Source organism: Pelodiscus sinensis, chromosome 16 (genome assembly GCF_052426305.1).
Source record: "Pelodiscus sinensis isolate ZL-2025 chromosome 16, ASM5242630v1, whole genome shotgun sequence".
Lineage (NCBI taxonomy): Eukaryota > Metazoa > Chordata > Testudines > Trionychidae > Pelodiscus > Pelodiscus sinensis.
The window spans coordinates 14,844,366-14,916,454 of record NC_143067.1 but is presented as its reverse complement, the minus strand read 5'-3'; the positions used below and the strand labels follow the sequence as shown (position 1 = coordinate 14,916,454).

General features: G+C 42.6%; 2 protein-coding genes across 5 annotated transcripts; both read right to left on the bottom strand.

The window, feature by feature from the left end:
* Positions 1–6,894: 6,894 nt before the first annotated feature.
* Positions 6,895–25,696, bottom strand: C16H5orf15 (chromosome 16 C5orf15 homolog). Its single transcript, XM_006116068.5, has 3 exons — positions 25,481–25,696; positions 9,848–10,413; positions 6,895–8,474 (listed from the first exon to the last, which is right to left on the bottom strand). The coding sequence occupies exons 1-3, from the start codon at positions 25,602–25,604 to the stop codon at positions 8,343–8,345; spliced, it is 822 nt and encodes a 273-aa protein (XP_006116130.3). The 5' UTR covers positions 25,605–25,696; the 3' UTR covers positions 6,895–8,342.
* A 3,690-nt stretch (positions 25,697–29,386) lies between these two features.
* Positions 29,387–58,734, bottom strand: VDAC1 (voltage dependent anion channel 1). 4 transcript variants are annotated; one of them, XM_006116064.5, is made up of 10 exons: positions 58,603–58,717; positions 57,643–57,743; positions 48,604–48,673; positions 47,197–47,246; positions 42,271–42,423; positions 42,123–42,175; positions 35,896–36,123; positions 31,685–31,835; positions 31,154–31,211; positions 29,387–30,304 (listed from the first exon to the last, which is right to left on the bottom strand). In XM_006116064.5, exons 3-10 carry the CDS (start codon positions 48,668–48,670, stop codon positions 30,213–30,215), a joined length of 852 nt encoding a protein of 283 aa, XP_006116126.1. In that variant the 5' UTR covers positions 48,671–48,673; positions 57,643–57,743; positions 58,603–58,717; the 3' UTR covers positions 29,387–30,212. The 4 variants fall into 4 exon arrangements, with proteins under 4 accessions (XP_006116126.1, XP_006116127.1, XP_006116128.1 ...); XM_006116065.5 differs by having other exon boundaries at positions 58,531–58,650; XM_006116066.4 differs by lacking the exon at positions 57,643–57,743 and having other exon boundaries at positions 58,603–58,734.
* Between the last annotated feature and the right edge of the window lie 13,355 nt (positions 58,735–72,089).

Below are 72,089 nucleotides of genomic sequence, written 5' to 3'. Positions count from 1 at the left end.
CCAAGTACACCAGTCATGCATTTCACCCATACTACAAAGAAAAGCAACACTTCCAGAAATGGAAGACTAATCCACTGATAGAAATCGATGCCTGAACTTGTGGATTCTCAGTATGAGATGCTTTCATGGGTTTTAGTGGGTGCTTCTGAAAATCAAGCCCAATGTACCTCAGTTGGGCACCAAAAACAGGATGCAACAAATTGCTGGTCTACGTTTTGTCCCACTCGGCCCACAACTTGTCTAATGTCACCCAGGAACTCTACTGCATATCTGGAAATTGACCCAATCTGTAGGGCCACAAATTAATCTTTCTTCCTCACAGTCTGTGTCCCCCTAACAATTTTTGCTATGCTTTATCTTACTGAAAGCATTGTTAATTTTTTTCCATCTTACTGCAACTGAGTTTCCTAAAACTCAACCCATCCCATTAATAAGTGATTGTCATTTCATCCTGCATACAGCTGAACAGGAGCCAAAAACAGGTGACTCAGCTGATCACACTAATAATGAAAATTAAACTACATATACTTTCAAATATGTGATTTCCTATCAGCATAATGTATCATTTAATTAAAAAAAAATCAAACCATTCATGAGAACCTATTTAAATAGACCATCAACTCATCTTGAAAAGTTTAACCAGGAAACTTCTGGAATTTTATTCCTTTTATCTGAATCCTGATTCACTTAAAATAAAGTTTCCTTACTTCAGAGGAAGAATTCGTTAAGACTTCTCCTGTACGTAAGATTTTTTTAATATAAATTTGCTACCATTTGACCTCAGTGCTTTTATGAATTTGATAGTCTGTTACTCAATTTCCAACTGGCAAATTAAATTAACACAAAGTAACAGTTCCCACCTGCTTATTTCATGAACAATGGTTTGATGATTTCACACAGAGTGATACACACCCTACTCTTACAGTGGTGAGTTGAATTGAAAATATATTTTTTTATTATTGCTATGTTATGAGACCATCAATTTAACTGGTAAACATCAGACAGGTGTGACCTTATCCATTTAAAGCACTGTTTCCCAAATTATGGGCTGGGACCCAAATGTGGGTCACCATTACATTTCAAAAGGGTCACCAGGTGGCTCTTAAGGAGCCATTCACACATTTTTTGAATTGCCTTGGGTTACCAAGTCTTCCTAAATTGTCAAAATGGGTCCCCATCTGGCAACTGCTACATTTAAGTATCAGTCCAGGCAATATTGTGTCACAGAAAACCCCTTAATGTGCAGAGGGCTTTGTCTACATTTCCAATCTTTTTACCTCTTCAATTGTTTAAAAAAAATAAACAGAACCAGGATAAGAAAGCACCGCAACAAGTACTGCAGAATGGACAGTCAATGTCTAGTTTAAGTTAAAAGAAATTGTTCTCAAATTATTTATTCCATTTTCCTGCTTAAAACTGTTGCCTTGGACACAGTTACAATCCGATGGAATATTCTTGCTGCCTTGGAAATTCAACAGAATTCTCTTTTCCAAAGAAAAAGTTTTGGGAAACCAACTAACACAGTTGGTGCCAGTTATTAGCTATCAGTTAGGAAGTGAGAGTGAGGGCAATCCACTAACTGGTTTGTAATTTGTAGGATACCAGTATTACTTGATCTTAATTTGAATTAGTTTTTATTATGCCTGACAGCCACACAAAGCAGCAAAAGCTTTCTGCCACACTGCAGCAGCTGTCTAATCTTATATTTTCAAACCTCTCTCTTGGGACAGCAGACAGAAGCATTTGTCAATTTTATGAGTATTCACCCTGGTACATAATGCATTAAAATTCTGAAAATGAATGTCTCTAGTGATTGCCCAAAGTAAAACCTACCAGTATGTTATTTAAAGAACTTCAATCATTTCACATCCATGTTAATTTCTTGTGACTTTAAATCATACAAATAAGTACCCCTGAAGTACCATATACAGGAGCCTTATTTAATTTTTTCTTTAAATATTTGCACAGTTAAAACAAGATGAAAATGATCTATTACAGGCTCAGCTATATTAAAGGAAAGGAGCAGCACCTTTTGTCAATACATATTCCTATCTCTGGGTTAGAAGAGCCAGCCCGAGTTGTTCACAGAATGCTTTGTCAGTCTGAATGTCAGCCTTTGTCATAGATACTTTATAAGCCAATGTATTTTGTCAACTGCATAGAATAGGGAATGGGTTATATTTGTGAACTGAATTGAAGATGTCAAAGTCAGACACCTCAGGACTTCACTCCCCCTCTCATACAACTTTAGAGGATCAATAAATACAAGATATTCTGTTTCTGATTTGAGGCCTATTCCTTCAAGAGAATTTTCAGAGGTGGAGACTGCAGAAGTGGATAGTAAGATTGAGGGACAAGTCTTATTGTCGAGTTCAATAAAACCAATAGAATTCCATTAAATAAACTTTACATAAATAATTTAAATAATCTCCTATGATGGGAAAGCTAGGGAATGTGCCTTTTACATTAATCATGGAAGTGCCTTTCCCATATATAATGCATGCACGCAATACGTAGAGTATGAACAAACATTACATACATATGAAAACACCACAAAAGCAAGGAAAACAAAAGGATAAGGCATCTAACAGTCCAGACATTACTTTTCCACTCAGGCATACACATCCCTCACCACTGCAACGGTCACCGTCACACAATTTTACCCTTCCCCAACTCCACAGGGATAGCAGCTTTCTGGAAATCTATAAACAGATTCAATGAGATGTGAAAAGTATGAGGAATTAGCAGTAACAATTCAGAATGCTAGCAAATAAACAACTAGGCAATAGCTAGCACCACAGAGTCTTGGTGGTCATGATGCACATGAATGGAATATCAGTATAGAAGTTACAACTTGCTCAGGAAAGACAGGCAGGGGGAAAAAAGGGAGGCATTGCTTTATATATTAAAAATGGATACAGTTTGACTGAGGTTGACACAGAAATAGGACAGACTTGTTGAACATCTGAGTAAAGATAAAAAAAGAGGCTATAAAGGAGTGGTAAAGGCTTTTTTAAACTAACAATCATCCAAAGCACAGGACTTGATTGTGAAGTGGGGACTTTGACTACACAGATATCTGTTGGAAAACACAGATTATGCATCAAGTTATTGGAGACACATTTATTTCAGAAGATGGAGAAAGCGCTTGGAGAGGCTGTTCTAGATTTAATTTTGACAAATAGGGAGGAAGTGGTTGAGAATTTGAAAGAGAAAGGCAACTTGAGTGAAACTGATCATGAAATGAGTTCATGATTCATGGGAATGGTAGGAGGGGGAAAATCGCGCACACACACACACACACACACACACACACACACACACACAAAAAGGTGAAATTTTAAAAAGACCAAAGCATAAAACGAGCTCAAACTAGCTAGAGACATAAAGGGTAACAAGAAAAAATTCTCTGGATACAAAGGAAAACAAAGGACAGGGTAGAACTGTTACTTAATGAAGGGAGGAACAATAACAGAAAATAGGGAAATAGCAGAGTTGCTTAATGACTGTTTCAGTTTTCACCAAAAAGTTTGGTGGCTACTGGATGCCTATCAGTGAAAAATTGAGTATGATCAAAAGCGAGGGGAAAAGAACAAGTTAAAAGTTACTTTAAAAAAATTATCAGGGTTGTTTACAACTGGAATAAATTACCTAGGGAGGTTGTGGAATCTCCCCCAATGGAGCAAGTTAGAAAAAATACCTATTAGGGATGGTCTAGATCAGTGGTTCCCAAACTTTTCGGCATCACGCCCCTTTTTGATTTTTGAAAAACCCTTAGACCCCCCCAAAGAGCAAAACTTGAGCAAAAAAAGGGAACTGACTGGGGCAGCAAAACTTGATGGGGAGGGGGACTGGGTCCCCCCCCTCAAATTTTTTCATGCCCCCCAGGTTGGGAATCCATGGTCTAGATCAGTGCTAACTGGCCACTCTGGTGTGTTCATTTACCTCTATAGCTGTGGAGCTGGTAAATAAAACACACCAGAACAGCGAGTTAGCAGGTTTCTCAGAGTGATTTTGTAGACCACTCTGAGAAACTCATCTAGATGGTGCTTGGTCCTACCTTGAGTACAGGGGACTGGAACTTGACCTCTTGAAGTCCTTTCCAATCCTATTATTCTAGCGCCTCACCGCCCCCGATTTGAGGGCAAGAGTACTGAAGTACTTATCACAATGTGAGAGGCAGCCCTATTTGATATCAACCAGCAATTAAATTAAAAAGGCAGCTGTCAAAGGAAAAACCAAATAGGAAATGAAACAATGGCAAAGAGACCTGGGATAAACCTCTCAAAGGACTGAGAATAGCATCTATGGATTAAGTTGCAGCTAGCTAGCTGACTCCATCGAGGCTAAAATGGTTTACTCTTCTCAAGGCTAAGCCTCATATCAAAAGCTTCAGGTGGTAGTCGAGTTAGTCTGTACAGAAAAAAAACAAAAAACCAATAAATGGTCTGGTAGCACTTTATAAACTAATAAAACATGTAGATGGTATCATGAGCTTTCATGGGAGTGGGCTGTGCCCACAAAAAGCTCATGATGTCATCTACATGTTTTGTTACCCTAATATCAAAGGGATCCCTAAAGCTTAACTATGGGGCCTTCAGGAAGGAGAATGGGTTAGCTGTCAGCCTACAGACACCCCAAAGCTGACTCAAGATATGTCCACTCTACAGAGAGACTATATTGGCATAGCTATGGTTCTGTAGCTACACTGGTATAAATCCTACGCTATAGACAATTTACACCTCGAAGAAAAAGTTGTTCTGTCAGAACACCACCTTGAGCAACATCAGCTAGGCTGACAAGCAGTCTCCCAGAGTTTTGTCTACACTGAGGATTACTGGCAATACCTACGTCACTCAGAGGTGAGAATTTTCAAACCCCTGAAAGATTTGCCTGTTTGGGTAGAGCATTATCTCTCCCAGCCCAGAGATGAGAAGAAATTGGACTAAACTGAGTTACATGGCGGGAGAGGCTAAGCTAGAGAGATTTAGATAGGGAAAAGTGAATGGGACTCTTGCATTAACTTATTTTCCTAAATGCTGTGCTCTCTTTGACAGCAAAGTGTAACTTTGTTATAAAGATACTCTTGAGTCACTTCAAATGTCATACAGGTTGGACTTTCCTGATCCAGAATCCGAGTAGTCCCATACCAGGGAGTTTTCCAGACCAGCAAAGGTCAAGGCTCCCCTGCTGGCCATCAGCCCTACTCCCGGGCACCAGCCCTGGCCACTCCCAGCTGCGCTGGCCCCACTGCTGCCAGCCTCAGCTGGGGCTGCATTCCCCCCATTGTCAGCCTGGGCTGCGCGCACAGCCCTGCAGCGACTCGTCAGAGCTGCACTTCTGACCCTAGCTGCCCCTACTCCCAACTGGGCTCTCTGGTCCAGCAATGCACGTGGTACCTGCCGGACCAGGAATGTTGCTGGACCAGAGAGTACCAGGCTTTAGAGTTTCAACCTATACCCCAAAGTGAACAGTCTTACTGGTGCCAAATGCTGTTTAGTCCTTCCTGTTAATGTGGCTGGGAAAACAAGAGTGCTGAAGTCTTGAGATCCAGTTTAACAGTGGGTGGACTGCATAATTCCACAGAGTGAAGGATGCCAGGCTATCCCAACAGAGGTGCTCCTAGGAAGAGCTGAAAGGGTGTTTAAGGCACAGTTTACACTGGAACAGTGACAGATGCACACATCTGATCCTTCACACTCGAAGGATCTTTGATTTAATCAGTAACTCAAAGACACTGTAAATCGTGGTCTGTCAGCTAACCATTGTGCATAAAAATTGATTTAGAATGACTACTAACATTTTTTGTTTAATTAACAAGCCACCTCAGAGAATCCACCAAGCTCACTATGAGTACATTTTTGGCTTTCAATGTCTTAAGCTAGAAAGGAACAATTATGAAGTTCAGAATATTTTGGGAATGGGAAGAGCTTTTTAATTAACAGAACTTTCAGACTGACCAAATTTTCTTGAAAATCATTAGAAGACTAGAGTTTTACTGAATTTGTGTGCTGAACATTTGGGACATACACTACATTTTGCACATAAAACAGAGGTGGTACACTCATACTTTAAACATGAAACTGAAAACAAATCTTAACTCCACAATGGAATAGAAAATAGTATTGTCAACTGTTATTGTTTTAATCATTTACATTTCAAGCCACCATTCTTAAGGACAAGGTGTCTCATTCTCTCCAGAAAGGATTTGCTAGAATACTGACAAAGAATGCATATCTTGTAATACAGTATTGTTTTTTCAGCCCTTCTCAGCAAGAAATTAATTATAGGAGGCCTAATTAAAGCTACAGTTTATCAATGAAGCTGAAATTGTACTCCATAGAATTGAAAACTCAAATGGAAGGAGAAAGTACTGCATCCATAAACTCCACAAAGTTATAAACAAAACGAGAGATTTGGTTATCGTTTCAATACAAATTTATTACATTGGTGTTATGGCTTGGACCCTTTCCTCCCACTTCTCCCTCCCCCAATAGTCTATACAGTAGGGTAAAAATGGATTAAAAATAACCCACCTGACCATTTTTCTAATTTGTTATTTTTACATTCCTACTGTAAAAAAATTAAGTGATCCTGTGCAAGGTGACATGAATTGAAAACCTGACTCCTTTACTAAACCGGGTTGAGATGAATAGTAGCAAAGGTGCTGGTAAGTGCAAATAGCTTGTCACATTATACAAGGCCTATTTAATGAGAGAGTATTCTACACAGGGTGAATCCACAAGAATGGCAAAAACAGTTGTTTTGAGACTCAAAAAATAGTTTGCAATGCGCTGTTCAATCCTAAATAGAAAACAAATAGCATATTCCAATAAAAATGAATAGTTTAACATGAAAATATTAAAAAACTGATCAAATTATGAAGACAGAAGCTATATTCTCCCCATTTATTTTAAAAACATTATTCAAAATATTATGAGATACAAGTCCAAATATGATAAAAATTACTGCAAGAAAACAGTTCTGGCATATTGTTTATGCTTCACTTTCTTATGGTTATTCAAAAGAAAGCATGTAACTAAGAATTCAGAAGTTGAACTATTTCACTAATATCATGCCATCACAACTCTTCTCATGCTAACATCTGTAAAGCTTTGACTATTTTCAAAACAGTACATTATCACTTGAATACCAAGTCTTAATTGTAGTTCTATTTCACCATTATTTACATATTTATCATCTCTGAAAAATAAATCAAACAATATACAAAAATTGAAACTATGAAATTGTATATTTTACAACTCGTGGAAAAACAATTAGTTGAACTGCATAGAGCAAGGTTAAAAAAAATTCAGCATACCAATAACTTGCTGTACACCTAATTCACGTGTAAAAATTGACAGAATTAAAGGATGCAATGTTGTTCAGAGACCATGACAATCCAGATGCTTTTAATTTCTACCCCACCTGCCAATGAGTTAGGATAATGTAAAAAATTAATTACTTTCATTCCCAGACCTAACATGTTTGTAGTCAAGAAGAAACCACACAATTGCATACCACAACTGCCTTAACATTTAGGGGAAGTTTTTGTTGCATTTACCTGCTAGATATATTTTATAAATTATACTATGAAGCTTATTTTTAGTTCACTAAATCTTTAAAAGATAATGAAGTTTCCATAAGTGTAGTTATAGTAAATCTTGGGCAATCAAGAAGCAGCAATATTTTCACACAAACCTGTGATATTTCAAATTTAAAGCATAACTTGAAATCAAGTCATCCTTGCTACATAAGTATTTTAAAATACTTTATGGAGAAAAGCATCTAGAGAAAAGTATCAGTATAAAGTTTGTCTCATTAGTAGCCTAGCATAAGAGCCTAAGTTAGCCAAAAGATATCTAGATGAAATTTTTGCAGCACTGTGCCAGTTATATATTATTCAAAAAAAATTCCAAAAATAATTCCAAAAAAAGTAAAACAGGATTTATGAGCCATATAACTGATTTGCAGGAAAGGACCATTGATCTGATTCAGTTATCGCAGACTCAATTTATTAGATCTAAAATGTTTTATCCCATATTTTTATATTAGCTATGTTGGCACTGCTCTAGCCAGAAGGAACGGAAGCACAAAATGAAACACAAGAAAAAAGTGAAATAAACTGATTAAATCTAGTTCCTGTACATGTGATTTGAAACTTAACTGTTGACTAAGAATTAAAATGCTAATACTACATGCCTTGTATCTTACAAGAGCTTCTATCTCAAACCTATCCAGGCAAGAGATCTCTCATTTCAACACAAATTCTTTATAGCAGACTCTGCACATTTTATATAAAGTCAGGCAAAGAAAATGACTAATACATCAAATTGCTGCTTTTAAAAAATGTAATCATTTGTTATCTTCAGTGAAGGCATTGCTTCATTAACATTTTGATCTAAACGATGATATTCCACTGTTCTGGAGCAAAGACCATCACGCCACCTTCGGCTCTGGACCAACAAGAAGATCTGGAAGCAAACACAATTTTGATACAGATGAAATTACAACATGATGCAAATGTTTCACTTTTTGTCTAAGGTAAGAGCTACATTTGCAATCACACAGCCATATCCAGAGCTACCAACAGGACAGTTGCTAAAATTCACAATGCTAGCAACCTGTACTCTTGAAGTATTCCTCCCCACTCTCAATCCACTTGCTACTAACCCAGGTCTTGCCCATACCAAGAACTTCTCCCACAATTTGTTTTGCCATTATGGAGCTTCACCTGTGTTAAAGCATCAATATTAATAGCATACAAGCTTTCAGAAGTGAAACAACTGCTGGAATTTCAGTGCTAGAGTATTTTCTGTTGCTACACTCCAGCAATGAATGAGCATGCAATGGTAACCCAAGCAAAGTCTGCAGATTCTAAGCATCAAGCTGTAGCCATGAGAATTGTGAAGACAGAAATCCCCTGATCAGACAACCAAGATAAAAAGTTCCTTAGTTCAAGTGCTATTTTCAAAAAAGTGTCAGGGGCATTTTTAAAAATTGTATCCATATTCAATTATTTTTGGCAAATAATGTGTTATAAATTACCCATGTTAGTTTCAGAGCCAATAAAACTTAGGGCTAAATAATTAAAATTTAGTAAAGGGATAAAGAAAAAGAGCAAAGGAGAAGAAATAAATCTAAACTTCTTGGATCATTACATTAAGAAAATAGCTCGCATTTTATGTTTAACTTGTGTGTCATGTTATATGATTTGTAGATTCTGAATTAAGACAGCTCTGATTAGACTGGAGAAAAATATTTCAGTGGAAGTGTGATTTTATCATCAATTATCTATAGTCAGAAATACCTTTTTTTGCAGTTCTAACAACTAATACAACATGTTAATTATCAAGTTGTGATAGTGCAAGGGTTAAATCCTAGGCATATCTACAGTTCAAAATGGTCTCAATTGTAAGCATTACCAATATATCTCTGAAACAGTCTCGCTTTACTAAAGATTAAGTTTTCCTTAAATTGCGGTATATAATCCCGTGCAGACCCAAAATTAGTTCAATCAATCACCTTCATTCAAAATTCCCTTGATCTTATTTCTAGAAATCATGTATTCCATCACAGCATATTACTCAACTGATTCCTGGTGTTATCATTTAATTGATTTTTACCCAACCTAAAATACTTGTACTGTATTTCTAAGTGAGCTTTCTTCTTTGTACGGATATTAATGACCTGCATATTAAGGTCACAAAACAGAATACTGTTTGTAAATGTACTTAGACCATTAGCACAACCAAGTAGTTTTTATAAAAAAGTTTTTCCATGTTTCAAAGCCAATTCTTGAAATATTAAAGAGGAATTTTGTGTCTTCCTTTCAGGATATACGTACCTTTCTCTTATTATGATATGTGATATAAACTACAGCTACTAAGAAGGCAATAATAACCAAGTGGAAAAAGAAATGGGTGTCTTCTTCTTCCAATTCTGAGACAGAGTCCTTTATCTTGGCATCAAGAGATTTCACGTGCTCACTGTAGCTGTCAAAGGTATCAGTCTCCTCATCTTCTCGCAAATCCAGGTCTGTATTATATCTAGAATTGGATGTCATCTCATAATGGCCATAGTCATCCTGTCCATCAGATTCCATAGTTTCTTTTGATGTTGGTGGTGAACTATTAGATATATCTTTGAAGTCTGTTAGGAGACCCTCTTCCTCAATTTTAGTATCTTCAGAAGCATCCACCTCCACTTGTGAAATGGGGCTAACAGATGTGGAATGAGCTGTAACAGATGAGGCTGACTCATCCTTCTCGGTCGCTGGTCCGTGTGTGACAATATTATTGGCCTTAAGAGTTGTTGAGAGCATTTCTTTTTTTGTTGAAGTTACTGAATTGGGCAGATTGACTGCTGGAATATGAGATGTATTTAGCACTGCACTGTCATTTTTAGAAGCATCTGCAGTAGTTAGGGAAAAGAAGAAAAGACATTTATTCTGTTTGTTGTTCTTTAGATTTGCATACAAACATTACTCTCTAAATCTCTTGATTTAATTTACAAGGAATTCTTACTTCAATGGACTACACCCACTTTGGACAGCAGCAATATTATGCATTTTTAAGCCAGTGTATACAATCCTGCCAGTTCACAACTGAGAATAATGGAACAGGGACCATAAAATGTGCTACACTAGTATGTTAAATCATTTAGTGACTTGAAATATAAGTTATGGTTACTATGCATTGTTTTACAAAGGTAAAAGATCTCATTATAGAGTTGACAATTCTTGCAATATATAAACCATCAGATTTAAATAAACATCACCCTAAAAATGTTATATTTTCAAATACTACATTCATGCCTCTTCTGAAAAAATGTCTAATTTATTTATTTGGATGGAGATAATCTGGCAGATAAACATTCCCAATCTGCCATAGAAGTCACAACTGTTGGCAAATTAGATGTAGATGCATTTACAAATTCATGCTGGACCAATGTTCCCTCTAACTTTTTCCATCCATGAGCAGAATAAATTTTGTTATGTGCATCAAGACATGTGCAGATGTGTACCACCAATAGAAACACATGATGCCAGCTTTGGGCGCTCTGCTTATCAGGTGGCTGGCATTTGAATCTCTTCTGGGTAGTTGCCCAAGTGCACTCAGAGTTTACAGGGAACGCTGCTTTGGACTGGTATTTAGAAAAGTTCTCAATATTAAATCACTTTTTAAAACAAATTTCAAATATTTATTCCCAACAGAACTAAAACCAAATCAATGTCAGAAATCCCTTTTCACCTCTAAAGTGAGAAACTGATTTAGTTTCAATAAGTCATGTTAAGAGATTCACATGAACCAAGAGAAACCAGGAACTTGAATGCTCAGCCTGACACTATCTGCAGATCAAACTATTCTTTCCACAAGTGCAAATTACTGAAACCAGCATTAACCATTGAATGTCTTTATTTTCAGTTTGTCTCATGATACTGAAGGGAATATGGACAGTAACAAAATGACCTCCCCAGGTGTGGCAAAATCCCTCATTGGGAACCAGTCACATCCCAAGGGTGCAGGATCAGGGAAGTCCAACCTGTAGCATGCACCATGCACGTCATTCTAGTGGAGAATTGGAAGTACTCAGAAGTGAGTGATATTGCAGAACAGTCCATCCAGGAGAACAAAATACTATGACATTATCTCTGTAAGACTGGGATAATTTTGCAGTGTGTTGCATAAAAACAGGATAAGAATAAAAAGACAAAGCGGGGTCCTGGATTGTACAGAAAATGCAAAAATTAGGGATCGTAATGGTTACTCAGTTAACCAGCTAACTCAGGGTGGGGAACTTCAGGCCCAGGGGCTGGATGAGGCCCCTCAATTGCCTGAATCCAGCCCCCAAGGCAGACTTCCCTCCCCCCCCCCCCCCAACTGCACTGGAGAGCCTGTGCTGGTGCTTGCTCCAGTCCCCTCCTCACTCTCTCCCTCTCCCCCTCTGCGCCACTGCAGGGCTGGAGCACAGAAAATCTACTAGGCTGGGCCTCCTAGGCTCTAGTGTGGGAGAAGAATGTAGGGAGCCTCGTTCTCCTTCTCAGTTGGGTGCCACATCGGTGAGGATTTGTTTTTGGTTTTGTTTGTTTCTCACTTGTGTGTGGCCCCCTACTGATTTTTCTGTGGTTCAGTTGCCCCCAACCCAAAAAAAGTTCCCCGCCCCGGGCTAACTGATAAGCAGCCACAGTTAACAGCAACACCATTCTCCCACATCCCATGTGCTCTGCATTTAAAACTTGGACCAGCAGGCTGGCTCAGTCCTAGCCCACAGGTACGAGTTTTAAATGAAGAGCATGCAGGGGAGCCACCTGCCACCCTGCACTGCTGCCCCTGTATCCCTAACAGAAACTCCTATTTTCTTCCCTAATGAAAAAAGCTCATAGGGACTAATAGGCCAAAATAATCAAAGTTCTCAAAACTCTGAAGGATCAGACCCTAAAACTGCTCATATGTTTACGGCACTTTATCTCTAACAAAAAAACCCCAAAACATTCAGAGAATGCTTAAAAAGTCACATTACGCACTGCAGTTTGAAAAAGAATTTGGCATGTGAAAATTACATAGGAATGTACATTTTAAAACTATCATCATTTACGATTATTAATAATTCATTAATAGCTCCCAATTAGTTCTTTGGCATGTTGGAAAATGAAGAACTTTGGCATCCAAAACATCTAGTAATGAATCAGAGACAACCAGCCATTTTTGTCCAATTACTTATCAATAAAGCATTATATGGATGCTAAATGAATCAAGTTGCTCAGACTCATGTACATTTATAAAGGACTAAAGCTGAACAAACTATTCCTTGTTTAAATGGCAAATTTTTCCAACATGAAATAGGCTTTAACAGACTGTAAAAACAGGAAAACCTCAACTAACCCCAGTTGAGCTAGACATCATGGAGCCTTCCAGCAACTAAAATAAAGGAAAGTTACAAATAATCTAGTCTTCATTACAGAGGTACCATTTATCAAATAAAAATAAACTCTTTAACTACCACCTTCACTAATAGTGATAGAATTTTACATAATTTTAGATTTTTTTTTTGTTTTTACTTGCAGAAAAAATACTTGGTATGTGATGCCAAGATAAACAATCTCCATGTCTAAAGCTACAGTTCTGCCAGGAAATCCATCAGTGCCTTCTTTCTGTTAGCCTCAAAATCATTCACGTAAGACATGACTGTCCATACAGAAAATCTTTCATATTCAGTGTCATCAGTTACAGTGCCAGCTATCATTAACACACGTAAAATGCTTGAACATAGACTTACCAGGAAGAAGTCTTATAAATTTTAATCTTCTCTGTCCATACACAGCCAATAAACAAAGTCTCCCAAATTGTTCCATCAGAATGGATGATTCATTCAACCAAGACATATACCATATAAATTTACAATAAGACCCAATGGTTGAGTTATTGGGACATTCACAGAGGTCACACGCTCAGATGAAGTCTGAACTCAGTATAGCAAGTGAAATTAAACTTTTTGTAAAGAGAAAAATACTGGTAAGTACTAAACATTTAATGGAGTGTTATATGAGGAAAACGGGAAAGATAAAACTGTGCTTATTGTGCAAGGCATTTCCTTTTAGATTTTTTTGCATATCCTTTTAAAGGATATACAAAAGAGGCACCATCAACTTGAAATCTAGTCAATAAAAACAAAAAGAATTCTTCCTTCTCTTTAGAACAAATATTGCAACCTTATGCAATATCTTTGGGTATTTTGTTTAAGTATCACTAACTCCAAAAGGACAGCTCTTGACACACCTTCACCAGGAACTAAAAACAGTGTGTGGAGGGATTTAAAGTGAATCACTTTGGCAGGTTATAAACACTGCCAGAGTACCACCACCCCTTCACAAGTCAACAGGAAAATCTTTTAATGTAAATATCTGGGTTTAAACTGATTCAGTAACTTCTGAGCCACTAAACAGACAAGAATTTCTAACCAATGCAAGCCCTGATCCTTGCAGAAGAGCTGGAAAGAGTTTGGCCTATCATAGCCTCATATGACTGAGCAGTGACCTCTGGTAAGCTTTTAGAACACATGTAGGAACTTTTATTGTTTTGAATATGTTTTCTTTTTAATTCTTTTACCTTAAGAATAAACATTTTTACTTACAAAGAGCAAGATACCTTTTTCACCGCCTTTAGAAAATAAAGTATTAGTATTGACCTTTACATGGACAGCAGGTTTGTATACTTTTTGGTGTTGCCCCATTAGCCACGCCCCCTGGTCCCTGTTAGCCATGTCCCCGACCTCCATTAGCCACACCCTTGACACCCCCCCATTAGCCACGCCTCTGGAGGTAACACGCTCGGGGCAAGATGAACACATGACCAGAAGTAAAAGGTGTCATGTCACCCCTCTCGAAGGGCTTTTCCCACCATCCTCCTACCAAGAGAGATTAGTTTGGCCCCTCACCAACACCCCCTCATGCAACTATCCTGCAGCTGCATTAACCCAGTGTGGGTGATATTAACTTGGGGACTGAGAGGCTCGGGGGAAGTGTTCCGTCTAAGGCTATGTCTATACTCACGGCTTTTTGCACAAGTACAGCTGTTCTTGTGCAGGAACCCATGGAGCATCCACACTGCCCGCTTGCTCTTGCGCAAGGAAATTTACAGTACAGCATGGTAAGAGAGGGCATCTTGCGCAAGAGCAGTGTGGATGCCCGGCAGGGATTTCTTGCGCAAGAAACCCCTATGGCTAAAATGGCCATCGGCACTTTCCTGGGCAAGACAGCATCCACACTGCCATAGATGCTCTTGTGCAAAAGCACAGCTCACACATGGCCCATGAAAGCTCATCACCTAATAAACCATCTTGTTAGTCTTTAAGGTGCAACATAGTCCTGTCTTATCTCTGTCATTCTCATACATGCACACTGTCCTTCATTCTCCTCTTCTGACCCAACATACACGTGGGGGGTTATTGTTACTTCTTTTACTGCTTGCAGAGTGGATTCGTTTTGGTTTTTGACTGGTCTGTGCATTTCAAAATTTTCATTTCTCTCTTACACCTACATTTATTTCTTTGAGTAGTGAGTTCTAAAATGCTTGACCTATGGTAATTGCTGCTCCTGCACATGGCTGGCATGTCCCTGCAGCCTCTGAGAAAGGCAGACCAGGAGGTCTCCACATGCCATCCTTGCCTGCAGACACCTTTCCTGCAGCTCCCATTGATCAGTAACAGCCAGTAAAACAGAAGGAACACAGTCAGGTCCATCTTTGGGGGTGGGGAGTACAGACCCAAGTTCTGGGCCTCCCCGTTCCCCCAGCCAGCTCCAAACTGACACTGTGTCCAGCCCCTCCTCTGGCCTGTGCCTCTTTTCTGGACAAGGAAGCCACCTGATCTCTTTGTTTTCCAACACCTTCAGTTGGCACCTTGCAGGAGACAGAATGTCGGCCATTCTCTGTGCAGACAGCATCACACTGGCACTCTAGGGCTCTAGAACAATCACACACCCTTATCCCACCACCTAGATACTTAAACGCATAGGGGAAAGTGAGGCACACACAGTATTTATAAGCCAGGTACCAAAAATATCAAGTTCCTCTATGGCATTTCTAAACAGAGCTTGGTGACGGTGCTAAAAGCCAACCACTACAGTAGAAATAAAAAGAAACATTATTACATTACTGACAACCAAGCAATTTGACACTGTGTTCATAACACACACCAAGATTTGTTCAAAGCCCACTCTAGAAATCTATTTATAGCCAATCAGCCCCTCTCCAATTCCATCCCCCAAAGAGGAAAGTCAAGCGAAGTTTAACAGATGTAATCCTGGGCCCTAAACCACACGTGAGAGGAAACTGGAATTCCCATCTAAAGATCACCATGTACAGCAGCAACTGGGCATAGAGATGTGTGCTCAGATTCAAGTGGAAGCCACACATACAGGATTGCCCTTATTCCTACATTATTTAACAAACTTGTTTTAATCGTGTTATTGCAGCATCAGTCCATACACATACACCGGGGTCAGTGCAAGATATTTAGCCCCTTCCCCAGTCATCAACTGCCTTAATCAAGTATGATTAAGATGTGACCCTGCACAAGAGCAACATCATTATTCACGTAGCTTCTTGTTCATGTTACTGTTTGATAGGTATTTTTAGTAACTGAAGACTAAGTATTTTCTCTAGAGACACTAACCAAAAATAAAGGACAAAAAAGGAGACTCCCCAAAAAGAAAGTGTGTGTGCGCATATATGGAGCATAATGCCAGACAGCTGGCTTCTCTCTCACCAGCAGCACCAAGAGCATTAAGGTTTTGGTGATGCTAGATAGTTCCTCCTGGCACACACACTGCAGCCCTACCTCTGCCACGTATCCCCCTACTTCCCCCCCATGTCTAGATTTCCCTCAGTCTGTAGTAGCTATTACAACACACCATCTTGCACCAACATCCCCCCCCCCCCCATCTCAATGCAGACTGCAACAGGGAGGGAAGAACGCTGAGCGAGGCAGCTCGAGAATCATCCCACAGGGAGAGACGATAATCCCTGACTCAGAGCCGCACGGGGATCAGATGGGGACGAAAGGAGGCAGCAATGAGGGGGCGGGGGGGGGGACTAATCTCTCTTGGGGAGAAAGAGTCTTCAGGAGATGAGAGGCGGCAGATAACCTGGAGCGGTTGAGAAATTGCTGGGGTCACGGCAGCAGCGAGTGGTCAGTCTACTCCAGCACCACCATGCTCCCCTGCAGGTATGTGGCTGGGGCAGACCTGCGTGTGAGCAGCTCACACACACAGCAGCTCGACCCCCTGCACCCAGCAGGCAAAGGAGCCTCCTCGCAGGGCCCAGGCCAGCTGGCCCCACTCGTCACAGCCTCCCGATTGGTGGGGGCCGGGACCCGCTCCAGGCAGGGCTGGGGGGAGAGACCCCGCTCCATATTGGTGGAGCAGGACCCCCGGCTCTGAGTATTGCTGGAGCATGGGCACCATGAGCCCATACAACTCGCCGCCTATGGACCTTTAGGCAAACTAGCTTGCTGGGGATATCACGTATAAGGCAAGAGGTTGCTCCGCAGCCTTAAAATCCCAGTCAAGGAAACACAGGTCTCCACCCAAGTCACAAGATTGCTGGGAGCCAGAAACATCAAGTAGGTATCTTTGAGGGACAACAGAGGAGGAATTCATGTGCAGTTACTCAAAAATGAGATACTCTTGAATCCCCCTACTATTTTTGAGAAGATCTGTTTCCTATTTTTAAGTACCTTTCTCTGACCCTTGTGGTTTCTTTCATGCAAAGAAAGGGGGGAACTGACTATACACAAATGTTGGACACAGTAAAATGGAAAAAAGCTCATTAATTACTTTCAACTGCAATGTTACACTACATGTGACAATAGTACACAAAAAAATCAGAAAGAATTGTACTGCTAACAATGTCTCTCTAAGGGTGCATCTACACTGCACCTGTAGGTCAAAATAAATACACAATTTGAGCTATGCAAATTGAATATCTTATTTTGATATAATTTCAAAATAAAGCGCTATTCTGAAAAGTCCCTTAACCATTGTGGAACAAGAGTTACAGGGTTGCCAAAATAGTGCAACCATAATTTCAATTTCAAAATAACAGGAGTGTTTAAAGACACAGAATAGCTACTTCTGGTATCCCAAAATAGGACCGCTGTCTAGGTATAGCCTAAGGCTGTGTCTACACTGGCCGTGAGTATTTGCACAAGAACACTGATGTTTTACTGTATGAAATCAGTGCTTCTTGCGCAAATACTCTGACGCTCCTGCTCAGGGATAAGTCCTCTTGCGCAAGAGGCCAGTGTAGACAGGTAACATCAATTTCTTGAGCAAGAAAGCCTCATGGCTAAAATGCCCGTCGGAGCTTTCTTGCACAAGAGAGCATCTACACTGGCACAGATGCTTTTGCGCAAAAGCAAATCTTTTGCACAAAGGCACACGGTAGCATAGACACTCTCTTGCGCAAATACTTTTAGCGAAAAAACTTTGCCGTTAAAAGTATTTGCACTAAATCATGCCAGTGTAGACGCAGCCTAAGTGAACTGTCTGGCAAAGTGTACTGAGTTTATATAAGTATCTTTTCCGGACATGCAAAATGTTATTTTCTGTTGGCTCTAAAATGGCTAGAGCACGTAAAATTGATGGCACATCAGTTGAATTATAAGCAGAGGTTAAATCCAACATAACAATGCTCAGCAGCCAATGACAACATTGATAATTCATGCCATATTGTATAACTTCTAGTCATGTGCAGTGAAAGAAAATACATAATTTATTTGCTGCTGCTACATGTGGAATTGTATTTAAAGTCAGAAACACGAACTTATGCAAATGCAGTGAGGTGCAGAACAAGAAGAACAGAGAGAAAGGCGTGTCAGGGAAAAACTGGGAGGCAAGGTCAAATCAAGATCTTAGATGCCTATGTACAAATGCACGAAGTATGGGAAATAAGCAGGAAGAACTGGAAGTGCTAATAAATAAGTACAATTATGACATTGTTGGCATCACACACATGATTGGAATGTTTGTATGGAAGGGTACAGCTTGCTCAGGAAGGATAAACAGAGAAAAAAAAGGAGGAGGTGTTGCCTTATACATTAAAAATGAACACACTTGGAGTGAGGTGGAGATGGACATAGGAGACGGAAGTGTTGAAAGTCTCTGGGTTAGGCTAAAAGGGATTAAAACAAAGGTGATGTCATGCTAGGAGTCTACTACAGGCTACCTATCCAGGTGTAAGAAGTGGATGAGGCTTTTTTCAAACAACTAACACAATCATCCAAAGCCCAAGATTTGGTGGTGATGAGGGACTTCAACTTCAACTATCCAGATATATGTTGGAAAAAATAACACTGCAGGGCACAGACTATCCAATAAGTTCCTGGACTGCATTGCAGACAACTTTTTATTTCAGAAGGTTGAAAAAGCTACCGGGGGTAAGCTGTTCTAGATTTGATCCTAACAAATAGGGAGGAACTGGTTGAGAATTTGAAAGTGGAAGGCAGCTTGGGTGAAAGTGATCATGGAATCATAGAGTTCACAATTCTAAGGAAGGGTAGAAGGGAGAACAGCAAAATAGAGACAATGGATTTCAGGAAGGCGGATTTTGATAAGCTCAGAGAGCCGATAGGTAAGGTCCCACGGGAATCGAGACTGAGGGGAAAAACAAGTGAGGAGAGTTGGCAGTTTTTCAAAGGGACATGGTTAGGGGCCCAAAAGCATGTTATTCTGATGTTTGGGAAAGACAGAAAATACGGCAAAAGACTGCCTTGGCTTAACCACGAGATCTTACATGATCTAAAAATAAAAAAGGAGTCATATAAAAAATGGAAAGTAGGACAAATTAAAAAGGATGAATATAGGCACAGGAATGAGCTCAAACTAGCTATGGGAATAAAGGGAAAGAAGACGACTTTTTATAAATACATTAGAAACAAGAGGAAGACCAAGGAGAGGGTAGGCCCACTGGTCAGTGAGGAGGGAGAAACAGTAACAGGAAACTTGGAAATGGCAGAGATGCTCAATGACTTCTTTGTTTCGGTCTTCACCGAGAAGTCTGTAGGAATGCCTAATATAGTGAATGCTAGTGGGAAGGGGGTAGTTTTAGAAGGTAAAATAAGAACATAAGAATGACCGTACTTGGGTCAGACCAAAGATCCATCTAGCCCAGTATCCTGTCTGCCGACAGTGGCCAACACCAGCTGCCCCAGGGAGGGTGGACCGAAGACAATGATCAAGTGATTTGTCTCCTGCCATCCCTCTCCAGCCTGACAGACAGAGGCCAAGGACACCATTTTATCCCCGGCTAATAGCCTTTTATGGACCTAACCTCCATGAAATTATCTAGCTTCTCTTTAAACTCTATTATAGTCCTAGCCTTCACAGCCTCCTCTGGCAAGGAGTTCCACAGGTTGACTACACACTGTGTGAAGAAGAACTTTCTTTTATTAGTTTTAAACCTGCTCCCCATTAATTTCATTTGGTGTCCTCTAGTTCTTCTATTTAGGGAACTAATAAATAACTTTTCTTTATCAGCCCTCTCCACACCACTCATGATTTTATATACCTCTATCATATCCCCCCTCAGTCTCCTCTTTTCTAAACTGAAAACTCCCAGTCGCTTTAACCTCTCATCTGGGACCTGTTCCAAAGCCCTAATCATTTTAGTTGCCCTTTTCTGAACCCTTTCCAAGGCCAAAATATCTTTTTTGAGGTGAGGAGACCACATCTGTATACAGTATTCAAGATGTGAGCGTACCATAGTTTTATACAGGGCAGTAAGATATTCTGGGTCTTATTTACTGTCCCTTTCTTAATAATTCCTAGCATCCTATTTGCCTTTTTAACCACCGCTGCACACTGTGTGGAAGTTTTCAGAGAACTGTCCACGATAACTCCAAGATCTCTTTCCTGATTTTTCATAGCCAAATTAGCCCCCCATCATACTGTACGTATAGTTGGGGTTATTTTTCCCAATGTGCATTACTTTACACTTATCCACATTAAATTTCATTTGTCATTTTGTTGCCCAATCACTCAGTTTGGTAAGATCTTCTTGGAGTCCCTCACAGTCTGCTTCTGTCTTGACTTAAAATAAAAAAAAAAAAAAAAAAAAAGAACAAGTCAAAATCACTTAGAAAAGTTAGGTGCCTACAAGTCACCAGGGACTGATTAAATGCATCCTAGAATACTCAAGGAGCTGATAGAGGAGGTATCTGAGCCTCTGGCTATCATCTTTGGAAAATAATGGGAGACAGGAGAGATTCCAGAAGACTGGAAAAGGGCATATATAGTGCCAATTTATAAAAAGGGAAATAAGAACAACCCAGGAAACTACAGACCAGTTAGTTTAACTTCTGTGCCAGGGAAGATAATGAAGCAAGTAATTAAAGAAATCATCTGTAAACACTTGGAATGTGGCAAGGTGATAGGGAACAGCCAGCATGGATTTGTAAAGAACAAATCATGTCAAACCAATCTGATAACTTTCCTTAATAGGATAACGAGTCTTGTGGATAAGGGAGAAGCGGTGGATGTGGTATACCTAGACTTTAGTAAGGCGTTTGATACGGTCTCGCATGATATTCTTATCAATAAACTAGGTAAATACAACTAAGATGGGGCTACTACAATGTGGGTGCATAACTGGCTGGATTACTGTACTCAGAGAGTAGTTATTAATGGTTCACAATCCTACTGGAAAGGCATAACAAGTGAGGTTCCGCAGGGGTCTGTTTTGGGACCGGCTCTCTTCAATATCTTCATCAATGATTTAGATATTGGTATAGAAAGTAAGCTTATTAAGTTTGCAGATGATACCAAGGTGGGAGGGGTTGCGACTAATCTGGAGGATAGGGTAATAATTCAAAATGACCTAGACAAATTGGAGAAATGGTCTTAGGTAAACAGGATGACGTTTAATAAAGACAAATGCAAAGTGCTCCACTTAGGAAGGAACAATCAGTTTCATACATACAGAATGGGAAGCAACGGTCTGGGAAGGAGTATGGCAGAAAGGGATCTAGGGGTTATAGTGGACCACAAGTTGAATATGAGTCAGCAGTGTGATGCTGTTGCAAAGAAAGCAAACATGATTCTGGGATGCACTAACAGGTGTGTTGTGAGCAAGACACGAGAAGTCATTCTTCCGCTCTACTCTGTGCTGGTTAGGCCTCAGTTGGAGTATTGTGTCCAGTTCTGGGCACCACATTTCAAGAAAGATGTGGAGAAATTGGAGAGGGTACAGAGAAGAGCAACGAGAATGATTAAAGGTCTAGAGAACATGACCTATGAGGGAAGACTGAAGGAATTGGGTTTGTTTAGTTTGGAAAAGAGAAGATTGAGGGGGGACATGATAGCCATTTTCAGATATCTAAAAGGGTGTCATAAGGAGTAGGGAGAAAACTTGTTCATCTTGGCCTCTGAGGATAGAACAAAAAGCAATGGGCTTAAACTGCAGCAAGGGAGGTTTAGGTTGGACATTAGGAAAAAGTTCCTAACCGTCAGGGTGGTCAAACACTGGAATAAATTGCCCAGGGAGACTGTGGAATCTCCATCTCTGGAGATATTTAAGAGTAGGTTAGATAAATGTCTATCAGGGATGGTCTAGACAGTATTTGGTCCTGCCATGAGGGCAGGGGGCTTGACTCGATGACCTCTCAAGGTCCCTTCCAGTCCTAGTATTCTATGATTCTATGACTCACTTGCTGACTCTTTGGAGAGACCAATACAAAGGTGGACCTCACTGCAGCGACAGAAAAAACCATCACATGCTCTGGGAAAACATATAGATTGTGACAAGGGCACAAGACGACAAAGAATCATAGAATTCTAGAATTGGAAGGGACCTCAAGAAGTCAAGTCCAGTCTCTTGCCCTCTTGGCAAGACCAAGCACCATCTAGATCAGGGCTGGGCAAAACATGGCCCAAAAGCCGGATTCAGCCTGCAAAGCTACCAGATCCGGCCCCCAGACCACCCTGCCAGGCTCTCAGGCACACAGCTGCCGTGGGTTTAAAGTGCAGTCAGGCAAGACTCTGCTCTGGAGGAAGGGGGAGGCTTCATGCAATCTCCCTGCCCGCAGCCCAATTCTCAGCTTCTATTGGCCAGAAACAGCCAGACAACTGGAACTGACCCAGCCTGTCTCTCCCCCTCCAGTAGCTGAGACCCACATTGGAGGAAACAGCCTGCAGCTCTAAGTGACCTGGGGCTTCAGAAGGCAGGGAGCCCAGCCTGCCTTTGGGGGTGCTGCAGGCCAGGAGATATTTAGGTAAGTGCCTCCCAGCCAGAGCCTACCCCTCCCACATCTCAACTCCCTCCTCCAAATTCATCCAAACTTTCTGCACCTTCCCCCCCCTCCTCCCCAGGTCATAACTGCCTCCCACACCTTATACTCCCTCCTGCACCTCTCCTCAGGCCAGAATCCTCTCCTGCACCCAGACACCCTCCCAGGCCCTGCACCACAATCCCCTGACCGAGGTCACAACCCCCTCCTTCACCTAAACTCCCTCTCAGACCTCACATCATCTCCTGCTCCTCCATCCCTTACCCGTGCATCTTTCTGTACCCTGCTTCCATCCTAAACCCCACACTCCCCTTCACAGAAAATTGCAGCCCTTGACCACTTTCCAAAATCTTGACGTGGCCCCCAACCAAAAATTATTGCCCACCCCTGATCTAGATCATCCCTGACAGCTCTCTAACCTGCTATTAAATATCTCCAATGTTGGAGAGTCCACTGGCTCCCTAGGCAATTTATTCCAGTGCTTAGTCACCCTGAGTTAGGAAGTTTTTCCTAATGTCCAACCTAAACCTCCCTTGCTGCAATTTAAATCTATTGTTTCTTGTCCTATCATCAACAGACATAAGGGAGGTGCTTCCGCAGGAGCTCCCACCTCCCCATGTCTACCTGTGTTGCTGCCTCAGTATCAGCCAGCTCCTGCCTACCACCTCAGCCTCGGATACACGGTCAGCTGTGTGTGACCGTGTATATTAACTGATGAGCCCAGAGTCATCAGTTAACTGAGTACATGGTTACACTTTCATATTCCTAGTTGCACTTCAGGAATTGGTTCAGTGATCTACCTACTATATATTTGCATTTCTCTGTGAGTCGGTTAGTTCAAGAACTCCTCCTCCATGGTAAGAGCTAGAATCACCAAATTCAGTGTACAGCTTTCTCTTAACTTAAAGCAAGGTAAAGGTTTGGTTCTACCAAGATGGAATGTGCCTGGAATGGGATTACTTCTCAGAAAGCCATACAGAAAAGAGACAATCATCGGCAGTGCAAGAGGCTGGATGGCACACTCCCAAACCCATGGGGGATTTCTCAGCCCTGAGCCTCTCACACCCCAAGAAGCGTAAGGTTGGGAGGGGAGGGCTGAAGCTCTCCCCTCCCCAATTCCTACAGGAACATTGCTGGCCGTTTTTCTTCATCAGGGAGTGAGGAAAAAGTGCAGAGTTTACTGCATTCTTCACTGGCTGGGGAACACACAGAAAAGATGAACCTACACCTGCCACAGGTCTTTAAGGGAATGGCCAGTTAGATTAACATGTTGACTAACAGGTTTTTCTGTGTGGAGATGTCTGACAGCTGATTTGTGGGCATTAATTCTTTGGCAAAGTGACTGAGCAGTTTGTTCAATATACTGGCCAAACTAACTGTCCATTCCCTTAAAGACCTGAAAACATGTGTCTGTCTTCAAAGAGATTTTAATACCTGATTGCAGTGGGAGACTTTAGAACTTGTATTTTTGCTTAAATTCAACAAGTTGCGAATGAGCCTTAATAAAGATGCTAATGACCTTACACATTACAAAGACAGCCTCCCCACCTTTTGACATTCATAGTAGCTCCAGATTAGCCAATTATTGACTTACAATAAGCTAGTTCCTTCTCCCTTGTTTCTTCCTCACCCCCACCTTCTGTTCTAGTAGCTGATTTGTTAGTTTATAATTTGTTTACTTTCTTCATTGTATTCCTTTCTTATATATGGTTATGCCCAGGGCTCGCCGAACCGCGGCGAGCCCTGCTCGCCAGCCACGCTGTCCGGTGATCTGCACATGTGCAGATCGTTCTGCGTATGCACAGATTGCCCGAAGCCAGCTCTTCCAGGTTGCAATCTACTCGCCACAGGTGAGTAGATTGTATTATTTGTCGAGTCCTGGTCATGCCAATTCACTTTCAGAATACGATCTGAAGAAGTGGGTCTGCCCCATTAAAGGTCATCACCTAATAAACTATCTTGTTAGTCTTTGAAGTGCTACATAATTTTTTCCCTTTTGTTTCAGACAGTATGCCAAACATACTGTGAAAAAATGTTAAATCTGCCCTAAAAGTAGGTATGGGGGATTCCCATCATAAAGCCCTCTATCTCTAGAAGGAAAACAGCAACAGGAATCCTCCCGATTTCAACGGGACAATATCAGCAGGTAGTATTCACACAGCTTCCTGGGTTCTTTGCCACTCACATGGCTACCGGAAAAGGGCACCTACGGCAGATTGCCAAACGTCGGCATTCAGAAACGCTACATTAAAGCCCTGGCTTAGCGGAAGGAAGGAGGGAAATGCAGAACTGGCTTCGCACGGGACGTGGGGGAGAAACTCCTCATGAAGACACAGTGGAGGGAGACAAATGGAGACGTGTCTCCTCGCCTTAAACACTTTTCCGTTAACAGAAAAGGCGCCCACTCAACCCCTGCCCCCCAAACCTGACACGTCCCCCTCAACCCCTGCCCCCCCCCCAAATCTGACAGGTCCCCCGCTTCACCTCGAGCCCTTCTCTGACTTCTACTCAGGTGACTTCCCAAGGTCCCATTTACCCACCACAGCCCTCCCAGGCGCCTTCTTCTGGCCCTCTCACCTCCGACCCCAGCGCACCCCCCCCCCCGCCAGGTTTCCCCCTTCACACTATCCCCCGCCCTCCCAGCCCAGGCAGCGCCTTCCCCAGGCTGCTCTCTTCCGCGGGCTGAGCCAGCGCTCACCATCGTCCAACTGGCTGCAGGCCGATAGGGCCAGGCTCACGAGCAGCAGCAGGAGGGCGAAGGCCCAGTCCGACGGAGACGCCTCTCTCACTGCGCCCCGTCTCCGTTCCCTGGTAGCAGCCATCTTTGCAGGCGCGGGGGTGATGGGGGTTCGCAAAAATGACGTGGCGAGGCTCCGCCTGTTCGTTGCTAGGATGTGAGGTTCCGCCGCGATGACGTATGCCCCAGACGCTCGCTACGCATGCCCGGCGCACGCGGAGTAGACTCCTCCTCACGCCTTCGTGTGAAGGGGCGGGAAGACTCCGCCACGGCAGCTGGACCACGAGTGCGCATGTGTCAGACAGGGCAGTACGCGGCGCTGATTGGACCGTTCTTAGGTGGCGCGCGCGGCCCGCCTGTGAGGGAGTTTGCGTCGGGGGAGGCGCTCCTGCCGCCGCTCCGAGAGGGCTGTAACAGCCGTCTGGGAGCTGGTCCTGGGCTTCGCCTCAGGATCCTGGCGCTCCGTGCATCTTAGTGCTGCCCCGACAGAGTTGTGCCTTTCCGAGGTTGTAAGTGTCCGCTCTCCCCTCCCCGTCCACGCTGCCAGCTGGCCTGTGGGGCTGGGCGGCTGCTCCCTTCCCGTTCTCACCGGTGTGACGGTATCTTTCAAAGGGAAAGGGGACAGCACGTGGGCCGGGGCTCAGTATTCTCGCCTCTCCCCGCCCCGGACATTGTGCCCAGTGTAGGGCTGGCCCAGGTCAGTAATACTCCTTTCCCCCCCCCCCCCCACACACACACTCTCCTGCACTCCGCTGATCTAGTTGGCAAAAGCAAACAAGACAAATGCCAAAAAAAAAGGGTAGATAGGACGGGGCTTAAAAAGGGGCTGTCCCAGCCCAGCTGGACAGAGGGAGCGTCCTCATGCTTGTAGCTCACAGGCTGCAGGGGTAGACTTGGGGGGAGCAAGGAGAGGTTAATGCAGCCTGTTGCCCTTCCCTTGCCAATAAGGGCTGAGCTGCAGGAAGGAGAGGTCACCTGAGCACAAAGTTACACAAACGGGTATGCTAAGTCACTGCAGGACTGAGGCCCTAATTTTACATTGCACCTTCTACAACCCTCATCTCGCCAATGCTAGGGATAGATTTGCAGAGTAAAAAAATCAGCAGACAGCTGAGGCACTGTAATCAAAGGACTACACAGCTGTTTTAATCTAAAAGGTTCCTATGCAGGTTTTTGAAGTTATCCCTCCACACAAACAGAAGAAGGAACTGGAGAGAGTGAAGAGAAACACAGGCTATGTTGAGAAACAGAAACAAGCCCTGGAAGCTTTATAAAACAAAACAACTTTATATTGAGTCTACACATACTGAAAGCAAATTCACTACTTTCCCCTTGAACTAAGCAAGTAACACTCTCAGCCTTACAGTCTTCACTAACTGTTACATGTAAATAGCATGTTAGATGTATAAATGCAAATATGTGAACAGCAGTCCAGGATTCTGACTTAGGTGAAAGCTGCATTGGCTATCTAACTGTTAATAGTTGCCGAGAGAGCCCTGAAATTGTGAATCTAGTGTAACTGATTTAGTGATAACCATAGGAATTTCCATTTATCAGTGATCACTAGCTGATATCACTATCATTGGCTGACAAAGTACTATTTCACTGTTCATCAAAACATGTAAGAAAGGATATGTTAAGTTCATACAATCTAAGGTAATATCCCCTTTAGGCAACATGAGATGTGCAGATCTGGGAGAGTACAACTTTTCCTTAGTTCCCAATCAAAGAGCTTTCTAGTTCAGGAACCCTCTACGGTCAATTACAGGAAGCAAAACTCAAACCCAGTGGAATATGCAGCAAGCCTCACTAAGAGGAAGCAAAGCAGAAGACCAGCAGAACATATTTGAATCACATGAAGAGAGAGCAAGCCTAAAGACTCCAAAGAGCATCTGTTCAATCTGTTGTGATCAGTGTCCATTATGGGTAGAGTTTATTTTGTGGGCATAATTTGAAAGAGAATCACCACCTTTTTTCCTCCCCCATCTGAATAATAGATCAAGCTATATCAAATATCCTTCAATAGCTAATAAAATGACCTGAAGCTGCCAGAAGTATTTCAGAGTTTTGAATCTGTCATTAAGACATGACACTACTTTTTGTCTGTTATATTTTCCCTCAGTATGTTTTATGACTCTTGTGAACATATCCTCTTCTGCTCAAATGATAACATTTTCTGTGGCAACTAAAGCATTTATTTATATGGGAAAATATTTGGGATGCATTTCAGCTTCATACGTACAGTAAAACTCCAATAGTCCGGCACTCCTGATAGTCCGGCATCAAAATGGCAAGAGCCTAGTGAGTGAGCTTCGGCAAAAAATGAGTCACAAGGTAACAGCGGCAGCAGCTGAACTGAGCAAAAAGGGTAAAAAAGGCTTAAAAAAACTACAACATTACAGTATACTGTATATAGTATGTACAATAAAAAGGGTTAAGAACACGTTATATACAGTATATATATATATATATATATATATATAAAACCATCTCATAGTACCTCCTGATAGTCCGGCATATTTGATAATCCGGCACCACCTAGGTCCCATAGGTTCCGGATTATCGGAAGTCTACTGTATTTTGTCCTTTTTGGAAAGAGTTAATCACACTATTGGCTTTTGCTTTTCATTCTATCTTCTACTCCATTGTTTCTTTCAGACAGAAATAGGGAAGAGAGCTGGCTCATACAACCAGCCACCTTTTTATAAGTGAGCATCAACTACCCCCTTAGACCACTTTGTGTCAAAATCCCAGGAAGACAATACTTATAATATACAAAAGGAGTAAGAGTTTATTTGGTGGCACAATTCATTTAACTTTTCCTTTAAGATCAAAGAGGTTACAAGTTGGCATTTGAAAATTGAGGAGCTGGTCATGACATTTTCAAAAGTACTGGAGATTTGCATTATTATATTCTCCCTGGGAAAAACTGTATCTGATCTTTGCTAGGTTTATAAATGGAGAACCACAGGAAATGTACTGAATTCTTAAATATTTGCAGTCTTATGGAAAATAACCAAGAATAGCAAAGAACTTTTCTGAATGAGGTATTCTAAATTGTTAAATCTCCCACACAGTTTATTCATAACATACATTGGAGTGGACAATTTGTGAAGGGGGACCACTTCAGAAATTCCTGAAGTGGTCCTGGGCTGCCCCGGAAGGAGCAAAGCCAGGAGACTTCACTGCCCACAAACCCTGATTGGCCTAGGGGAGCAAGTGAAGTCTTAGTCCCCTCCCCTGTCCCCACTCTGCCAGGGGCATGCAGCACCTAGAATTGCCAGCTGCTTTAAACATGCACCTCTGTCCCCAGGTCCTGACTGGCCTGGGAGTCAGAGCAACAGGGCAGCTGTGGGCCAGGAGCCCTTTCAACTGCTGCTATTTAAAGAGTTCCCAGCTCTGGCTCCAGGAACTGAGAGCCCTTTAAAGAGAAGCAATTTAAAGGGTTTGTGCCTGTTGGGCAGCTGCTACTATGTGGCCTGGCAGCCCCCTGGAAGGTGTGAGCCCTTCAAATAGAAGCAACTGAAAGGGCTCACGCCTCCCTGGCTCTGCTGCTAATGCGTTTCCTGGCAGCTACCCACAAGTCACGAGCCCTTTAAATAGCAGCAAGTGAAAGGACTCGCCTCTACCCCACAGCTTCCAGGCAACGCATTAGCAGCAGAGCCGGGAGATGCCACTGGCCGGATCAAAGTGCTAGGCTTGCCAAATCTGGCCCACTGACAGCCTCTTGCCCAACCATGACATACAAATTAGATACAAATTAGAAAAAAAACAGCAATAAAATAAGATGATGTAAGCCTGTTTTGTACAAACTAAGGAATTAATTTAAAGTGATTTTTAAAACTAATATAATGACAAAATAAAAGGTGAAGTTTCAATATTTTATTCAAGTTGGAGTTTGTTTATTTCATTTTAAAGTAGTGTCAAGTACAGCATTTTGGGGTCTAATTCCACACAAAATGGAAGACTCTAAAAATGTACCCATTAAATTGCTAAAAAAAAAGTGGTAATAAAACAAAAGTCCATTTTAAATTCAAAGTGATGCCACTATGTGATGACAATTACAAGGACTCTTCCCTGCTTATGGCTCTATTTTACAAGCTTTTCCATATTTAGTGCAAGGGAAAGGAACCACAACACAAAACAAGTATTATTGACTGAGTCACATCAAACCTTTCCCATATCAAAATTATACAAGGTGAATAATCTAAAGCATTCTGAAGACAATAGGTGTCAAATAACTAAATAAGACAAACAGTTAATGAAATACTTTTTTCCTGACAGTTTTGCACACTCCATCATAGACTGAAACTTTGATAAGTTAATATCCAAAAACTATGCTTCATGAATTAAGTGTTCACTATGGTGAGTTGCAAGTTTCAGTCACAGTTTCTTTATACCATTTGTCTGTCATTATATAGCCATTATTCTGGAACAGGTAATCAATACCTGCATATCCCTTGTAAACTCATAATTAGCAGCTGTGATGGGCAATGAGCCTGGAATTAGGAATTTTTTTAAAATATTTTCTTCTCAAAGAACACTTTAAAGCTTAGCTGTCTTTAACCAGGTTTTACATGACTGATACATAACAATACTTGCATCCCGGACATAAAACATTGAAAGGTTCACTAAATTTTGAAGGTAGCTATGCCGTAAAGTATTTTCAAATTAGTAATCATACAATCTCTTTTTATGCTTCAAATTCCAATCCTAGACCAAGTTTGTGTCCACCTGCATTGACATTCTTGCCATCCAACAAAGCCGACAATGTCAGTTTGATACCTGAATAAAAAATCAAAGAGAGAGAAGATAAAACCTGGAATAGAGGTACCACATAAAATATGATGTGTATATATTTTCCTTCTTTGATTTGTTGGCTGGTTATGGTATTTGACTGTATGGTACAGTATTTGACTACATGTAAGGACCGTTCTTAAAATAAACTGGTAAAAATGCATCCACTGCTACAGGCAGTCTATCAAAAGAAATAATAATGAACAACAACAGAGGACTAAATTCTGATGTTTATTCATCTGTATGGTACTTTGAGTAATTCTATTGATTTCAGTGGGACTAATGGCACAGTAAGGTACTACTTAATGCGAGTGTGAATGCCTATTATGTCTATCCAACTTTCTAAAACATTTTTAGAACTATGGATTAATCGTGCAAAATGCAAAAGTTATAAAAATTTGTATCAATCAATTTAGTATTCCAACAGAGGCACCATTGTGCTTCAGTAATTCTGTGATCAGAAGCACTGAAGTTCTCATCTTTGAGTCAGTGGAGCTCAAGCGTGTCATGCTTTGAATCAAAAGAGAAGCTTACAATAGGAGAGCTTCTAGTGACTATGAATGCACTTGCTAAATCAGGTTTTTACATGTACAAAAGGCCTGTTTGTGTGTCTAACTGGTCATCTGAGGTGCTGCATGCCTCTGGCAAATCTGCTTCTCACTGAATATCAAAACTTTTGAAAAAAAATCCAATCCTAAAAGAGTCAGTTCTTGTGTTGGCAAGTAGGACAACGTTATAAAACCAAATCACTTTTCTACATAAAAAACTTCGTTGCTCCTTTAAAACAAAAATGTATCTATCTTTCGCAAATTCTGAATTCCTTCTGTTTATACTTACCTGGCTTCAAAGTCTGAGTATACCCTAAGCCAATCAGACTGGAGTTGTTCACTTTAGCCTGGAAAAGAAGCACTACTCTTAATAATCTGGTATACTTTTTAAACAGCAAAAACTTTGAAATTGTAAGTGGCTTATTTTTAAACTTAAAGTATTTCAGATGCCAAATCATGAGCAGAATATAGACTAAATTTTTCTGCTACTTACATCTATATTCAACTCCACTAAATACTTTCAATACACAAATATATTTTTATTAACCAACTTAAAAACTATTGTAATGAGTCATGAATACCACAAGATACTACATCAATTCGTATATACCAGCCTGCTGATAAGACAACAAGCAAAAGAGAGAGAATGGGTCAGATGCATCCCCTGGAATTATGTAAAGGATGTATTTGACCCACCAACTCCAAAACAAATATGAAATGTGGAATTATTACAGACAGTGCAGACTGAGTTGTAGTTTCTCCATTTCCATTTTAAAAACCTGTTTTCCATTGCTTATAAGTGAACATGTACAGTACTCACAGAGAAAGATGCATCTGGGTCAATCTGATATTTGGCTGCTATTCCAAAGCGAGTGTTGCTATTTCCAGCTGTCCAAGCAAGATTGACAGCAGTTTCCAATTTGTCATTCACTTTCTGGTAAATGGAGCCTCCAAATTCTGTGCCATCGTTCCTGTAATGAGTAGATTAATTTTAAATTGCACAGAAAACTTTAGGTTCTTTATCAGGATCCATGTAAGTAAAAGCTTCATTAATAACTCATTTAATAACTCTGTAGCAAATCATGTAGAATGGATACAATGGGCCAGATTGATTGAGAAAGTCATGCACATTACTGTTTTTTTAAACAGCAAATTTCATGAATTGCTTATCATATTTTAATAAACCCATGCATGACCTAAAGAGAAGCCAGGAGAAATAACTAGGGATGTAAAAGTGTAACTGTGTATAATGCCCTCCTCCCTGCACAAAGACCCACATGTATCCATGTAACTACTGAAATTTTTCAGCAGTTATACGGTTAAACAAATGCATTTTAACATCCCTACTTATAACATGGTTTTCAATTTTACTTCCTCAGTGGTTGAAATTTTTGCAGCAAACTGTGTCCATCAGGCTCGTTCTTATCTATTCATCTGAGAAATCTGTTTCTCTAACATATATACCTTTTTTTAGTGCTTATAGAAGGGGTTACAATGACAATCCTGCAGATTCAACCTTCTATTTATCCACAAAACAGGTGTAACACTAGCAGTGAAATTTCCTCCTGCCACCTCATCAACATGACTTTTACACAGATATAAAAATGCCATCTTTAAGGATAAAATGCCAGTTCAGTTTCCAAGTCCATGCAATTCTTGACCTTCCCTCCTGTGAATGCAAATTAGTGCCATTTGCAGTAACAACAGTTTTGTATTGTAGACACTTCTGCATTAAAACTTTATTTTGATTTCATTCAGGTACCAGATAGAACTTTTAATTGATACTAGCTTAGCTTAAACTAGCTCTATAAAAGAGGCAAAAAAGGTTCCAAATCTCATTCACCAAATATATGAACCCTCATAGCAAGACTGGAGATTTTAAAACAGCAAACTACTTTTACTGTATCTGGCTTCTGCATTTTCAGTATAACTCATTCTGCTAAAAGAGTGTGCAAATATATTGCCCAGAACAGGCAGCACATAGGAGTTTATGAACCACCTGAACTCCTTTGCCAATAATAGGTCTCTGATCATGGACTTAAAAAAAAGGATTACTGCAGTTGAATTTTAAGTAAATAAGGCATTTTGGGATGGAAAAAGATGGATTGACTTTAAAAAAAAAAAAAAGCTTAACAGTGGTGGGCAATCTACCTCCCTCCCCCATGCGCCACTTTCATACTGGAGCACCAGATCTCTGCACTTCTTGCTTCTCCTCCTTCCTCCCAGAGCTGGAACACCACAAACAGCTGATTCATGGCTGTTTAAGCTCTGAAAGGGAGAGGGAGGAGTAGGGACAGAGTGCAAATCAGGGGATTCACGTGGTCCAAAAGTGCTGTGTGGGAGGAGGATGAATAGGAAATATGTGGCTCCAGTGCACAAGAGACACACGGAGGAAGGGGGCAGTGGGTGGAACTTTAGTAAGCCACAGGCTGCTGCAACCCAGTGAGGTGAAGGAGAGCCACTCATGCAGCCCACTCCTTGTTCTTGAATGTCCATAACTGCCTTACAACCTGTATAAATCCAATGTAATGTTTATGGGCCATATGAATGCCTCTTAAATTCAAAGAATAGCATCAGCTTTTTAAATTATCAGTACTGTTTTCCCAGCCAAGCACTAAATATACTTCATATACAACTAAAGGTCATATACAGTCAACTCATAACTGACTTTATTTGGCACACAGGAAAGGGAGGGATTACAAAGCACTGAGTAGAGTTGGATATACAAGCAGACTTTCTGCAAGGTTCCCACATAGCTCTATCAGGATCTACAGCAGCAGTAGCCCAAGTGTACTCATAAAAGACAGGAAAGAAATAGTTAAGATACAAACTAAGGATGTTAAAGACTAGTTGAGAATCCGATAAGCAAATGCCTCTATAGAGGCAGCCACAGGAGGCGGGGGGAAGAAAAAGGGGTCCTTCAAAGCGGCAGCGCTGCACAACTGAGTTCGGGATCCGTGCAGCACTGCCCCTTTGAAACGCTGCCGAGGTGTTTCAAAGGGGCAGCACCGCATGGAGCCCGGGTTCAGTTCCATGTGGCACTGCTTTGAAATACCACAACTGCATTTCAAAGCAGCAGAACTGCGTGGAACCCGGGGTCAGCTGGGTTCTCCCCAGCTGATCCCGGGTTCCATGTGGCATTTCAAAGCGGAAGCGCCAGCATGGAGTCTGGGGTCAGTGGGGGACCCTGAGACTCCCGCTGATCCCAGACTCCATGCTGGCGCTTCTGCTTTGAAATGCACAAGATCCCCCACTGGGGACTCTTGTACATTTCAAAGCTGGCACCTGCATGCAACACAGAGTCAGTGGGACTTCCCACTGGCCCCAAGCTGCATGCAGTTTCGCATTCCTCCTTTGAAATGTACGAGAGCCCAGTGGGGGCTCTTGTACATTTCATAGGAGGAATGCGGAAGTGCCTATCGACTAGTAGTGTAGTCAGTGGAAATTCCATCGACTACTCGACTTGTAAATTAATCGTTAGTTAACATCCCTAGTACAAACCATGTTGCCCTACCTAATACCTAGACACTATACATAATATGTGTGTTATTTTACATCACCATTTTGAAAATACTGAAATATCCACATGTGCAACGTAACATATTAGGAATGAAATTCCAGCTATAAATCAATTCCCTGGATGCTGTGGATAACACAGACCTTTGGTGTTATTCTGATGTGGATACTGGTTTAAATTTTTTTAATATACAATTTCTTAACCCTCTACACAAAAAAAGTGTGATCAATTTACCCTGGGGTTCAAGGCTTCTTCAGATCTGAAATCATGTCAAAGGACCTATTAACCAATACCAGGAGTTAACATTTTTGCCTTGCACATATACATACAGTATTTTTGTGTACTACAGACTGATAATACCAAATCCAAAATAAAAATCCTCCTAGACAGTATTAACTCAGTAATTGTTCACTAAGAAATACAATTCCAGGAATCCAAGAAAGGGTGGTGAAGTCCGAAGCATTATTTAGACATTTCTTCATACTGTAGTCTTCATTTAAAAAAATCCCAACAATATTTTATAGTAATGGGCCCACGTACAATATTTTGTACTACTACAGATTACTGTAGTGGAAAGCTATTTCTAAATGTTGGATGGGATAGCTCATAACTTTTGATCATCTGTAGGGACCAATGCATACACTTTAGATTAGAGTTCTCAGTTAATGCATCCGCAATTTCCCAGTCCTTCCTTTCTGGATTGCATGGGTTCAGCCGTTGTTTATCACAATCTGAGCTTCCTAAATCAGATCTTGCAGAAGCACTGAAAAGGAGTAGCCTTTGAATAAGCACCTCGTAGAAGGCAGAACAATTGTTCAATTCTACATGGGAATGGCTTGCAATAGCCCTGTTACATAGAAGGGTGAGGACAAACCTGAAGACTTCAGTTAAATTTTGTCCTCTTTGTGTATTTGTACATAAACAACAAGCACTTGTGTAGGTGGATTATTAGAAAATACAATTATGAAACATTCCAGGGTTAAAGCTATATGAAGTTTGATTAAATTTTCCTTGCTCCAGGATTTCATTTCCTTTTGTTTCTGTTCTTGTATATTGTTGTTTATATTCTCTCACTCGCAAACCATTAGTCTCTATTCCAATGTACCTTGAGTAAAAGCTACTTTTCTCTATTTTCTTCTGCATGAAGTGTGTGTAATTGAATATGTTCACTTGTTTTATTTTTCTAGTAAAAAACTGTTACAAAATTATACAGCTGACTGACAAGCCAATCAATGGCTCACAATCCATATTTATTCCTGCAAAAATTGAATGAGTGCTAAAGGTTCCTTCTGTCTCTCACAACCTCACCCATATACATCCAACAAAAGCCCAGAGCAAAACAGCATCAGAAGTCTTTAAGTCTCCAATTTCTGGAGACTTCTATTAAGCCTTTTCAGTATGTGTCGAATCCATACCAACTTTATCATTCTCCCTCTTATTAACTTTTGACAACCTTTCCCTTCATTACTAAACTAGGGAGCAATATACATTAATGCTCATTTGCTGGTACTTACACATTAGTGTGAAGCTGGAATTCATCCGTTTTATAGCCAACAGCAAAGTTGCTCTGGGTTACTCTGGATTTAGTCGTCTCAAAAATCATTTGATAACCTGCCAACCAACCTTCATAGCCGAACACAAAGGCTCCACGTATTGAAGGTCCAGCAATATCAAAATCCATGTCGCAGCCAAGGTTGATGTGTTCCCGTTTATATCCGGTCTTAATTTTAGCATTTTTTTTCCTGAAGGAAGAGGGATGGCAACAAAGTTTTATATCAGAATGACTCGTATGTAGCAATTTTATCAATCAATTGTTACTTTAAATAAAATGTAACAATGCCAGAAGACAAAGTACACATATCCAGAGACCCATACTTTAAATATATGTCACATTTATTTGCTGTTATATGCAATAATGGGGGGGGGACCCCACATTTGGAATACTTGAGACTTACATCAGAACTTGAAACTAAATTATTATATACGAAAGTTGCAATGAAAAAAGCACAAAACTATACAAACCTAATACATACTAATTTTTTTTTCAATTGAAGACTGAATTATCTAGGATCCTACTTAATTGCTTTGTAAATTGGTGTAGGTGAGAAATTACTTTGCTTATTTTTTAAGTATAATTTTAAAAGTTTATTTCACTGGAAACTCCTAAAACTGGAAATTTCTAGGACATCATGAAACAAAAAGGTTGCTTAGCCAAGTTTCATCTACAGGCTGCTGCAAATCAAACTGAAGTCATGCTCTGGGTTCTAAATAGGTGGAAACTGTGTCAAAAAAAATCCATTGTTAACCATGTAGTAACAGAGAGCTCTACCGTATCTTACTAGCTACAGCCCTAATTCAGCAAGATATTGAATCTTATCCCTAACTTTAAATAGCCGCAACTGGGCTACATGTGTCCTCAATGGTACAGAAGTGCTTCACTACCTTGCTGAATCAGGTCCTAAGGCAGAAAGTGAATCTTTCTCTTCCAAGAAATATTGATCGACTGTATGGCATTAACAGCAGTTACAATCCCATCTAAGTGTGTTCAATTTCCAAGGGGATCAGCTATATATCAATTTCTGCAAAATTACGGCTTGACTCAATTGTGCACTTGGTGATTTACTTCCAGTTATATTAGGATGTAATTATTAAAAGTGTATTACCCCGTGTTAATTCTTTGCAATGATAATTGATTTATATATAATCCTACCTATTTGCTTTGAAACTTGGTGTAGATGGAGAGAGATGATTACTTTGCATTAGATAATTCATATTTGAATATACACTTAAAAGATTGTTTCATTGATTTCCCCTAACAACCTGAAACTGAAAAACTTCTGAGAAAAACAAGAAGTAAAAAGTTGGCTAATCAAGTAACATATGCGGATCGCTGGTTACCTAACAAGTTCACACAAACACTTTCATGCAGTTGAATGGGCTCCCTTTCATACAACCCCGGGATGAAGGGCTTTCTCCTGTCTAGTCTTTCTATATACAAGTATTAATCTAGGGCAGGGGTGGGCAATAACTTTTGATTGGGGCCATGCCAAGATTTTGGTAAGTGGTCAAGGACCATGTCTTTCTATGAAGCATCTGCGGGATCAGGGATGGAGGTTGAGTGCAGAAGGGAGCTCAGTATAGGAGACTGGGCTGCACAAGAGGGTGTGGGGTCTGAGAGAGCGTTTGAGTGAAGGAGGGTGCTGTGATCTGGGATAGGAGATTGGGGTCCAGGAGGGGGAGTATGGATGCTGGAAAAGGAATCTGGCCTGGGGGAGTGTTTAGGAAGGGCACAGGATCTGGGAGTGAGGGGCTGGGGTGCCAGAGGCATGCTTTAACCAGGAGACACTTACCTAAGCAGCCCCCAGCCAGCAGCACTCTAAAGCAGGCTTCCCTGCCAGCAGCCCCCGACTGCTGGCTGGCTGTACATGTGGCTCTCTTCACTTCCAGAGGTGGGTAGGGAGGGAGAGGCTTCACACACTGCCTCTCCCCCCCTGCAAAATTTCTCAGGAACTGAAGGATTTTGTTGGGGGTGAGTGGGAGCAGTGTGCTAAAGCTTCTCCCTCTCCCTGCAGCACGGAGAGCAACACAGAGCAGCTAGCTGTTTTGATCAGCACCACTCCCTGTTGCAGGGGTGGGCGCGGGCCAGATCAAAAGGTTTGGTGGGACGGATCCATCCCACGGGCCATATCTTGCCCACCCCTGATCATAGAATCATAGAGCTGGACGAGACCTCAAGAGGTCATCAAGTCCAGTCCCCTGACCAAAGCAGGACCAATCCCAATTAATGTCATCTAGGGCATTAATTCCCTCTGTACCTACTAAATGAATCACCTATTTGCCTATCACCCAAAAAATAACCAAATGCCCTATTCCCCATCCTGCTCAATTTCTATTTACAACAATGAACAAAATCCACAAAAACAGGAGGACAACAACACTTCTAAGGATTAATTATCAACTCTGGCTAATGGCCTTGCAGCTGCCACATATCCCTCTGCCCTGATTATCAGATATTTACATCAATAGCATTTTGGTCTCTAAAAAATAATACAAGACACAAAGAATCACAATTTTTCATAAGTTCAAATAATCAGACTCCTTGCCCTTTCCATCCTTATAGCTGTTCCCATTATCGTACAGCTGGGGCCCGTCCAGTGATTTAAAAGGGCCCAGGGTTCCAGGCCACCATTGCTTCTACTGCAGCAGCAGCAGCAGCGAGGGGTCCCAGGCCCCTTTAAAAATCACCATCAGAGCCCCAGGAAGAGCTGAGAGCTGGATGGGGGGGGGGGGCTAGTTGCACCCCCATCCCTTCTGGAGGGCCTAGAGCCAAGCTTCCCACACATGCACATTGCCATGGGCCTGGCAAAGCCTGTAACCAATCCTTTGAACAGCCACCCTGAGCTATGGCAAACATTTTTAATTTGAACATTGCCATTAAAGATGAAGATGGAGAGAGGAAAGTGGGAAACGTGTAGCTGTTCCATTAGTGATCTCTCAGGAGAGGTCAACAGAGTATTGCAATAAGGAGCTGCTGGCAACTAAAACAGTGTTTTCCAATCTTGCCCCCATATTACTCACAGAAAAACCTCCTTTTCCATAAACTAGGAAAGTTATGAGTAGCAAGAGTTTTTGAGCTAGTCTTTGGAAACAAATTTATCACTTTTCTTTTACAGTGACTATTAGCCCTTCAATTTACTCCTGCTTTGGAGATCCTCACAGAGGTCGTTATGCCACAGAGCCATCTGTGTAGCCAGTCTAGTTTTTCAATGATTAAGTAAAACTCTGAAGTTGGAGGAACTTGAGTCTTGTGGCAGCTATGCATTTCTAGTGCAGAAATTCACCACCATGTGCTAAATGCACTAGGCACGAAATGAAACCTCAAAATTGCATCATCTTAATCCACAAAGCATCTCTTCTCCATCACTCCTTGATTTAGTCATTATTACTTAGCTTTTCTTTGTATTTACACGAAATTATGCTGTCATTCTTCCACACCCATTACTGAGGGAGGCTTGCCCAAACAAGGTGCGTTTTGCATCATGATCTAAAAATAGGCTCAAGCTCATTTGATCTTCTTTGGGAGGTTATCTTTCAAGACCAACATTACCCCTGGAAAGTTTCATCTTGTGCTCTCTTATCTCAGAGGGTCAGAGAGGAAGAGGCATAGTAAGCCCTAATCAGTGAAGGGTTTTAAAGACTAGCACCAGGACAAGCAATAACAGAATAGAAAATGAAAAGGAGTGTGCTGAGCTCCCCTGTACTTTCCTTGTAGCTTTCAACATGGAAAAACACCTACAAATGAACCTGCTGCCTAAAATCACTTGTTCCTTGCTACAGTCTTGTCCAATTCATAGTATTTATTTTACACTTCCTTGGTTGGTTTACATTAAGGGAGCAGACATCTAGTGGACTCACACAGAGAATTTTTGACTGTCACTTTTTCAGACCTTTTCTTTCCTTTAATGATACAATTTTATTCCATCAACAACCTTAATTTTGGGGAAAATTGTATCAAAGTGTTTTCTGTCACTTGGTACCTTTCCCAAGCCATCCCAAAAGTATGGCTCAATCTAAATGAAATTTCAGAGTAATGCTCTATTTCAGCTGAAAAAGCAAAGTCTTTCACTTTAATAGCTTCAATCTTGCCTGTATCACACTTCTATAGCGATTGCTCCCTTCCTTCTACTTTGCATTGCTCAGCTGATGTTCACTCCCAAAACCATCTCCTCTACAACAGTGCAGGAAGTGAAAGTTAAAGACTGTCAACAGCACCCACACTGGCCTAACAGTGCTTCCACTGAAGACAATAGTAAAATTTACAATGACTGTAACAGGAACAAAGACAGGCCAACAAAAGATGTGTCAGTCTCATGTCTGCGGTAACTCTACTCAACTCAATAGAGTTGCACCTGATTCTAGCCCAGTTTATTCAGATAATTTTTAATGGCGCTCCACAGAGGAATACCCATTTCATTTATAAGGCAGATGGTATAATCTCTGGGAAGCTGCTGAGAGATAACTGTTGAGTTATAATTTCCCATTCATCGGTGGTTATTTTAAAAATCTGATGCTGTAATAATTCATTTTCAACAAAATTACAGATTATTATGCTATAAAACTGGAACTGACTGTACTACCTGAAATGTAGATATGAGGTCTGCAACTTAGGGTGAAATGGTCACTGTGATTACAGCCTTTGTCACTTGCAATGCCATCTGCTACTTTCAGAAGCAAATCTCCATGACCGTCTCAATCATCACAACATTTCTGAGTGGAAGGGGAGGGAAATCAATCGGGGGGGAAAAATCAACCATCTACTCTTACTGCTGCCTAATCCTTCTGGCTCATGTGCAATGTCAGTGTCCAAACACACCAACCAAAACATTCATCCAATCCCAAACCATAATACAGCCTGCTAGAATTTAAATGCAGGACAATGTAGCACTTTAAAGACTAACAAGATGGTTTATTAGATGATGAGCTTCGTGGGCCAGACCCACTTCCTCAGATCAAATAGTGGAAGAAAATAGTCACAACCATATATAGCAAAGGATACAATTAAAAAAAAGTGAACACATATGAAAAGGACAAATCACATTTCAGAACAGGAGGAGGAAGGAAGGTAAGTGTCTGTGAATTGATGATATTAGAGGTGGGGAGAGTGGGATGTCTGTGAGCTAATGGTATTAGAGGTGATAATTGGGGAAGCTATCTTGGTAATGGGTAAGATAGTTTGAGTCTTTGTTCATTCCTTCCCGGAGAGTGTCGAATTTTAACATGAATGACAGTTCAGAGGATTCCCTTTCAAGTGCAGATGTACAAAGACCTTTTACATCTGCACTTGAAAGGGAATCCTCTGAACTGTCATTCATGTTAAAATTCGACACTCTCCGGGAAGGAATGAACAAAGACTCAAACTATCTTACCCATTACCAAGATAGCTTCCCCAATTATCACCTCTAATACCATTAGCTCACAGACATCCCACTCTCCCCACCTCTAATATCATCAATTCACAGACACTTACCTTCCTTCCTTCCACCCCCCCTTGCATCCTCCTCCTGTTCTGAAATGTGATTTGTCCTTTTCAGATGTGTTCACTTTTTTTTAATTGTATCCTTTGCTATATATGGTTGTGACTATTTTCTTCCACTATTTGATCTGAGGAAGTGGGTCTGGCCCATGAAAGCTCATCATCTAATAAACCATCTTGTTAGTCTTTAAAGTGCTACATTGTCCTGCATTTTGCTTCAGCTACCCCAGACTAACACGGCTACATTTCTATCTGCTAGAATTTAGACTTTTCATTCAGTTTGAAAGGAGAATTCAATTACTGAACTGAGTTATTAGGGCAGTCAGCCAAATGGTTTGCAGTGCTCATTAATCAGCACACTTCAACTGATTTTAGGGTTTTTCCTGTTCAGATGGTAGCCAAGTATGCATCTTATGATATCACTATATTAAGTCACAAAGACCAAAACAAAACTCTTTCACCTGACACCAGTTTTGAATATAATTTTCAAATTACTCTACTTAATCCTTTGCATCCTACAAATTACGTGAAGAAATGGATTTTCAGTTCCAAGATCTAATAAGATGTGACATGATTTGATCAGAGAATAGCTGCAAACTGTTCTTATACTTCAGTCTGGAAGGAACAAAAGTATAAGCCAGTGTTCTACAAATAAAAACAAGTAAAAAATTATTTTGTGTTGCCCAAGCAAACTTACTCACTTCTTACCCAGTATTAGGAGAGAACGAGGAGTCAAAGGTCAGCTTCAGTCCACGTGCAAGCTGAACAGAAAAGAAATTCACCAGTTGCATTTATAATTAAAAAGGAGACTGTGATAAGTGAATTGGTAAACTGTGACTTTTGAACTAGAAGTTACCTGATCTTCAATAGTAATCTCTGTGCCGAGTGTATTGTCGGTGTTCCACTTCTCTGTGAATGTCAAGCCATATTCTGCCCATTTGTATTTTGTTTCCAAACTGCCAGTAACTTTACTTGTCTCTGAGTTTGCTGAACCTGAGCTTGTAAATTCCTAAAGTAAAAAAAATAAAGTGCAAAATATACTAATTGTAGTAAGTTGGGGGAGCATACAGCATCACAATGCTCTCTCAAATGGCTGCTCTATATTTGTTTCTTTGTCATTAATATCACACATACTTGCCTGGACAAATCTGCAAAATAAGAATACTTCACAATTAAGGAATGCACTTATGATGGACGTGTGAATAATTTTCTCTGCTGACATAAGACACTATTTTATGTGTTACTATGCAAGATAAAACCTGTAAAATAAAATAATTTCTCAAGTCTGCAACATCATCTTTAATCAGGTATTTCAATCATTAGCTCAGTTATGCAATGAAACAGCTAATGCTCATTTTGTAGCATATCCTAAATGAGACAAATGCGTAAGGTCATATATTTTGTGAGCAAATACATTTCAAAAGTTCTGACAGAGAGGAAGAGATGCTGCAAATCACAGCAGCAGTAAGGGTACGTCTACACTGCATCCCTTGGAGAAGCACCACTCTATCCTGAACACTTTACTCAGCCAAATCAAAGTGCCGAAAAAAAACCCAGCAGCCTTTGTAAGATGAAGTGAATGCAGTTCTCTACTCATCCTATTCATCGGGGCAGAAATGGAAAGACTAAACCCTCATCATCTGGGTAGGAGGCCTAGCCTAAAGAAGAGTACAGACAGAGAGCACACCTAGGTCCCATGATAGGGCAAAATTCTGCCTTTTTAAGGAGGGCTTGGGAAAAGAGGGACTATGCCTATGACGTCCCTTAGTGGGATTACTAGGAGGAGGATGGGAGATGATAAAGACGGAGAAGTGAGAACAGAGCTAGTCTAACCGTAGGGAACAAAATTCATGAACATTTTCATAAAATGTGTGGTTTTGTTTGCGGGGGACACAAAGTGAAGTGGCAAATTATCAGAGGAGTTGAAATTTTCATGAGCTTTTTTGATCAGTGCTAGGGGGAATGTACGATATCCTGGGGTGTGTGACAAAGAAAAGGAAATAAAAAGCCTGAGAAGTTTAGAAGGGATTATTACTCCATTTTCTGGCTCCCATTTTTATTCAAGTCCACTGTACATGCTCATATTCTCTACAACTTGGTTGGGGATCCTTTTTCCAGCAGGGGCCACAGAAAAAAAATGAGTCATGGCCACACACAGTATGGGGGGAAGGGATGCGCAAAGTCTTAAGGCTTCCCTTAGGCTCCAGGCTGAGGCCAGAAATAAAGGGTTCAGGAGTGGGCTCCCATCTGGGGCAGTGGATTGAGTGGAGGATTATGGCTGGTGGATGGGCTCTGGATTGCATCTTAGGAGTGTAAGGGCTCCAGGCTGGGACCAAGGGGTTTGGGAAGGGGCTCAGGGCTGGGCAGAGGGGATTGGAGTGTGGGAGAGGATGCAAGCTCTGGCTTCAGGGAGGAGACGGCTGGGGATGGGTCGGGGGTCAGAGTGCAGGATGAGGTACGGGGTGCAGGCTATTGGAGGGAGTTTGGGCGTGAGAGGGGGCTCAGGGTTGGGGTGTGCATACCAGATATTGGAGGGGGTGCAAAAGGAGGTTCTGTAAGGAGGCTGGGGAAGTTAGGTGAGGGGTACCATTCAGTGCTTACCTTAGGGCACTACCAGTTGGTGGTGCACTGGGGCTAAGGTAGGCTCCCTGCCTCAGCTCCTTTGTGGTTCCCAGAAGTGATTGCCATGTCCAGCGCCTCTGTGGAAGGGCCAAGCACGAATTGGAGCTATGGAGCTGGTGCTTGGGGCAACACACAGAGTTTCCCTGATTGCCCCTCTGTGTAGGAGCCACAGGGATAGGCCAGCAACCTAATGCTTGCGTCTCCTTCCCCATGGGGGCCACCAAGGCTAAGAAAGATTAGCTATGGGCTAGATGCAGGCTGGTTCCCCACCCCTACTCTATATTACACACTGCAATAGTTTATATAAAAACAGAGAGAGACAGTCCTGCTGGGTCAGACCATGGTCCATCTTGGCCAGTTTCCTATCTGCAACAGTGGCCCATACCACAACTTCAGAGGAAACAAAGAACAGGACAATTACATATATGGAGATATACCTCTCTCAGAGCTGGAAGGGACCTTGAAAGGTCATCAAGTCCAATCCCCTGCCTTTACAGCAGGACTAAGTACCATCCTTGACAGATTTGCATCAGATCCCTAAATGGCCCCCTCAAGGATTGAGCTCACGACCCTGGGTTTAGCAGGCTAATGCTCAAACCACTGAGCTATCCATCTTCCAGACATAGTTTCCTGTAGTCAGAGATTTGAAGTCACTGTGAGTACGGGGTTGCATCCCTGATCATCGTGGTAAATGGTAGCTGATGCGCTCCTTTAATTTATCCATTTCTTTTTCAAATGGTTAGTTGTGCATTGTCTGTACTTTCTATTGTTCATATTGCTCTCTTGCTTGCTGCCAATTAATTTCAACAAGCAACTTCAGGTTTTTGTATTGTGTGAAAGGGCAAACAACACTTCTCTGTTGATTTTCTCCACACCATTTATGATTTTATGGACATCCAGTCTTTTTTCTAACATGAACACCCCTAATCATTTCCTCACATGGAAGCCATTCTACACCCTCAATCTTTGTTGCCCTTTTCTGAACTTTTTTCTGTTGCATTATTCACTGTAAGATAGGGCAACCAGAATGGACATAGCATTCAAGATGTGGGCATAAAAATGGATTTACATAGTGGAATTACGGTATTTTCTATCCCACTACAATAGTCTCTAAAAAAATGTTAGCCTTTTTTACCCTTGCTCCATATGGAGCTGAAGTTTTCAGAGAATATCCACAATGACTCCAAGATCTACTTGATGGGTGGTATTACTATATATGTAGAATTGGGATTTTTTTCCCCCCCGAAGTGCATTATAGTACACCTTCTCTATAACATCCTTCATAACAACAAATCTTATTACTATGAAATCTTAGCCCATAAGGAGATGTCAGCTACTTCTCTCCTTCATCTCTTCCCTCCTCCCAGCCAAGTGGTGGAGCTCTCCCTCTATCCCAAACCCTGGGCTATAACAAACAAATAGCTTGGATCCCAACTGGGGATGTAAATCCCGTTTAATTGGCTAACCAGTTAAACATTTATTTAACTGGTTATCCAATTACAGGGGGGCAGGCAGGAGAGCTGAAGCACCTCCAGCCCCTATCACAGACAAGGGCTTCTCTGGCCAGTCAGCCCAAGCAGCCCCTGCCTGCAGTGGGCTCCACAGGGCTGGGGCTGCCCCCTGCCTGCAGCAGGCAGGGAGCTGCTTAAGCCCCTACTAGTTAACCAGAACTTGTAAGCCTGACCTGTTATGGTTTGCCCATTCACATACCCAATCCCAACATGTTCATTATAGCAAGGGTGTACTGTATTTTGCACTTACCAATACTGAATGGCATCTATCATTTTGTTGCCCAATCATGCGGTTTTGTGAGATCCCTGTGCACCTCTGTGCAGTCTACTTTTCACTTCACTATCTTGAACAATTTCGTATCATCTGCAAACCTTGCCACTTCTCTGTTCACTTCTTTTTCCAGGTCATTTATTAACACGTTGAACAGTCCAGGTCCCAGTACAGATCTGAGAGTGACCCTGCTATTCACATCTCTTCATTGTGAAAAACAACCATTTAGTCCTATCCTTGTTTCCCATCTTTAAGCCGGTTGCTTCCCTCCTAGCCCACGACTACTTGGGTCCCTTAAGAGTATTTGGTAAGGGACCTTGTCAAAGACTTTCTGAAAATTCAGGTACACTATAAGCAATGGATCATTTTTGTTCACATGCTTGCTGACTCCCTCAAAGAATTTTAATAAATGAGTGAAACATAATTTCACTTTATAAATGCCATGATGATTCTTCCTCAAGAAAACATTTTCACATATGTGCCTGGCAATTCTGTTCTTCTCTATAGTAGGGATGTTAAATTTTGATCAACGAATTGAGTAGTCAATGGAATTTCCATCGAATACTCGATTAGTCAATAAGGGGGCACTCGCTATCCTGCCTTTGCCTCGCCCTTTGAAATGTACAAGAGCCACCACAGCTCTTGTACATTTCAAAGGGAGAGGCGCAGCAGCAGGGATGCCTCTGCCCCCCCTGCTTCTTTCAAAGATGGTGCTCAGGGGAAACCAGCTTTTAAGCCAGTTCCCGCTCCCCCTCACTTGCTGCCTCTCTCAGACAGGCAGCGGGGGGGTGGGGGAGAGAGAGAGAATCTAGTCGAGTGATTACTCGACTATCCGATAAGCATATACTTATCGGAAAGTTGACTAGTTGCTTACATCCCTATTCTATAGTTTCTATCAATTTGCCTGGCATTGAAATTAGGTTCACCAGCTTATTATTGCTAGAATCTCCTCTGGAGCCCTTTTCTCCAGAATTATCTTATAGAAAGATGGTGTGATGTATAGTACGATGTTCTCCAGCAAATATTAAACCAAACTACAAATCTACTCACCAAAATTGCATCCACTAAAAGGGAGGAACTATTAAAAATGGCAAAATAGAAGTGATAAACTTAACTTAAACCATTTAACTGCTTTCATAGAATATAAGGTATAACTAGGATTTTATACAAATGATGCAAAGTATTGAAAATGAACATATCTATTATATATTATACATCCCTCATAACAGAAAGATAAATGCATTGCATAGTACAGCCAGATTATAATATATGTAATCCAGAGTATAAAAAATGTAAAATATGTATTTGTCCATTTTTAGAAATGGCAATATAAAACGCATATAGTTGCTAGATATTAATATTTTCTTTCCAAACTCACCAGTCCATTTTCAGATTTGGTTTTCAAATCAAGTTTTATTAATCCAAATCCTAAAAAATAGCAAAAAAACAAGAATTGTACATTAGTTTAAAACAACAACATACAGAAGCAGCATTTCTGTTTTAGTTCTTACAGCTCCCAGCTACATCTCTTTGAACCATCTAAGAAAATAGGATTTATTTAAAAAGTCAGCAGTTGATCCTCTTACTTGTTTGCCAAGAGACAGATTTTGCCATTTATATTCATATTAGGTAGCACCTTCATACACTAGTCCTACTGATTTCAAAGGTACTTCTTATACAAGGCTAGAATAGAATATCTCTAACACCAAGGAATACTTTGGTCCACAAGTAACTCTAATTACTTTACTGACACTATGAATGAAGTAAGGTACATTCAATATGAGTACGGGGGACTCATAATCTGGCCCATAAAAAGTTACTATACACCAATTTCCTTCAGACCAGAGCGCCCTAAGGGAGGCACTGATGCGCCAATCATAGGAACCCATGGAATGCAGTTCCTCCAACACCCTGAAACTGAGGCAGAAAGTTCAGCCTGAACCCAGATACTATTTAGGGATGTATGTGACTAGTCGAGTTATTACTTGATTAATCATTTCTCCCCTGCCTTGCTGCCTCTCTCAGAGGCAGCTGAGGGGATGGAGGAGGTAGAAGCCAGTGCGGGGGGGAACCAGCTTAAAAGCTAGTCCCTCACCTCCCATCAGAGTCTCCGTGAAGAGACAGGGGAGGCAGAGGAGCAGCAGGGGACTAGGCATGAGCTAGTGATAGCTAAGTCCTGGCTCGTGCCTGGTTTCCCTCTGTGCTTCTGCTTTTTAAATGTAGTAAGAGTCGCCCGTTCCCCCACTGCACCTGGCTCTTATTACGTTTAGAAGGCAGATCCACAGCGGGCTAGCTTCCAGGGCCAGGAGCTAACCCCTATGCGGCTCTGCAGTTTCCCCCTTTATCAAAAAGTCAATGGAAATTCCATCGACTACTCGATTAACTGATTAAATACAATTTAACTTCCTTTAATACTATTATCTGCAAAATAACTTAAAATGTCTTCATCACAGAAGGCATTTAAACTAGCAGCCAAGCTGTCAACAGCTCAAAATAAACCTGAGTGAAAATTTCAATCAAGATTTTTTTTTTCTTTTGGTTCCAACTTGGTTTCGGCTAGTTATTAGATTTTGTAACAGGTCTCCCGGTTAACCAGTTGCTTGGATTACTGGTTCTCCATTAACAACCTATACAGGTCAGAGTAGCAGAAACCAGATGGTGGTTTCTAATAGACTGTAGTGACATTTCTAGTAGGGAAGAGAATAAACTTTTAACAAGACAGCTTCACAGGAGTTGGTTATTCAGTAAAAGAAAAAAAACCTGAATTCCTCTTGGTATTATTTACCATAGCCCTTGGTGAAAACATCTCTGGCAGATTTTCCTAGATCAACGTAAGCAGGGGGGACAGCCATTTTCTGCAAAAACAAGAGATTACATTATTTAGAATCATTTTTCTAGCTGATCGTTTAAGCACATCTTCCAGCAGGGGTGGGGAACCTTTTTTTGGTCAGGGGAGAGTGAAAAGCAAAGCTTTAAAAGGGGGGGGGGAAAAGAGAGAGATTGAGAAGCAGAAAGATACTTCCCACATTCCCCTCACGCATCAGAGTTCTAGTGGGACCCAGACAAGTAGATGTGGGCCCCTCCTATTCTCTGGGGTGGAGCCAAAATGAGGAGTTCAGGGTGTGGGATGGGGCTGCCAGGAAATGAGCTTGGGATGTTGGGTCTGGATGGGATGCTGCAGGGCTGGAACGCAAGCTCATGAATGCTGGGAGGGGTGGGGGGGCAAACCTCGGGGTCTATATCCAGGCAAGCCAGGGATCAGATGTGGCCCCCAGGCCATAGATTCCCCACCTGTTATAGTATGGTCACTTTCCTTTTTCCAAACATAAGCTTTCAATTAGCTGTAGAGCTAGATTAGGCAAATACAGCCCGCAGACCATATCCAGCCCGCCAAGCCACCGGATCTGGCCTGCAGAGCAGTAGGGAGCCCCAGGCAGACTCTCCTACTTGCCCCGCATGCTGCTCAAACATGGCTGCAGGGCACTTTCTCTTTGAGTCCGGAGGGGATGGGAGAAGATTCAGCTGCTGCTCCTGCCCCCAGCACAATCCCATTGGCTGGTTTCTGGACAAATACTGGCCAATGGGAGCTGCCTGTCTGAATAACAGGCAGCCACAAAACACAACCCTCCTGCTCACTTACTCAAACACACGGCCGAGCAGGCAGAAATATTTTAAGCTCTGCAAACCTTTAGCTCTGCAGACAGGCAGGCTGGTAAGTCTCCTGGTGAGAACTTGCCTCTGGCATTTCAGCCTCTTCCTTCCCCAACCTTCTGCCCCACACTCCTGCCCTGTGACTCCACATGCATCCATACCCCCTCCCAGATCTGGCACCCCAGTCTCCTGCCTGAGATCACAATCCCCTCCTACCCTAGGTCACATCCCAAAACCCTGCACCCCAGTTCCCTGCCCTAGGTCACAACTACCTCCTTTACCCAAACTCCCTCCCAGACCCCATTCTCCCTCCTGCACCCCAATCCCTTACCCCAAGCTCCTTTCTGCACCTAAACTCCATCCCAGATCCTGCACCTCCTCCATTAATATCATGCAAGAGTGCAGACCTTGATCACTTTCCAAAATATTGGGAGTGGCCCCCATAAAAAATTATTGGCCACCTCTGAGCTAGATAAAGTAACTGAACTGCAGCCATATTGATATTTTCTTTAGTGGCCAGTATGTAGTCAGAGACATATATGCCATGTTGAATCAGAAACCATCTGTACAGAGGAGCGTGAGGAGAACTGGGGCAAAGGATGGTGATGGGGTAGGCAGAAGGGAGAAAGTGGGTAAGGAGAGCAGGGGCAGTCAGGGGAGGGAGAGGCACCAGGAAGGTGCAGGGGTAAGAGAAAGTGCAGGTGCCACAGGATGAAGCAGAAGGGCAGACTCTGGAAAGGAGGGACGGGCCCCTGAGGAGAGAGGCAGGGCAGGTGGGTAAAGGGAGGTGTTAGGAGAAGGGATGTGGAGGGGTAGCTACAGATGATCAGAGTGGGGCTAGAAGAGGAGTGGGCACGGGGGAAGACAAGGGCTGATGCAGGAGAGTGGGGCAGGTCCCAGGAGGGATGAGGGGAGTGAGAAGAGCAGGAGTCAGGACAGCAGAGGGGTAGGGGGCAGCAGGCATCAGAAGAGCAGATGGGGAGAGGGGACATGGCAGCAGAGGGAAAAGGGAAAGGTTTATAAGATATTTATTAATAACTTGGATACCACAGTGGCACACATCCGAACAAGTGCACATGAACTCAATACTTGTGCACCAGACAAAAGTCACTCCACGCATGGGAGGAAAATCTTAGAGGGAACACTTCCCCCAGCTGCTCGCCCCGAGTTAATGCAATGCAAATTGGGTTAGCAGGATAGTTGCATGGGGGGCCCTGTGGGGGAAAACTCATCCCTATTGGTAGGAGGACAGTGAGAGGAGTTCTTCGAGGGGGTCACACAACACCCTTTACTTTGGGTCACATGTCCCTCTTGACCCCAGAAGTACTACCTCCAGGGGTGGGACTTCTTGTGGCAGGGGGAGTGGCTAATGTATCCCTAATTTTGGTTCAGAAAATATGGTCACCATATCTCTAGCATTGACCTATGAGCTTTTACTTATTTGTTAATCCACTAACTATAACATCCTTAATTACAGTCAATAGGAGCAGCGGGGAAAGCCTCCAGGTAGCACATCCACACGCTGCTGTTCCCCCAGGCCAGCGTGGGGGAGGGAAAGGGGGAGCAGCAGCGCACTGAGCCGCTTCTGGCTGCACTTCTTCCCCATTAGCTGGATCCAGCAGCGAGGCTCAGGGCTTCCTCCCCTACTCCATGGGAAGCCAGCATTGGTGCTCAAACCTTGGGGGGGGGGGGGGAGGAGAGCAGTGCAAGGCTGGAATGCCAGAGCGGGCTCCCCTCTACAGGGACAAGGGAAGGGGACAGGATGAACTCAAGCTGTGGCCCACCACAGATGTCAGTTTGAGAAACACTGCCTTAATGTAAGGCCCAAAGCCCAAACAAAAAGCCACCCATCACACACACAAAAGGGTACTCCTTTTCCTTTCTTTGGCTTCAGACTTGGATGTAATTTGTTTCAACATGAGCTCCACCACCCATTAACACCTTACAGGCACTTTTAAACAGCCATTTAAAACCTCAAGCATCCACTTCAACAAGTTGTTGCCTGGCAAAGAAGGATCTTGCTGTTACATAAGTGAGGAATCCCTATCCTAGGGCATACAAAACTGACTTGGTGGCTAAATCAAATTGAACTTGAACTGTCTTCTCAGATTACACAAAGTAGAGAGCGTGTATATAGTCATTTTCAGATCTAGGTTCAGTTACTCAGACTACATTTAGGGTTGCCAGGTGTCCAGTTTTGAATCGAATAGTCCAGTATTTGAGCTTTCTGTTGAGGAAACAAGTTGAGAAAATATAAATGTCCGGTATTTTCTAAATAAGATGCAATGTAGATTGTGATGTAATGTCAAGTGTGTCTGGTATTTTTGTTGAAACCATCTGGCAACCCTAACTACATTGTGTCTGGACATATCAAAAGACTCAGAGTCAAGATGGGGCAAGTAATAATTTTTACTATATCAACTTTTGTTGAATAGTGATAGAAATGTAGCCGTGTTAGTCTGGTGTAGCAGAAACAAAATACAGGACTATGTAGCACTTTAAAGACTAACAAGATGGTTTATTAGATGATGAGCTTTCGTGGGCCAGACCAGAGGAAGTGGGTCTGGCCCACGAAAGCTCATCATCTAATAAACCATCTTGTTAGTCTTTAAAGTGCTACATAGTCCTGTATTTTGTTTCAACTTTTGTTGGTGAGAGAAACAAGCTTTCAAGCTCTCTCACCAGCAGAAGTTGGTTCAATCAAAGATATTGCCTCAACCACCTTGTCTTTCTAACATCCTAGCACAGCTACAACCACACACATCTGAAAACCCTTGCAATTTCTTAGTAGGGCACATCAAAAAGTATCTGACATCAAGCAGCTAAATGGTTAATAAAAAGTCCAAAGGATTTGAAGCTGCTTACATTAGGGCTGAATTTGGTGGGGGGGGGGGGGGTAGTGCGGGTGCCAGCATAAAACCTGGGATTTAATTTTGCATGCACTTCTTCCTATAGAAGAAACATTTTTTTAAAGTTGGTCAGATGGGGTTCTGCAAAAAAAAAAAAAAAAAAAAAAAAACCACACACAACACCACCACACACACACACACAGCAATCACATATGCACACACACACCACAGCTTATAAAAGCTATTATTGCTTTTACTTTAAAAAATATTTCTCTGTTCTGCAGACCACAGCACGTCGTCAAATTTAAAAACACAGCACAACTATGGCCCTCAGTGCACAAATTGAATGACACAAAATAAAGTCAAGGTGGGCCTAGCAAACTCCAGACATATTGGCTACGTCTACACTGGCCCCTTTTCCGGAAGGGGCATGTAAATTTCACTAGTCGTCGTAGGGAAATCCGCGGGGGATTTAAATATCCCCCGCGGCATTTAAATAAAAATGTCCGCCGCTTTTTTCCGGCTTTTAAAAAAGCCGGAAAAGAGCGTCTACACTGGCCCCGATCCTCCAGAAAAAGTGCCCTTTTCCGGAGGGTCTTATTCCTACTTTAAAGTAGGAATAAGACCCTCCGGAAAAGGGCACTTTTTCCGGAGGATCGGGGCCAGTCTAGACGCTCTTTTCCGGCTTTTTTAAAAGCCGGAAAAAAGCGGCGGACATTTTTATTTAAATGCCGCGGGGGATATTTAAATCCCCCGCGGATTTCCCTACGACGACTAGTGAAATTTACATGCCCCTTCCGGAAAAGGGGCCAGTGTAGACGTAGCCATTGAGCTAATCCAGAATCAGGGCCACTTGCCATATAAACAATGCCACTTTCCAGTCATAGCAGCCAAATCTCATTAGAATTCAGTGAGGGGTATTCCCAAAAGAGGAAGCAGTATCAAATCATAGTATTAGAACTCCTCACATTTGAAAACAAGGTAAATATTGCTGTGAAGGAAAACCCACTCTGATATTCTATACAAGCCTTAACTGCTCTCAGTATAAGCAGCATTTTCAACAGACACCTAAAAAAAAAAAATCACATTGATTCGGTGTGCTCTCTTAAAATTTTACACTAACTTGTTTTTTACGAAGACCATGTGCTAATATTATTTTATACAGAAGAAGTATTAAAAATATATAAATAAAACTCCAAAGTGCCAAATTCTGCTCTCACATTTGTGCACCTCCACTAACAGCAATACAGTTACTCTGAATTTATACAAGTGTAACAGAATGGAGGAAGGCCCACAGTTTCAGTTCTAAGATTTTACTGCCTGCAAGCCATCAGCAGGGAGAGTCAGCCATGACTGTGTGATGAATCAGCTACAACATGCTTCTCCAATGCAGCAGTTGTCTGTGGTTGTAGGGCAGTGGCAAATGCCTAGTCTCCTCTTATGTAATCACTATAATTAAGAAATAGCATAGTAATGCTAAATCTATGTCCACTGTGCATCTGTTTGCAAGGCAAATCAATTAAGTTACACAGAAAGAGGTGTCTGGTGAAAAACATTCTATGAATAAGCTGGTGGTTAAGCTAATTATTGGTAGTGACAAAAAAATAAATTATTTCTGTTCACATCAGCTTGCCAAGAGAAGTCTACAGTATTACAGGAGAAAAAATGAACTCATCACATCATTTACGACTGTAGCATGTTTAACCAAAATAAAGAGCCAGACACTAAAGACATACCAAGCACATGCCCTTGTCTTTCACGTCAAGAATTCCAGGAGGTGAACTCAGACTAGGTCACAACTGAAACTGAAAGTGTTGGCCTTAACCTCATGCTGCTGTGTCTACAGATCATAAAACTAACACAACTCAATCCCTGCTCATAGGAGGCCAAGATTTAAATACCAGGAAATACTCGAGTTATTGAGGCACCGACAGAGAACTACTTGGGGAAAATCTGAACCGAGCACTGGGCTCATAGTAGAGCTACTAAAGTGAACTCTAAATTCAGAATTGTAAGGAGAAAAAAAAATCTTCCTTCAGAGAGTGCAGTAGCCTCCACTTAAGTTATTATAGACAACAGGGATCAAATTCAGCCCTGGTTAAGAAAACTCTGTTACAGCCACCAGAGTTCCACCTCTTCAAGAACTATTAAAGATAATTAAATGGCATCACAGTATCTGAGCAATATCCCCACAATATTCTTATGAAGTAGGGAGGTACATTTAACAGGAAATTGAGGCATGGAGTTTAGGAGACTTGCCCAAAGCCACACAAATTATCTGTGGCAGCACAGCCAACTATCTAATCTTACAAACCCAAACACTCTTGCACTGCTCCCTGTGTTGCCCTGCCTCTTCCCAAGGCCATGCCCCTTCCCAGAAGCCACAGCCATGTTTACTCCACCCTCCATCTCCCTCCCTTGCTCTCTCTTACCCTCACTCACTTTCAACAAGATAGAGCCTGTACCCCGACACTCTGCCCTATGCTGGGACCAAGGGGTGTGGAGTGTGAGAGGGAACTCTGGGCTGAGCTTGGGGCAGGGATGCAGAGCGCAGGTTCTGGGAGGGCGATTAGGTGCAGGAGGGGGCTTCAGGGCTGGGGTGAGGGGTTGGGGAGTGGAATGGTGTGAGGGGTGCTGGACACTGGCTCTAGGAGGGGGCTCAGGGCTGGGGAAGGTTGGATACAGGCTCTGGCCATATGGTGCTTACATGGGTGGCTCCTGGCTGGTGGAGTAGAGGGGCAAAAGGCAGGCTCCCTGCCTATCCTGGCTCCTGTGCAGTTCTCAGGCATGTACCTGCAGACCCTAGGGGCAGGGGGCCAAGTGGCTCCATGTGCTGCTCCTGCCATTTCTATTGGTTGCAGTTCCCAACCAATGGGAGCTGCAGAAATCAGCATTTGGGGTGGGAGGGCAGCCAGGGGTGACCCTCTCCCCTGCCTAAGGGTCACAGGGACATGCCCAACAACCACAGACAAAACCAGGTTTGGCATCCCTATCCACACTGAGTTTGTGGAACTCTTTGCAGGATAAGGGCCTTATTCTTTCTTCACTGAGCTAATATTATGCATTTTAAACCCTCTCAAACCAGTTACATTATCATCCAAATAAGTAATGCATTTAGTTATTAAATACTGGTGTATTTAAAATACTCTAGCAACTCTTGATTAATCAAGCAATAAACATTTTCAAAAACCCTTCAGTGCATATTTACAAGACCAGTTCAATGATCTTTGGATTCAGGATCCGACTTCCATGGCTTTAAATACAATTTTAACGTAGACAGTTTTTATTATTGTTTGTAAAATTTAAGATACTTATGAAATACAAAACACGGGATACAATTCTGCCCTCCCCGTTGTGACCATCAAGCTAACGAAGGTTGTGAAAGCTAACCAAGTGCCAAAGATCCTATTATTTAAAAATAAAATCACAAATTAATCTCTAATTGATTGTGCAAATACATGTATAGGAAGCAGTGAGCAATAATGTGACCATTGGAAGCAAGGATGGGAACAGAATTAAGACAGTGATTTATTTGGCCAGTGATATCTGAGTTGCCAGTTATATGACCAATGCAGGACAAGGTAACCAGTTCAGAGGGCACAGTATGCCTGGGCAAAGCACTGAAGAGCAAACCATATGATACTTCTATTATTACATCAGCACGCCCTCAAATTAATGGGTCTGACTAGTTAATATTGAGGGTAACAATTGGTTCCCCAGTGTATTTTTGTTTGCTAGTTCCTATCACACTACAGGAAAATGGCTCCCTGAAGCAGCCAGCTTGTACCTGCAGCGGTTAGGGGCGGGGGTATAGGTTAAATCCATTTTCTCCTTCTATGCTTTTCATCTGTCATTTTCTCAAAATATGTATGTCTGGGCTTTGCAATCTCACTACTTAGATTCTGTTTGACACCGTCCTGCAGGTAAGCCACAAGACTGAATCGGGGATATCTTTTTGGTTTCCATACCCAATTCAGACTTTCTTGCACTACCAGACAAATGCTATAGCAGGATGGGGGGGGGGGGGGGAAGAAACAGGAGGAATACAGAAAATGACGGGCCAAACAAATGACTTGTTATGTAAAAATGGAGCAGGTCTTGTACTTTAAAGAGTTTTCACACTGCGAACATCCTTCTTCAAAGAGATTCTGACAATTCCTACCAGGGAATGAACAAATCTTCATTTCTGACCCTCACAAAGCAATCTGGTATGCAACACAGAATCATTATCACTGCTCCTTAGAATTGTATCCTTTGGTATATATGGTTGTGACAATTTTCTTCCACTATTTGATCTGAGGAAGTGGGTCTGGCCCACGAAAGCTCATCACCTAATAAACCATCTTGTTAGTCTTTAAAGTGCTACATAGTCCTGTTTTTTGTTTCAGCTACACCAGACTAACACGGCTACATTTCCATCACTATCCTTAGAAATAACTCTACTCAACAGCATGGATACCTTCCACTCCAATTTTACTTTAACTGATGGCCAGTGACAGAAAATACATGGAGACAGAGCTACTTTACACCAACAAAAATTGTTCTTCCAGATCACACGTGACAAGACAGTGTGGAAAAACTTTCATGGCTGCTGCACAAGGCTGAGCCTGATCATAGGTTAAATGAATTCAGTCCCTAGCATTCTTAAACTGGTCCTTTACCCAGTCTTAACATTCAGTTAACATATAAATAACTTCTTTTTTAAAAAGTACATGTATTTTGGGAGTTGGGTGTGTGTGTTTTATTGAATATCTCATGCTGAATTTCTCTCACTTCTGGAACTCCACTAAACCCTACAATTCATTCCCACTTTTCACAAGAATACGGAAAATAACAGGCTGGAATGAGCCAGTTAAAATAAGGTAAATTACTGGCCAAAGATTCTGTGATGAGTCATGCTATCATATAACAATATAAGCAGAGACATAGCCAGTGACCTTTGCTTTATATGAAAATGAAAAATTATAAAAAGCTGCACATATCTCAGGAAGCATGCTTTCAGAAACATGTACACGTCAAGGGTTAAAGGATAATTACCTTAAAGACAATTCTCAGACTGATTAGCAGCTAGTACTACCACTCCATTAAAGACAATGGGATTGTAGGGAGAGTTAATGGCAGAATTTTGTCCACTACATGGAAGTATCCTCATATAACCAAAATTCTGTTACCTGTTATTGCTCACATTTATATCAGTCACATAGCAAGTCATGCTTCAAAGGATCAAAACTCATCTGAAATGAAAGATTATAATCTACACTATTTCAGAAAAAGTTTATATAGTAAATTGTTAGCAAAAATATTCTTATTTTGCCTCCACGTACATTTTAAAACATGCAAAGCTTAGCTGCTATGGAATTTCCTCCTATCATTCCTGAGACCAATTGAAGCAGTTCACATTTCAGGATCCTGCAGTTTTAACAGCCTGATGGACAAACAGCAAATATGTTTTATTACTGTCAGGCCTCAAAAAAAAAGAAAGAAAAAAAAAAGGTATGAAACAGGCATTAAGGGCATTCAGAATGCAAGGGGAGGAGGAGGCCCTGGAAGTATGAGCACCCAAAATCCAACCAAGAACAGGGATGAATGCAGTCCAGATAATGCACAATAGTAAAATCTGGTTGGTGGAGAAGTTACAAATTGTAGGCACAATAATTTACATCCCTCTCCTGGCTATGAGAATAATCTACATATTGCATCAGCTAGTAGAGCCCTGCACTGCGATGTAACCCGTCCTAGGGATTCGCCGGGGGGAGGACAGCAGACTCGCATGTTCTAGTCGGGGCCTGTATGAGAATGCGGTAGGGTGAATCTTACACGCCTTCCCCAGAGAGAAGGTCACCTACAGACTGGCTCTGGGGGGATGACGGGGTGGAGAAGGAAGCGGGAGATGCCATCCTGCAAACCCCTCCCTCTCTGAGCCAGCTGGCGGCGGGCATAAGCCGGGGGCGCTGCCTGAAATAGGGACCACGCTGCCGAGAACATCCGACGCCCTCTCCGCATGGCTGCACCACCCCGAAGGTGACTGGAGGAAGACCGGCTCAGCCCAGCCCTTTGCATCCAGGCGCCCGGCTCAGGCTCCAGGGCGGGGGAAGGGAGGCAGCTGCCAGGGCCTGGCCACAGCACAGAGCTCCGGGCCTTTGCAAAAGGCACCGCCCGGCCCCATACCTCCTGCGGGCCGCCCCCTCTCTCCCCGGCCGCCGCCCGGTTACCTCTGCAGAGCGGCCTGCTCGGAGACAGGGAGGAGGCTGCGGAGCGGCGCCGCTGCCGGCCCACGCGCTTACCTTGCTCGCCGGGCTCTGCGGCGGCTGTAGCCGGGCTGAGTGACAGCTGGGTGGGAGGGAGCGGGGCGGACCTAGGAGCCCGGCCTAGGGAGAGACCGCGATAGCAGCCCAGACACTCCCTGACAGACGGGAGACGGGACTCCCGCCCCCTCCGGAGCGGCTGGGGCTGCCTCGCCCCGCAGCTGGGTGGGGAGCTCTTGCAGGGCTTGGCAAGGAAAGGGGGTTCGTCAGATCTCCAGCAGCTGCCCAGGGGTTTAACCCGGTGCTGGGCAGAGCCGCGCTGGGCTCAGCCCTGCCCTGGCAGCGGGTGGGGAGCATGATACCCAGAAGCCTCGTCCACCTTCAACTTCTGGGATGCCGAGTCTAGGGCACGCCGGGGTGCTGCAACCCGCACCTCTGGCTCCAACGGGTTTCCAGCTGCTACAGGAGTTTATATTTGGTTCAGTGGTTTTTAGCCTCCCCCCCCCCCACACACACACACTATACAAATTGTTCAGCGCCCCCCTGCTTTTGTCACGTTAGAGCAGGAGTCTGCAACCTTTTCAAACCGAAGAGCCAAACTACATTAAAATTCAGAATAAGTGCTCAACAAAGAGCCCTCTAAAAAGGCCCATTTGAATGACTGAAAATATACAACTTAATTTTATTAATAATTGACATGATGACTAATAATGGCATAAAGGAAACATTGTATTCAAGGACTTTCTTACATGGGACTTCTGCTGCTGCATATTTTTGCACATTTCTTTTGACGTTTACAAGGAGTGGAGAGGATGGATGGTTATTAACATGAACAGTTAAAGGTGAAATAGACAAAACAAATTCTTGACATGAGTAATTACACTTTTTTAAATTTTGAATTAATGTTTCATTTACATTTAAAAAGTTGTGTGTATTTGGGATTTGCAAAAGAGCCATATTTGGTTCCGTACTGAGCCATATTTGGCTCTAGAGCCATAGGTTTCAGACCGGTGCATTAGGAAAACATTTCAGGTCAACTATAAATCTAATAAAACCCATGTCTGGAACTCCTTTATAGTTCTAGTTCTGTGGTGTCCAACCAGTTCTGCTATAGTGAAGTATATAGTGAAGTAGCTACACCAGGGGTGTCCAAACTTTTTTCAAAGAGGGCCAGATTTGATGAAGTGAACATGCATGAGGGCCGACCATTTTGCCTGACATTCTTTGAACCATTAAAATTAAATGCAAATTAACTATTTTATGCAAAGTTTATTGCAAACAGCATACTTTTCATTTCGTCACATGGATGACAAATCTAAACAGGTGTTAAATCACTCTGCCTTTCATATCTGAAGGCCAGATGAAAAAAAAATCCAGGAAGCTGAAATATATGTCAGGAACATTGTAAAGTACATTACATATTATTGGTAATAAAGGTTGTCTGTCAACTTTTAAGTTAAAAAAATATGAACAGGAACATAACACCAAGTATACATGTTGTGTCCAAATATATTTATAACTGATTTAAACCAACTGACATTAACTGAGATTTTACAATGTGTTCATCTCAATACATATGGATTCGTTGGGGGCCATAAAAGATAGATATTGCCAAATTACCTGGGGGGGCCGTATTAAACCGGAACATGGGCCGCAATTGGCCCGCGGGCCGGACTTTGGACATGTCTGAGCTACACTCAACTGGCCAAATAGTGGCTAGTGGCTAGCATGTTGGACATGGTTCTAGTGGAAACAGAGCGTGTATTTCTCACTTCTATTTTTAACTGAAGAAATATTCCCTTGCCCTTTCTGCTTCCCAGCTGTGGTATCCAATGTTCCCTCTAATGTTTTCCATCCAGGTGCAGAATAAATTTTGTTATGCAAACCAAGGCATGTGCAGATGTGTACTACCAATAGAAATGCATGCTGCCAGCTGCGGATGCTCTGCTAATCCATTGGGAGGCACCTGTATCTCTCCTGGGTGGCTGCCCAAGCTGTCAGTTTACAGGGAACACTCGGGTACCCTAGTGCTGTGGGTAAGAGAACCAGAAAGTGAAACATATTCTCTTAGGGTATGTCTAGACTACATGGCTGCGTCGACGGAGCCATGTAGATGAGTTTACTAGACATAGGAAAATAAAGCAGCGATTTAAATAATCACCACTTAATTTACATGAAAATGGCCGCTGCGCTTTTTGGCGGCACAGCGGGGCAGTCTGGACACGCCACAGTCGACAAGGGAAGCCTTTGTCAACCGCTCCGGTATACCTCATTTCATGAGGCATACCGGAGCGGTCAACAAAGGCTTCCTTTGTCGACTGCAGCGCGTTCAGACTGCCCCACTATGCCGCCAAACAGTTGATCGACACAGCGTGGCGGCCATTTTCATGTAAATGAAGCTGCGATTATTTAAATCGCCGCTTCATTTTCTTATGTCTAGTAAACTCATCTACATGGCTCTGTTGATGTAGCCATGTAGTCTAGACATACCCTTATTGACTATAGCACTGTATGCAGTGTAGAGGAAATATGCTTCCTGTCCCAAGGACTTTACAATCTAAGGCCCTTATCCAGCAAACACAAATATATGTATCTTCATTCCCAGCAGTAGTCCTAATGTCGGTGGAGTTACAGGAATAGAGCTTTTCACTTACTTAAGTGTATGTAGTGTGGTGGTCAGTACTACACTCAACAGTAAGATTGTGCTGGCTCAGACATGGAAGATAAAGTTAAAAGCTGCAAGTTGTATGAACTCTGGCAAGGTGTACGTCAGGGAGACCCATTATGCTGAGGTTGCAGTAATCAAAGACCAGCATCACCAAGGCAAGACATAAGTGTTGGAACTAGGGATGCCAGGAGTGCTACTGCACCCTTTGGCTTGAGGTGGTTTGCATTCTACACTGGGTTTACAATTTGGTTCAGTGGCTCTGAGAATCCCCATTATAAAACCTGCTCCAGCACCCCGGGACAAGATGTAAAGCCAATGCACTGGTTGTCCAATTCCAATCAGTGCAGGATAGCTTAGCAACATTATTCCTTGAAACAATAATAGTCCCCTGAGAAAGGGGTGTTGATTTTGGTACTGTTAATATTTCTGGCCTGAGCCATCTGCAAATATTTGGGACCTTGCATTAGGAGGAGAAACTGGTGATACAGTCAGGTTATTTCTTTGATACAGTCTTGTTAATTTACAACGAATGTACACAAAATCCCATTTCCTTGAACCTGGTAGGAGCAAACAACAGAAGTCAGGTTCCTTGCTCACAATCTCAAGTCTCCTTTTATAGCCGGAACTCTGCCCAAAACACTTCCTCTTGGCTTTCTCTTAGGGCCACACTATCTGTGCTTTGCTTGCTGTTTCCTGCTGCTTTTTCTGCTGCTCTGTGCCTGCAAACTCTGGGGACTCACTTTCACCCCTTTCTTCCTTGTAGATTTCTTCTATACCAGTATTTACTAGATCCACTGATTTTTGTTTTGCAGTTGTGGTTCCATTTTCTAATATTTGCTGTTTTCAGAAACATTTAGTAAACGAACAGGAGTCCATTGCCAGTCCCACCCTCAAGAATCTTAACAGCTACAATCCCTCTGAAAATCTAGATCTTAAAGCATGTCTCAGTCACTCTCCATCCTCCTTTTGCTTAAAAGCTATCCCAGCATGCTGCTGGAGGCAAGACAACTTGCTCACTGCAGACCAAATGCCTAAAATTATATGTCTTTCTTGCACCACATCTTTAAAGGGAATTTCCACAGAGTGAATTAATAGGTTGCTTTTCCTGGCATTTATTACACAATTATTAGTCATAATGAAATCCAGACCAATTATTGCCTCATCCACTGTCCCGCTATTCAGAGTTCTTGCTCTAATTATAGAAGTCTAAGTTTCAGACACAATTTCCCCCATTTTTGGATGGGTGCAAATTCCCGAGTCCCTGTCTTCTCAGGAAACCAAATAGGTGATTTAATTTTGGATCCCCTCTTACCTAAAATGTTGCTAGAAGAAATGAGGTGCAGGAGGAATTTACGGAGCTAAAAATCACTTTGAGAAAGAAATCAAAGGATCACAGACCACAGTGGAAGTCAGTCATCTGGATGAGGAATTGGGCCAGCCAATAACAGGACATTTGCAACAGTTTTCTGCCCCATCTTTAGCCGGTGTATATCTAGATTATATCCTGGTGGGATCTAAGCCCTCTGAATAGGAACTCGTATAAATGGTTTGTGGTAAGATTCAGACTGCCAATTTGAAATTGAACCCAAAGAACTATGAGTTACTCTAAAAAGAAGTAGTCTACCTTGGGATGACTGGAAAGGCATACTTGGACATGTGAACAAGGACATTGCCTCTCATCATTTGATCTTATTGTGTTCAGAGAAACAGGACTTTGTGCACGTTCTTTGTAAATCAATAGCACTGTTAAAGAAATACCTCGCTCTATTTCTCCTCCTACTGGAAACAACCTGCAGGACCCCAAATATTAGCAAAGTGCTCAGGTCAACAGGGTAACTTCTTGGCTACATCTACATTGGCATAATCTTGCGCAAATAGGCTGTGTCTACATTGGCACCCTTTTCCGGAAAAGGGATGCTAATGAGACACTTCGGAATTGCAAATGCCGCGGGGGATTTAAATATCCCCCACGGCATTTGCATGAACATGGCTGCTGCTTTTTTCCGGCTCGGGGCTTTTCCGGAGAAAAGCACCAGTCTAGACGGGATCTTTCAGAAAATAAAGCCTTTTCCGGAAGATCCCTTATTCCTGATTTTAAGAGGAATAAGGGATCTTCCGGAAAAGGCTTTATTTTCCGAAAGATCCCGTCTAGACTGGCGCTTTTCTCTGGCAAAGCCCCGAGCTGGAAAAAAGCGGCAGCCATGTTCATGCAAATGCCGTGGGGGATATTTAAATCCCCCGTGGCATTTGCAATTCTGGAGTGTCTCATTAGCATTCCTTTTCCGGAAAAGGGTGCCAATGTAGACACAGCCATACTCTTTAACGCAAGAGTTCTTGCGTTAAAGTATTTACGCAAGAGAGCGTCTACACTGGCATGTGCCTTTGCGCAAGAGATGTGCTTTTGCACAAAAGCATCTGTGCCAATGTAGATGCTCTCTTGCGCAAGAAAGCTCTGATGGCCATTTTAGCCATCGGGCTTTCTTGCGCAAGAAATTCATGTTGCTTGTCTACACTGGCCTCTTGCGCAAGAACAGTTGCACAAGAGGGCTTATTCCTGAGCGGGAGCATCATAGTTCTTGCGCAAGAAGCACTGATTTCACACATTAGAACGTCAGTGTTCTTGCGCAAGAACTCCCCGCCAGTGTAGACAGGCAGCATGTTTTTGCGCAAAAGCGGTCGCTTTGGCACAAGATCACGCCAATGTAGACACAGCCCTTGTGTACAGTTTGGTCCACTCAGATAGAAAAGTGTTATTCACATTTAGATGGTGCCTAAATATTAGTGTGATGGGTGCATTATAAATACTAAATCAGATTAGATTAGAAGAGGTGAATTTACTTAAAATGTGGCACACCAAAGAGTTCTCAGACCTTGCCAAACTGCTCGACATACTCAGACCACATTTTTTTTTTTTTTTTTTGGTTTCTAACAGAGCATGAAACCAGCTGAAACTGGGTTAGGTTTTTATTAGAAAAAGTTTGGCCAAGTCTAAAAATAACCTCAGGAAAAATGGAGAGTAAAGGAGAGATTGTGGATGGATCAGTATTGCTGTGAAGAGTAGCCTCCTTCAATTCCCCCAGTTGAGAGCAGGATTCAAAGTAAAATTTTGGTTTTTTTAAAAGCCTGTGGATGGTAAAACAAAAAACAGGACTATGTAGCACTTTACAGACTAACAAGATGGTTTATTAGTGGGCCAGACCCACTTCTACAGATCAAATAGTGTAATGTAACAGGATTCTGGGGGCACCACTGAAAGGATCAAATCAGGGTGAATTGGTTAAAGACAACGCTACTTACAGCCCAAGACTGGGGGTCCTCCACTATAAGGCACCAAACCAGTCACAAAGAGCATTTCTGCTTGCCACACTGGCCCAGCAAGAAGTCACACAAGCAATCCCCTTAGGCACACCAGCTTCTCCTGTGCCACCACCAGTATCACAGCTTACATGGATGAGAGGGTATGAAAACTACTCTCACTAAATCTGAACAGGTTCTCCCAATCCCAAAGGATCAGCCACATTCCCAGATCAATTTTACCCAAAAGAGCATGCTGTGCCAATCCTTTAGAATCTAAAATTGAATGGTTTATTAATAAAGAAAGAAAAGGTTGAGAGTAAAATTGCTAAAGGAATCAAATTACACACACCAATTATAAAGTTCTTGATACAGGCTTGTAGGAGAGATGGAATAAACTGCTATTTTAAAAGTCCCTGGAATACATTCTTCGTTAGTATGGGTCATTAGGTCCTACTAGGCTCAGTTCATAGCATAGATGCTCCTGGAAAGAAGACAGGGACGAAGACAAAGATGGAGGAACCCTACAGGGTTTATACCTTTGCCCATATGGAGGGAATTTCATTATTCTCCATGTGTGAAAGGACCTTCCAAAATGGAGCTTGTCACATGAGCTAGTCACCTGTCCATGCATGATTCAGTCCCTTTTTAGACAACAGCTGGTCTGAATGTTCACAGCAATGTTCCTCAGATGTGGATTGGCACTGCTTAAAGTCCATCATCAGTCAAATACTCCGATTCACTTGACTAGCAACCTTTTTACACTAGGTGTGCAAAGACTGTTGATAATCTCCCAGAACTAAACATGTGAAATACAAATACATACCCAGTACTCATAACTTCCAATACAAAAATGATACCTGAGCATGAATAGTATAAACAGAATCAGAGAATCATAAGCTTTCTATAGACATCTCACTTGGCCCACTTTGCACAAGATTTGGTGCAAAGATATGAGAGTGGTTGCAACAAGTTTTGTATGTTCATCTCAAAAATCGAAAAACATCACAGGGAGATAAGTGAGAGCAGCTGATTTTAACTCATCACAGCTACAGTTGCCACAGCACTAGGTTTGCCTATTGCCAGTAGCAATGCCAGCCCTGGGTAGTAGGCACCAGCCACTCCCACCCAGTTGCCTCCCTGCCCGGACTCCTGCACACCCACACCCACAGCCTCATGCTTGATAAATCTAGTTACTTATAATCCTAGAACTGTGAGGATATGTCTACACTACAGCACTAATTCGAACTAACTTAATTCAAATTAGTTAATTCAAACTAAGCTAATTCGAACTAGTGCATCTAGACCTAAAAACTAGTTCGAATTAGCATTTTGCTAATTCGAACTAGCATGTCCACATTGAGTGGACCCTGAACCGAGGTTAAGGATGGCCGGAAGCAGTGCCAGCAGGGCATCAGATTAGGACTTAGAGCGTGGAGCTGCTGTCTCAGGCTAGCTGAGGGCTGTGCTTAAAGGGACCCGACCTCCACCCCAGATAGACAGTTCTCAGGGGTGCCCTGCTTGCAAAGCAGTCCTGTCTTGGATTGCCCTGAGTGCCCACACTGGGCACATCACAGCACTCGCCATCAGACCGGCTGCACTTGCCTCAGGCTGCCATCTGGGGAGAGGGGGTAGTTGGGGGGCTGCAGGAGAGCTTCCACCCCCAGAAGCCCACAGAGCCAGCCCAGTCCTCCCCATCAGGGGCTCGTACCCCATTCCTCCCTCACCTCCTTCCACTTACCCTTCCCTAGCCCCCCTTCCTGATGTACAAAATAAAGAAAACGTGTGGTCAAAAATAGAATCTCTCTTTATTGAACAAAACTTGGGGAGACTGGGAAAAGGAGGTGGGAGAGGAGAAGAGAGAGGGTGGGAGAGGGGAGGGCAACTAAAATGATCAGAGGTTTGGAAGAGGTCCCATATGAAGAGAGGCTAAAGAGACTGGGACTTTTCAGTTTAGAAAAGAGGAGACTGAGGGGGGATAGGATAGAGGTCTATAAAAGCATGAGTGGGGTGGAGAGGGTGCATCAAGAAAAGTTCTTCATTAGTTCCCATAATAGAAGGACTAGAGGACACCAAAGGAAAGGAATGGGTAGCAGGCTTCAAACTAGTAACAGAAAGTTGTTCTTCATAAAGCAAAGAGTCAACCTGTGGAACTCCTTGCTGCAGGAGGCTGTGAAGGCTAGAACTAGAACAGAGTTTAAAGAGAAGTGAGATAAAGTCATGGAGGTTGGGTCCATGGAGTGGTATTAGCCAGGGGGTAGAAATGGTGTCCCTGCCCAAAGTTTGTGGAAGGCTGGAGACGGATGGCACGAGACAAATGGCTTGGTCACTGTCGTCGGTCCATCCCCTCCAGGGCCCCTAGGGTTGGCCGCTGTCGGCAGACAGGCTACTGGGCTAGATGGACCTTTGGTCTGACCCAGTACGGCCTTGTAAGGTCAGGGCTCAGGGTTGGGGGTCTCACTGGACCACCCTGATTTCCATGCAAACCTGCTCCTGGGTGGCCAGGCTGGCAGCTATCCTGCCCTAGACGTCCACTTTTCTGTGCCTAGTGCGGACGTCGTGGATGAGGTCCACGATCTCCGCACTAGACCAGGCGGGCGCCTGCCTCTTGCGGCCCCGGGCAGGCTCCTGGGAGCTGCCAGCCTGGTCCCGGGATGAGGCGGAGGGCTGGGGGGCAGCGGGTGGCTGGCTCGTGCCGTGCCAGGTGCATGGCCTGCTGGCTGGGTGCTGGCAGGCTTGCACCTGGCACGGGCACCGTAGCCAGACCGTGCCCCTTTAAGGGCTCCGGGGCCGGGAGGGGGGCAAAAGAGTTTCCCTGGTGGCCACTCTGGGGAGGGCTAGTCTCCCACTAGTTCGAATTAAGTGGCCACACAGCCCTTAATTCGAACTACTTAATTCGAACTAGGCGTTAGTCCTCGTAGAATGAGGTTTACCTAGTTTGAATTAAGCGCTCCGCTAGTTCGAATTAAGTTCGAACTAGCGGTTTGTATGTGTAGCGCCTATTAAAGTTAATTCGAATTTACGTCTGTTAGTTCGAATTAACTTTGTAGTGTAGACATACCCTGAGACTGGAAGAAGCTTAAAGAGGTCATTCCTCTACTGCATTCCTCTGCATTCATGGCAGGACTAAGTATTATCTAGATCAGGAGTAGTCAAGAAGCAGACAGTGGACCAAATTTGGACTGCCAGCAATATAGAATCATAGAATACTAGAACTGGAAGGGACCAAAGTCCAGTCCCCTGCCCTCATGGCAGTACCAAGCACCATCAAGATCGTCACTGATAGATGTTTATATAACCTGCTCTGAAATATCTCCAATGATAGAGATTCCACAACCTCCCCTGGGCATTTTATTCTTGCGCTTAACCACCCTGACAGATAGAAAGTTTTTACTAATGTCCAACCTAAACCTCCCTTGCTGCAATTTAAGCCCATGGCTTCTTGTCTAATCATCAAAGGTTAAGGAATATTTTTCTCCCTCCTGCTTGTAATACCCTTTTAGGCATTTGAAAGCTGCTATCATGTCTTCTCTCAGTTTTCTCTTTTCCAAACTAAGCATATTCAGTTCTTTATTCTTCCCTCATATGTCATGTTTTCTAGACCTTTAATGATTTTTGTTGTTCTTCTCTGGACCCTCTCCAATTTCTCCATATATTTCCTGAAACATGGCACCCAAAACTGGACACAATACTCCAACTGAGGCCTAATTAGTGCAGATTAGAGTGGAAGAATACTTTTTATCTGTTACTCACAACACTCCTGTTAATTCATCCCAGAATGATGTTTGCTTTTTTTGCAACAGTGTCATATTGTTGACTCATATCTAGCTTGTGGTCCACTATGACCCCTAGGGAATGTCTACACTGCATTCCTCTTTCAAGAGAGGAATGCAAATGCAGATGAACGAAATTGCAAATGAAGCACGGATTTGAATTTCCCGTGCTTCATTTGCATAATCGCATCCGGGTGCTATTTCAAAATACCCTATTTCGAAAAAAGAAATGTTGTCTAGATGCGGTTATTTTGAAAGAAAACCCTTCTTTCGAAATTACCCTTAAACCCTTAATTATAAGGAGGAAGGGTAATTTCGAAAGAAGGGTTTTGCAAATGAAGCGCGGGAAATTCAAATTCGCGCTTTATTTGCAATTTTCTCAACTGCATTTGCATTCCTCTCTCGAAAGAATGCAGTGTAGACATACCCTACGTGAAGTACTTTGCATTTCTCCTTATTAAACTTCAGACCATTTATCCAGTTTGTCCATATCATTTTGAATTATGACCTTATCCTCCAAAGCAGTTGCAACCCCTCCCATCTTGGTATCATCTGCAAACTTTATAAGTAGGGTTGCCAGATGGTTTCAACAAAAATACTGGACACACTTGACATTACATCACAATCTACGTTACATCTTATTTAGAAAATACCGGACATTTATATTTTCTCATTTATATTTTCTCAATTTGTTTCCCGAACAGAACGCTCAAATACTGGACTGTCCGATTCAAAACTGGACACCTGGCAACCCTATTTAAAAGTGTATTCTGTATGCCATTATCTAAATCATTGATGAAGGTATTGAAAAGAATCAGTCCCAAAACTGATCCCTGAAGAACTCCATTTGTTATGCCTTTGCAACAGGACTGGGAACCATTGATAACTACTCTCTCTGAGAATGGTTATCCAGACAGTTATGCACCCACTTTATATTAGCCCCATTTAGGTTGTATTTCCCTAGTTTATTGATAAGAAGGTCATGTGAAACCGTATCAAATGCTTTACTATAGTCTAGGTATACCACTTCTACTGCTTTTCCCTTATCCACAAGGCTTGATATCCTATCAAAGAAAGCTATCAGATTGGTTTGACATGATTTGTTCATTACAAATCCATGCTGATTGTTATTTATCATCTTATTATCTTTCAGATGTTTTCAGATAGTTTCCTTAATTCAGGGGTAGGCAATCTAAGACAGGGGGGCCAAGTGTGGCCCCAGGTTTCTCTGGATTGTTCCCCCAAGGCTCAGCACTAGAGAGCCCGCACTGGTGCTCTAGCCTCCCTGCTGCCTCACCGCGGGGCTGGAACATACAAAATCTAATAGGCTAGACCCCGTAGGCCAGGGGTTGCTTAGCTTAAAATGTTTCTGCCTGCTCGTCCATGTGCTTGAGTGAGTGAGCAGGAGGGTTGTGCTTTGTGGCTGCCTGTTATTCAAACAAGCAGCTCCCCATTGGTCAGTGTCTGTCCAGAAATCGGCCAATGGGATTGTGCTGGGGATGGGAGAAGCATCTGAATGTTTCCCCCTCCCCTCTGGATTCAGAGAAAGTGCCCCGCAGCCACATTTCTGAGCGGCCTGCCTGGGGCTCCCCACTGCCTCCGCAGTCCAAATCCGGTGGCTTGGCTGCAAACCACCATGCAGTTACAGGCAGTAAACTTAAACAATACGCACACACGTGCACATGTAAGAGCACAAGTGGGACCTATTTTGCCAGGCCTGCCTTAGGCTCAGGTGTGCGAGGGGAATGTAGGGAGTGTCTTTTCCTTCTCAGCTGGGGGCCATGTCAGTGAAGATTTTTTTTTTTTTTTGCTTCTCACTTGACTGCAGCCCCCGACTGATTTTTCTGTGGGTCAGTAGTTCCTGACCCCAAAAAGTTTCCCCACCCCAGCCTTAATTATTTGCTCCATTATCTTTCTGGCACAGAAGTTAAGGTGACTGGCCTGTAGTTTTCTGGGTTGCCCTTATTTCCTCATTTTGAACAGACCATGACATTTTGAAACTTTTGACCAGACTGCAAAATCTTTTTACTGCCCTATTATTATAGTTATTATTTTTATATTGTTTTCTCTGGAGCCTGGACTTTAATTATACCTTGACCAAGCATTGTGTATCTTGACAAAAAATAAGTGATGACCCCTGATCTATACCATCCCTGATACATGTTTGTCTAACCTGCTCTTAAAAATCTACTGTGATGGAGATTCCACAACCTCCCTAGGCAATTTATTCCAGTGCTTAACTGCCCTCCTTGACCTAAGTTTCTGCTGAGCTACACAGCCATGCGGCTGCACAGCTTCCCATTAAGCACTGTGCATGGGCTCAGGGCTGCAGTAGAGAGAGAGACCACTCTCCAAGCCCTGAAGCTGCTGCAGCTGCTGGGGAAGCACTCCACCAGTGGCTCCAAATAGTGGCTAGAATACAGCAGCATCACATCCAGTCATCTATGGTGAGCTGAGAATCATAAAAGGCAGGAAGGGCAGTCAATACAAATGCTTCAGAGACACGCTTAAGTGTGCTCTGCTCATGCATCATGGCTATGTCTATACTGCACTGTTTTGCTCAAGAATATGCAAATGAGGCTAAGCGTAGAATATCGCCAGGCCTCATATGCATAATTAATGAGCAGCTGCTTTTTGCGCAAGAGGCTTTTGTACAAAAAGGAGACATCTTCCTTTCTGCATTTTTTTCAAGAAGAACGGCTCTTGCACAAGAGGTTTTTTTGCGCAAAAAGGAGCCATGTAAATAGCTCCTTTTTGCGCAAAAGCCTCTTACACAAAAAACAGCTGCTCATTAATTATGCAAATGAGGTGCAGCAATATTCCACGCTTAGCCTCGTTTGCATATTTCTTGTGCAAAACAGCACAGTATAGACAAAGCCCATAAATATTAACAACTTTGGAGACACAACCAAGGACTGACTGACCTGAATGGAGGGCAACTGTCAAAGAAGGTTGTAAATACTGTACTTTGAGGAAGACAAATGTGACAGACTGATTGGAAAAAAGGGCCAAATGTCTTGCCAAGGCGCCAGCGGGAGCCTACATATTTCTATGTGACATCTGTATATGATCTAGGTCCTAGACAGGCCACCAAGATTTCATGACAGTTGGATACAATTTCACAATAGCCACACCCACAAGTTCCGTACACTGGCAGTCATGGTCTTGTGCCTGATGCAGCCTGTTACACGACATAGCAGAGGCCCCTATTTTGTGCAACACAGCTCTTCCCCTTTCTCTATCACACCAATGTTATGTCCACTGCTGCCCTCTTCAAACACACCCTCCTCCTGGCCAAATGCTAATGGGAATCAGAGATGACAGATCCTTCTTTATGCATTTTCTCTCTGTGAAACAGCAATCTAGATCTGCCACAGGGCCTGCTACATGGTCACATGGTGAGGCAGACAAAAACCGAGGACAATCTGTAAACAATGGGAGCCTGATTTCCAAATCACTGGAACCTCAGGACTGGACTGTTGCTTAATCAGTGCTATCGCAGGTGCAGATTGGGTGTCTGTGTTACACAGATGGCCACTGAGATGCCCAATTGGCCATTTGCATTTGCAATAGCAGTACTTAGGCAACAATCAGGCCTTGAGGGCCCAGTGTTTTGCAAGTCACGCCCAGGAGGCCATTTGAGCTTGGAAATATGTTACCCTTCAGCTCCTGTGTCCCCTTCTCCCAACATTCCCACCCTTGTCTGCCCCTTAGTCAGTCACTTAAGAAATTGCCTCTGTACTTCCTCCCTTACAGGCCCCAATGCATGGTTACACCTCACTGAAATCATC

Bases quoted from the DNA above. Each gene is read 5' to 3' on its own strand.
- C16H5orf15 (XM_006116068.5), bottom strand. From the start codon at position 25,604: ATGGCTGCTACCAGGGAACGGAGACGGGGCGCAGTGAGAGAGGCGTCT. The intron at 10,414-25,480 runs GTGAGCGCTGGC...TAACTACTGCAG, and splicing joins CTGCAGCCAGTTGGACGATG to ATGCTTCTAAAAATGACAGT. The intron at 8,475-9,847 runs GTACGTATATCC...GTTTGCTTCCAG, and splicing joins CATATCATAATAAGAGAAAG to ATCTTCTTGTTGGTCCAGAG.
- VDAC1 (XM_006116066.4), bottom strand. From the start codon at position 48,670: ATGGCTGTCCCCCCTGCTTACGTTGATCTAGGAAAATCTGCCAGAGAT. The intron at 42,424-47,196 runs GTGAGTTTGGAA...TTTTTACTTTAG, and splicing joins CCAAATCTGAAAATGGACTG to GAATTTACAAGCTCAGGTTC. The intron at 30,305-31,153 runs GTAAGTATAAAC...TTTTTTATTCAG, and splicing joins TACTCAGACTTTGAAGCCAG to GTATCAAACTGACATTGTCG.